This window comes from Zea mays, chromosome 9 (assembly GCF_902167145.1).
Source record: "Zea mays cultivar B73 chromosome 9, Zm-B73-REFERENCE-NAM-5.0, whole genome shotgun sequence".
Classification (NCBI taxonomy): domain Eukaryota; kingdom Viridiplantae; phylum Streptophyta; class Magnoliopsida; order Poales; family Poaceae; genus Zea; species Zea mays.
Window position 1 is genome coordinate 147308396 of NC_050104.1, and position 72089 is coordinate 147380484.

General features: G+C 46.1%; 2 protein-coding genes across 7 annotated transcripts; both read right to left on the reverse strand.

The window, feature by feature from the left end:
• Positions 1 to 1760: 1760 nt before the first annotated feature.
• Positions 1761 to 6497, reverse strand: LOC100383639 (ubiquinone biosynthesis methyltransferase COQ5). Of its 6 annotated transcripts, NM_001176286.1 has the most exon segments (10): positions 1916 to 2169; positions 2384 to 2492; positions 2566 to 2637; positions 2912 to 3056; positions 3144 to 3299; positions 3649 to 3710; positions 3788 to 3914; positions 3979 to 4159; positions 5224 to 5312; positions 6037 to 6310. In NM_001176286.1, coding segments are annotated over 8 exon segments (918 nt in total). In that variant the 5' UTR covers positions 4124 to 4159; positions 5224 to 5312; positions 6037 to 6310; the 3' UTR covers positions 1916 to 2067.
• A 761-nt stretch (positions 6498 to 7258) lies between these two features.
• LOC109942654 (uncharacterized) lies at positions 7259 to 38112 on the reverse strand. The gene is made up of 7 exons (XM_020544781.1): positions 37978 to 38112; positions 8695 to 8775; positions 8269 to 8335; positions 7958 to 8112; positions 7814 to 7841; positions 7615 to 7723; positions 7259 to 7457 (listed from the first exon to the last, which is right to left on the reverse strand). Exons 1-7 carry the CDS (start codon positions 38110 to 38112, stop codon positions 7376 to 7378), a joined length of 657 nt encoding a protein of 218 aa, XP_020400370.1. The 3' UTR covers positions 7259 to 7375.
• Between the last annotated feature and the right edge of the window lie 33977 nt (positions 38113 to 72089).

The window sequence follows — 72089 nt, forward strand, 5'->3', positions numbered from 1 at the left end:
CCTGACAGAAGGACAGCGCCGCTCTGACTGATGCGCCACTCGACAGAGTGAGGCTGACAGGCAGTCAGGCCCGGCCTCAGGCACCATAGGAAACTCCGCTCCGCCCGACCCAGGGCTCGGACTCGGGCTCAGCCCCGGAAGACGGCGAACTCCGCTCCGCCCGACCCAGGGCTCGGACTCGGGCTCAGCCCCTGAAGACGACGAACTCCGCTCCGCCCGACCCAGGGCTCGGACTTGGGCTCAGCCCCGGAAGACGACGAACTCCGCTCCGCTCGACCCAGGGCTCGGACTCGGACTCGGGCTCAGCCCCTGAAGACAACGGCGAACTCCGCTCCGCCCGACCCAAGGCTCGGACTTGGGCTCAGCCCCGGAAGACGACGAACACCGCTTCGCCCGACCCCAGGGCTCGGACTCAGCCCTGGCCTCAGCCGACGGTCTCCGCCTCGCCCGACCCAGGGGCTCGGACTCGACCTCGGCCACGAAAGATAGACTCGACCTCGACCTCGGAGGAGCCTCCACATCGCCCAACCTAGGACGCGGACCGGCCACGTCAACAGGAGGCACCATCATTACCCTACCCCAAGCTGACTCAAGCTACGAGAAACAAGACCGGCGTCCCATCTGGCTCGCTCCGCCAGATAAGTAATGATGGCGCCCCGCACGCTCCCTGACGACGACGGCTCTCAGCCCCTTACGGAAGCAAGAGGACGTCAGCAAGGACTCGACAGCCCCGACAGCTGTCCTTCCGCCAGGCTCCAGCGCTCCTCCGACGGCCACGACACCACACGAACCGGGTGCCAAAACCTCTTCGGCTGCCACGATGGCATGTACTTAGGGCGCTAGCACTCCTCCGCTAGACACGTTAGCACTCTGCTACACCCCCATTGTACACCTGGATCCTCTCCTTACGCCTATAAAAGGAAGGACCAGGGCCCTCTTACAGAGGGTTGGCCGCGCGGGGACGAGGACGAGACAGGCGCTCGCGTGAGGCCGCTCGCTCCCTCTCCCGTGTGGACGCTTGTAGCCCCCTACTGCAAGCGCACCCGACCTGGGCGCGGGACGAACACGAAGGCCGCGGGATTTCCACCTCTCTCACGCCCGTCTCCGGCCGCCTTTTCTCCCTTCGCGCTCGGCCTCGCGCCGACCCATCTGGGCTGGGGCACGCGGCGACATTTCACTCGTCGGCTTAGGGACCCTCGGTCTCGAAACGACGACATATATAATACTTATTTTTACGAGCATGTTTAATTTTGTAATACGATCTTTTTGGCCTCCCTTAAATTCTAGTTTTATGCCCGTCACTGTGGAACATACAGGAGATCACGGTGGCGCTGGACACAAAGGCCGATCATCAGTTAATGTCATACCAGTCCGCCAAGTTCCAGGGGAGATCCTCAACATGTAGCAGGAGAACAACAGGGTGTGGACGAGCTGCAGGCGGGGCTGGACCACATCAAGGGTCTCCAGGTGGAGCAGGGGACAACGGCGACGACAGCTCGTCTGCCTAAGCAACAGCAACCTGGGGCTCGTGCCGTGCAACAAGTCCAATAATGTTCCGTTGTAATCGTGCCTCTTCCGGCCAAGCCCGAGAAGACGTCTCTGCTGGCCCGTGTCACGCCGCTGCTACCGAAGCGGCCCGTGAACATGATGAGGTTTCTAGCCAAGCTGCCAAGATAGCAAGCATGCTATTGCTCTCTGAATACATCTTTGCCGTGGTGGTAAGTCATAACTCTGACATTGTTTTTTAGAACAAAAAAATATATTGCAGGAGGTATGTGATAAGACTAATTTGATGTTCTGGATGGTTTCACGTTTTCAAGAAAAAACTTTACAAATGGAAGAGGTCAGCTAGCTTAAAAGCCAAAATAGCCACTGACGCTACTGCTCCAGCATATACTTCTCGCAAATACTACTTATTAGCAAATACTACTTATTGTGCTGATGCTGACAGCCAGCACCAGCTGCTTTTACAAGCCACCGAACCTATTATAGAATTAATTTAAAAAACAAATACTACTAATTGTAGAAGCGGTGCACGTATGAAAAAATATCCATCCGTATTCAGCTCTACAGTTTCAGTCCAGAATGAATGGCAACTACACCACCCACGAGGTTCTCATATTCCACCCTCTGGAATCCGGCTTCCTGAATCATCTGAGCAAACTTTTCCTGCCAAGGTTCAAGGTTCAAGGTCCTGGTTAGCATGTTGCCCGTCTTCTATCTAATCCACCAAAAAACACTATGCATGTTTTGCGAGATGATAGCTAATCTTGCATAAACCCCAAGATGAGATGATGGGTGGGATAGAAAATGCCACAAAGAATGTAATCATATGTTCATGCTTGTCGATAACAAAAGTGCTACTAATTCACAGCACCATTACCTGATTCGGAAACCGACGGATGCTCTCAACCAAGTATTGGTACGACTGCCGATCACCAGCAACCAGCTCTCCAATAGCCGGAACCATAGAAAACGAGTAAACATCATAACTGAAAAAAGAAGGGCAGAAAATCTGAAAGAGCAGTTAAAGATTGACGAGTAAACATGATTGACGAAACTTACATCTCTTTAAAAATAGGGACATCCACATGACTCAACTCCAAGCATAGGAACCTCCCCCCTTGCTTTAGAACCCTGAAGCAAGACAATTGATGTGACATCAATAAGATTTTAGAACCATCAACTAAGCAAAAAAGATTTTGAAATATGCCAATTGATATGACAGTAATGACATTTTAGAACCATCAACTAAACAAACATGGTAAAACATAAAAAAGCTTAATCCATGATACTGCACACGAAGACAAAAAAAAACTTAATCACGAAGAATAGACACAGATACTGAAGTTCAAACAGTAATAATTTAAACATGAGCAATAATAATTGTTAGGGTTCTAAATTAGCCGACCTGTAAGCTTCTGACAGAGCTTTCTCAATGTGCGTCACATTTCTGATCCCAAATGCGATAGTGTAACCATCCATAGATCCATCCTCAAAACTCAGAGCTTCTGCATCTCCTTGTATCCAGCTAAGACAATGTTCTTCGCTATAACCTGGAAATAAAAGCCAACTGTTGAACAACATAACCCACACTTGAGACAGAGGCAACAAAATCTATTAGAAAAGTTCATGCTCGGGACCTCTTTCTGCAGCACGCTTTTTCCCAACATTTAGCATATTTGGATTAATGTCACAGACATAAATGTGGGTGCCTTCTTCGGTTTCAGTAAGAGTACCCTGCATAGCTCTGTGACCCACACTCTTAACTCTTTCCAGTACACGAAAAGCAACATCACCTGAAGTCAAAACAATGACATGAACAGCCGACGATTTTTTTTCCTACTACAAAATTCCGCCACTAAAAAAACTACTGGCAATACAACTTTTCAACAGAGAGCAAAAAAACAAGCATAAACAAGATACGTGGCAGCAACTGAAAGGACTATGGTAGCATCGATTAACATTTGTACAAAAATAACGCTGGCCTCCCGGAAGGACTATCTACCAACATATACTCATTACATAGATAGATTCACCGGAAGGTTATCAAGGTAGAATTAATAATGTTTAAGATACTAGTAAAAATTTGCATTTGTTGTTTCTATGGTGCATCTGAAAGCAATGAGGGAAGGAGATAGATATTACCTGTTCCACCAGCCACATCGAGATGCTTCATCCCCGAAAAGGGGTTCAGCTTGGAAATAAGCCTGAAAGAAAAGAATCGGAGTTTGAGTGACAAAGGAAGATATCCATAAAAGAAACAGAAAGGGCAAGCAGCAGCAACCTGTCCTTCCACAGCCTATGCAGGCCGACACTCATGAGATCGTTCATGAGGTCGTAGCTAGAAGCCACGCTGCTGAACACGTTGCCAACCAATTTGCTCTTATCCTCTTCGCGAACCTGCTTGTACCCTAGTGAACTACGAGATTTTAGGATCTATATAAGCAGGAAAAAATGGATACGAGCAATGTGTACCGAAGCTGGTGGCATGGGAGTGGAGGAAGGCTGCCGCCGCCGCTGCGGTTGGGATGCTTATGCTTGGGGACTCGGCCTGAGAGGGAAGGAGTAGGCGTCGTTGGAGTTTCAAAGATGCTAGCCTCCTTGCGGCCTGCATAGCCATTTCTGATCCTTTGTTCCTGTGGTGATATTGAGAGAGCTGCCGCCAAATCACAGTGGCAGTTCAAAAGCATTCGGGTATTCCAATTGATAATACATTGGAAAGGAAAATTACAATTAACTTATAGATTGAATTTGCAACTGGTGGATAGTTGAAGACTCCAATCGACCGGACTAATTTACAATTAGGTCCTATTTGGAAACAAAGTATTTGAAAGCTATAGTTTTGAAATACTTCAGTTTTGAAATGTCAAGACATACTCACAATATTTTTTACCATAGTATTAAAACTTTTTTTTGAAAGAAACATGAGACTTGCACGTCTTTATAGATAAGATAGAAGAAAGGGTCTTACAAGAGAGGTATAGGTTAGGGACACCTGCACGCACACACACACTGCACACACTAACAACTAAAACAAAAACTACAGATTACAGCACAATAAAGAACAGACTCTATCCTACCTCCCTAAGAGCATCAGCTAGGCCCAAGTATTGAAAATTTTTGGAGTTAAGTTTTTAAAACTGTGAAAGTAGTGCAATATAGTCAAAACTGCAGTTTCGAAAACATATCTTTTGAAGAGTCTACCAAAAACTGTATTAGAAAAAAAGGTTTTTTAAGCTGGTGTTCTAGGTTTTACTGGTGTCCTCACTTTTACAGTTAGTCGTGTTTTTTTCTCAATTTTACCCTTCTCAAATACTACAGTATTATCTAAAAAACAGAGAAAATACTCCACTTCTAAAAAGGCCTTTAATGACTAGTTGAAGACTCTAATCGACTGTCCGCCCCGCAGCCAGTTGCGGGCCTAGGATTTTAGTGCTGGGTATTCCAACCGCAGGGTTCAAAAAAGCGGCAGTATGCGCTAAACGAGCATGAGGCGATAGGCGGTCGAGAAGCCGCTAATGCCGCCGCTAGAGATGTTAATGGTGGGTGTTTGGAGTTATCTCGTTTGCAGCGTAAACGCATTCCCAACAAAGCAAAGCAAAATAAAAATAAAAATTCAATAAAATTCAACTTCGTTGAAATATGAAAAATAGTCATTTTTAATCAATAGAGTGGCGATATTAAAATAGAACTTATGGTAGAGTAAAGAAAACGATTTACTTCTTTTTGTTCAGAATAACAGTACTCTTCTTAATCGTTTGCGGATCAATCTCTCAGCGAAAGCCATCGGGCTACTGACCCCCAGAGTTCTGAAGCAAATAGACAATTTTATGTACCAAGAACGCAGACTATTATGCAATGTACTAGTCAAAAGCCGCAACATTGTAACGCTCAGCAACCAATTTTATAGCATGACTACCATGATTTTTCATCGGCTCGCTAAAACCAAAGTATTCCATGAAACTAGCACATGTTTGGTTCCAAAGTATTTGTTGACTACCAAACTATCTCAGTAACGATTATTTACAGCAACTGTAGCCCAAAAAAAATACACAAGGAGGCTAAAAGAATCCTGATTAGACTATTGGATATTGGATATACTCACCGCACAAAGAAAAAAAACAGCAACATCCTAGCCACTTCGTGGAGGCTCTTGTTGATTATGTTGTCAGGTCGTGGAGGCTAAAATTCCCAACATCCAGCAGTGAATACTAAAAAAAGCGGCTACATGTGTATTGCGGGATGAACAGAAATCCTTTTGAAAGTTGCTACATACGTGATGCTTATTGCCGGCGGCGGACGAATCTCCCATCCGCCGAAGGCGTGATGCACAGGACTATATCATTCATATCTAGCTCAATATATGGCCTATTTTATTCTACACGGCTCTCATTTGTCCTAATTGTTTTAGAATTAGAAGCATCTTTCTTCCGATTCTTGATGAGAAATTTGTCTATCTTATTCCTATAATTAAACATGGGATTACTACCAAATAAATAATGAAACCAAAACTTTAAATCACAATTCACAAACCCCGGCTTGGCTCACGGTCACTGTTGCTCAATGGCGGTGCTCGGTTGCTCGCCTCGGCTGCTCCCGTGCTCGGTGCTCCGGACTCCGGCGGCTGGACAAGGACAACGGCGGTCGGCGGGCGAGCGCGCCTGGGCGCCTGGCGGTGCCGCGGTGGCGGCCTGGCGGCTGGCGCTGGTGGGCCGTGAGCGCGCTGCGGCGCTGGAGAGCTGGAGATGAGGCACGGGCGAGCGCGCTGCGGCGCTGGAGCTGGAGAGGAAGCGCTGGACCAGGACGCAGGACGGCAGGAGCCAAGCGGCGGCTGGAGCTTGGGCTGGGGCTGGACGAAGGACGTCTGCCGCTAGGTCGCGTCGCGCGACGATGGGCCTCTACTAGGCCGCGATGCGGGGCTGCAGCTCAGGCAGCCCGGGTCGCCCCTGCACAGGGTCACGTTCCAACGAGGAATGAAGGAAGAGGTTAAAATCACATATCGACGACGCCAGCACGAGAGTATAGGAAAAAAAAGAGCGCATGAACAATAGAGAGAAAACTTTGTGAAGTTAAACTACGGTATTGGCTAAACTATGATATTAAAACAACCAAACAATATTTATGCTAGAATACTGTAGTTTCCTATATACTATACTAGGTAGATGACCATGCATTGCGACGGCATACAAAATATTAAATAAAATGGTAATGCACAACTAAATCAGTTAAAAAAAATATGTAATGCTTAAAGGATAGCGTTTGTGGATGTCAGAGAGCGAGCGGATACTCCTAGATAGCGAAGCGTGGAGAACGAGCGAGCGGATGGGGGCGCGACGCACAAAAACCACGACTGGAACTATTAAAAGTAGTGCATTATAGTAGTAAAGATAGTAGATAAACTACCCCCACCCAGTTGTTAACATGTCGATCTAATAATTCAAAATACCACTTTCAAAGATGTGATAAATATATTAGTCCAGATTTCCAGATAACAAAACCACATTAAATTAGCCAAAGAGACTATGGTTCTACACTTCTACATAAAATAAAAGAAAATAAGAAAGAAAATTCTCGTTGAAAGAGAAGTGACAACAATAATGGGAAATGAGAAGAGAAAGAAATACTCTACAGTAGGGTCTATCATATGAAGTTCGTGAAATAAAGTTCTAGCACAAAAAACAAGTTTGTTCAAATCAAGGCAATATTTACAGTTATACAATACACATGCTGCTTTTGACTAGGAGGCGTTGCTAATTAGCAGTCGAACTCATCAGCATAGACTAAACAAATGGTCTCAAGCTTTATGCTGCCTGAACAATGGAAAAGCACACACGCAAGCAATTCTAACATGCCCTAGTAGTTGACACAATATTCAAAGGAACTTGGATATCACACGACAGGAAGTCTGAAACGTTGTAGTTGCGATCGTAAGTAATGCTCGATTACTATAGACCCTGCATGACAGATTACTCAAATAGTTAGCGTAGCGCTATATAGAGATTAGGGGGGCCAAGCTAGCAGACCCCTGTTCAACTTGGTGATTATTTTGTGGGAAGATAATTCTTTCAGAAAAATATTACTGTCCAAGGTTAGTGCGATTATAAAACTTACCCAACAACAGTGGCGCCCCATGAAGCATCATTATAAATGACTTTAGTTCCATCCCATGCCTTCCGAATTTTACTTTTCTTCTTTTCAGCTGAAAACGTCTTCCTAAGCGCTGGAATATGAACAATCAAAAAATTTAACATCAGAATATCCAATAAAAATCATTTGACCTTTCCTCTTAATTAAGGAAAGAAAAAGAAACCTTTTTGAAGTTGATCAAGGGGCAGGTCCTGCATAGACATGGAATTCACACATTAAATATGTAAAGCACCTCTCATACAAAGATGCAGAGACATGAAACCCCTCGCTCAGCATGATGATCCTATCAAGTGAAGAAAACAGCTACCTTGGTCTTTTTAATTGACACCAAACATGCAGCCATAAAGGAAGTCATCCCATCAACAACATCCTCGTGCTTAACAAGTACATATCCATCATCTGAGCCACCATCTTTCCACAAATCCACTGACGTTATTATATCCCATGATGTATCAGGTTCAACTGTGTCAAAGAACAGAGAAGTTTCCGAAGTACAATGGTTAATATTTTCAAGAAAAATAGAGCGAAAGGAACATATCGGAGTTCATATTCGGTCATTTTTACCATCTGTAGTGTACTTTTTATAGTAGTAATGTATTCAATCCAGTAGCAGCTTACCTACACCATTCTGACCTACTGACTTCTGAATACCACTGAGCTTTTGAAGGAACTCGAGCGATCCAACCTTAGACTCGTGTTTGAATGAAGCAACAAACTCTTAACCTATCGACTATTGTAATCAGATATCAAAAGTACCTAAGAAGCTAACAATCTGTGCAAAGGCGTGTTGCTCTGGCTCTCGCACTATATCAGTGGGCACTTGTTTGTTATTATGCTTGGCAATTAGAAAGTGTGCTACATATTTGTACCCAAGTCCGATCGCCTGCATGAAGAAAGATGTCAGATTGTCAAAATTGTTGGATCACTAACAAATTGGTAAATGCATACTACCTACATTGGATCCAATCAAGCCTAGCTTTTTTTTAACATAAATTAACTACAATAACATAAATGTAAAATAGAATATTATGTTATTAAATATACCTTCCTATATGCAGAACCAATAGGGAACCATCTTTTCAGATTGTTGGTAGTTGAAGCTATTGTTGCGGTATAAAGGAACATCTGATACAAGCATGCACAGAGAACATGTCAGGAAATTTTTGAAATTTAAAAGATCACAATATGAATACAAAGCATAACTGACAGACAAATGTGTGATAGACAGACGGACAATTATAGGATCAAAGTTTGTGTTCCCTAGACAGACAAACAGATGTGTGAATAAATCACATTTGGGAGTGAATTCGGAGCTAGCACGTTTTGCTTCCTGTATTTGTGAATCAATATTTGTAATCGTGATGAATTGAACAACTAGCTAGTCCTTGCAAACTAAACCCACTATCATTAATTTCAGGTTTCAAATTTGACTTGGGCTTTGGAAAATAGGTAGGGATGCAAGGGACAGGTGGTAGTGGGTGTTCTCTGTTCAGTATCATTAATTTTATGTTTCAGGTTTGACTTGGGCTTTGGAAATAGGCAGGGATGCAAGGGACAGGTGGTAGTGGGTGTTCTCTATTTAGTTTTTTCTCGCCCAGCAGAAGAACATAATGCAAAAAAATTGAAAATTTAATTTAAACACAGTTACAATTTATATCAAAGCACTGCTCTGTTGTACTATCAGTTACAATTGCAGCCAAAAATTACGATTCATGTCAGAAAATGGCACACACAGGATCACATAACTAATTTTGGTATATTTAATAGCATACAGTAATGTGGTGCCACTACACATTATTCTTGTCGGCGTTTCGGACCCGGGGGTCCCTGGACCGACGAGTGAAATTGTCGCTGCGTGCCCCTACCCAGATGGGTTGGCGCGGGATGGAACACAAGAGGTGGGACAAGCCTTGTATTATCCTGCACCAGGGGTGTCGCTCGTAGTAGGGGTTACAAGCACGTCGCGAGAGGGAGAGAGAGAGGAAAGGAGCCTGTTCGTTCACTCCTTCCCCCGCGCGAGCCCCCCTTTTCTTCTCTCTTCCGCGGGAAGGCCCAGGACCTCTCTTTTATAGATGCAAGGGGAAGGTCCAGATGTACAATGGGGGGTGTAGCAATGCGCTAACGTGTCTGGCGGAGAAACGCCTAAGCCCTGTGTACATGCCAACGTGGCTGTCGGGGGAGAGCTTGAGCCATATATACGTGATAGTGTGGCCGTCGGAGAAGCGCCTGAGCCCTGTAGGAGCACAGCTGGCAGTGCGGCAAGGATCCTGCTGACGTCTCCTTGCTGCCGTAAGGGGCTGAGAGCCACCAGCGTCATGGTTGCACGCGGGGCACCATCATTACCCGTCGTCGCCTCGCCGGGGTAAGCCAGATGGGACGCCGGTCTTGTTCCTTGTAGCCTGAGCTGGCTAGGGATAGGGTAATGATGTATTCCGTGTGGCGCGGTCGGTCCGAGCCCAAGGTCGGGCGAGGCAGAGACTTCTCTTGAGGCCGAGGCCGGGGTCGGACGAAGACGCGATTCCTCCCGAGACCGAGGTCGAGGCCGAGTCCGGAGGTCGAGCGAGGCGGAGACTTCCTTCTGAGGCCGGAGCCTGAGGTCAGGCGAGGCGGAGACCTCCTCCCGAGGCCAGAGCCTGAGGTCGGGTGAGGCGGAGACCTCCTCCCGAGGCTGGAGCCTGAGGTCGAGCGAGGCGGAGCTTCTTGTTGCGCCCGAGGCCGAACTCGATGGTTGATCGTGACTTGTTGTCAGCTTCGCCTGGGTGGTTGGTGAAAGTCGCCTAGAGGGGGGGTGGATAGGCGAAACCTGAAAATTAAAACTTTATCCCCCAACTAGATCCCTTGATTAGTGGTTAGAACAAGATATGCACATATAGGAGTATACAAACTAAGTTCTTGCTTGAAAAGAGTATTGCTAAATAATGCGGAAGAGATAAATCAATACAACTAATAAGTTATAGAATAACAAAGCAAGAAGCCTTAGATTAGAAGAGCACTAGGACAATTTCTTGCAACGTGCTGCTTCACTAAATGGGAATTTAACTTGAAGCAACACCAAATGATATTAGCAAATAATGGTGCAAGAAAACTTGGAGCAAGGGAAAACAAACAAATCACAAGCAATAAACACAATGGACACGAGTGATTTGTTTTACCGAGGTTCGGCCCTCGAAGGCCTAGTCCCCGTTGAGGAGTCCACTTAAGGACGGGTCTTTTTCAACCCTTTCCCTCTCTCCCCCGATCCCACAAGGATCGGCGAGCTCTTCTTCTTCTCAAGGATCACTCTCGATCCCACAAGGACCACCACACTCTTTGGTGTCTCTTGCTAGCTTTTACAAGCCTCCTAAACTTTGGAGGAAGTTCGATGGAGTCAATACTCCACGCACAAATGAACACAAAGATGTAGCACACACTATCTCTCAATGAATCTCACAAGGCGCTAGGGCTAAACTCAATTGAGTAGCTCTCAATTGCTTGCTCTCTCTTTTGTGGCACTTGTGTTGGTTGTAGTGGACTAAATCTTGTGTATAGGATGGATCAATGAATATATGTGGTTGGGAGGGCTTGAGTATGTCAACTAGATGACTTGGAATGTTGCTTGGGCTCCCACACCTTGAAGTGGCCGGTTGGGGTGGTATTTATAGCCACCATCCAAAAACTAGTCGTTGGGGTGGAGGCTATCTGTCGCATGGTGCACCGGACAGTCCGGTGCACACCGGACATGTCCGGTGCGCCAGCCACGACACCCGACCGTTAGGGTTCTGACCGTTGGAGCTCTGATTGCTGGGCCCGCCTGGATGTCCGGTGGCGCACCGGACATGAACTGTAGAGTGTCCGGTGCGCCTGCTCGCGCGTGCCTGACTTCTGCGCGCTCTGGCGCGCATTTAATGCGCCTGCAGGTGACCGTTGGCGCCGAAGAAGTCGTTGCCCCGCTGTCACACCGGACATGTCCGGTGAATTATAGCGGACTAGCCGTTGCGAATTCTCGAAGCTGGCGAGTTCAGAGTCGCGTCCCCTTGGAGCACCGGACACTGTCCGGTGTACACCGGACAGTCCGGTGAATTATAGCGCGGCGGCTCTGAGTTTTCCCGAAGGTGAGGAGTTCAGCGCGTGGAGAACCCTGGTGCACCGGACATGTCCGGTGGTGCACCGGACAGTCCGGTGCGCCAGACCAGGGTGCCTTCGGTTGTCCCTTGCTCCTTTTGTTGAACCCTTTACTTGGTCTTTTTATTGGCCTTTTGTGAACCTTTGGTACCTGTATAACTTATAGACTAGAGCAAACTAGTTAGTCCAATTTATTTGTGTTGGGCAATTCAACCACCAAAATCATTTAGGAAATAGGTGTAAGCCTAATTCCCTTTCAATCTCCCCCTTTTTGGTGATTGATGCCAACACAAACCAAAGCAAATATAGAAGTGCAGAATTTGAACTAGTTTGCATATGCAAGTGCAAAGGTTACTTAGAATTGAGCCAATAAAATTTACTTATTAGATATGCATGGATTGTTTCTTTATTTTTACATTTTGGACCACGCTTGCACCACAAGTTTTGTTTTTGCAAATTCTTTTTGTAAATCCTTTTCAAAGTCCTTTTGCAAAATAGTCAAAGGTAAATGAATAAGATTTTGCTAAGCATTTTCAAGTTTTGAATTTTTCTCCCCTTGTTTGAAATGCTTTTCCTTTGACTAAACAAAACCCCCCCTCGATAAATTTTTCTCTTAGTGTTCAAGAGGGTTTTAAGATATCAATTTTGAAAATATTACTTGCTCTCCCTTTTGAACAAAAAGATATCAATTTGAAATTTATCAATTTGAAAATCATTTTAAAATTAGGGTGGTAGTGCGGTCCTTTTGCTTTGGGCTCATACTTTCTCCCCCTTTGGCATGAATCGCCAAAGACGGATACTTTGAGTGAAATATAAGCCCTTTTCTTTCTCTCCCCCTTTGGCAAACAATTGAAATATTCAATTAAAATAGAGATATGAGTGAAGATTATACCAAAATGGAGAACTATGCGGAATACCGACAAAGAGTGGATAATACCGAAGGAGTTGAGTGGAAACGTCGTCTTTGCCGAATACTCCATTTCCCTTTCAATTCTATGACTAAGCATGAGAATACACTTGAAAACACTTTAGTCATATACATAAAAGGGATATGATCAAAAGGATATATCAAATTAAGCATGATCATAGTTCTATACAACATAGATTGCTCCCCCTAAATATGTGCATGGAGAGGAAGAACACATATTTTGGCCTAAAATGTCAATTGCACATAATTAGGTTAATGAGAACATATCTATATCATACAGAAAGTGAAGTGCATTGTGTCATAGAATAAGTGTGATGCTCATGACAGTTTATGCACTTATGAAAGCATGTTGCAAACATTTCAAGCATTTACCCTTAAAGATTTCAAAGAGACTTAAGGGCCATCCACCTTTGGAACAAAGGTAGCTTATCCTCGTTACAAGGTTAAGCTTTAAGCTCTTTGACAATAAAACCACCTCATCTAGTTTTAACCATGATGCATAAATGCAGGAATGAAATATTTGAGAGGTTAAACTAGAAATGAAGCAGGGAAATGCATGGACATGCTTTCTCTTCCTTTTGTACAAGATATGTAAAGAAGGTATAGAAAAAAGGGAGATTTAGGTACAAATGTAAATGATAGGAAGTAGGTTTACCCTTTTTGTACCTTTGCATAGAGACGCTCTCTTCATTGTGCTTTGTCCTTAGTCTTAGATGCTTAAGACCTATACTCAATGACAATATATGGAAATACTTTGCACAAGAGAGAGTTCTACAACTAGTGATCTTTTTCAAGTTATTGTTAGCACATGTCAAATGGATCACAAGTTGTATAAATGAATCATGAATTCTCCTTTTAACTTAGTGCATATCACGAGAGATATTGATTAATAGAATATACGACACTAAGAAACATGATTGTTAATTGAAGTCATTCAATGATCAAACAAAGAACAGATGTGATCAAAAGAACAACATACGCATAAGATTATCAAATAAGCTTAAAGTAGGAGAATCCAACAAGTATGCTACTTTGGCAATGAAAGCTACAATCCTTGATAAAGATGACATTGCTTTAACAAGATGGATTAAATTGAAGTAGCATACTTTATGAGAAACTTAATCTCATGCAAGAGACTATATGAAATTACTAAGATAAAGCAATAGTCTCAACATAATCAAGATATAAGAATAAACTCCCCCTAAAGATATGCATCGAGTATTAAAAAATTGACTCAATGCATTCACTTTTAAAGACATATAGGGAAAAGCATTATACATCTTGATCAAGGCTTATAAAATTTGCAATAAACAACTGAAGCCTAGAATTTTCATTATGAAAGGGTTTAGAATACTCACAACCACACCATTGATTGTTTTGAGATCTTATTATCCAATTAGGTGTTGTTGTTCTTGATGTCCTCCACTTTCATTTGAGAGTCCTCCCTTTGTGGTTGTTTCTTTTTCCTTTCAAACTTATTGAAAATACTCAAGAGAGATGTTAATAGCATAGGGAGCATATAATGAAGGATGATTTCTTTAGTGCATTTTATTTGAGAAATAAAATCCTTAACATTAGTGCATTTTATTTGAGAAATATGAGTGAGCACCTTTTAAGCATTTTAATAATCATTGGAGATTTTACTTTATCATATTGAATTTAGTTAATCATTACTTGGAAGCAAATCAATATGATAACAAATATAGCAAAGGCATGAAATAGATTCTAATGGATAAGTGCATTGATGAGAATGAGATAGAATGCACATCTTAGCCAATTTAAATTTGATAAAGAATCTATTTCTTCACAAAGATATAATTAGAGTAAATAATCATTGATGGGAACTATATTTGATTAAGAAGATGAGTTCCCATACCTTTGCTTTTACTTTTCTTCCTCTTGGGTGAAGAGTACCCTTTGAGGCTTGTGGCTTGGACCTTGCACTTACTTCTCTTGTAGATTTTTATAAGTAGGCTTAAGAGAAATGTTAATAGCAACACAAGCACTAGTTTCCCTTTTTGTAATCATTTTGATAAGGAATGAAAAGCTAGATTACTAAAACATGGAAACTTCATAGCATGAACTAGATTATCCATAGATGATGTTATGCTCAATTTTAATTCTTAAAACAAGCATAAATAATCTCTTAAGATTATAGGAATAAATCTAATTCATGATATGGAAAGTGATAAATGTGAAAGAATCAAATCCAATTTAAGCAAGTAAAAACACATCATAAATTATTGGATTGATTTTTCGTTTCATGTTAGATTACACATTTCCAAAGAGAAACTTATTCTCTACAAGTGAGACTACTTGGGTTACTTTAAAATCATTAGTCTCACTATTCTAGTTATAGAGAGAGTTTTTTTTTCTTTTATAAGTGTCCTAAGGATTTGAATTCCTTATATGACACCTCATCCTTTTAAGAATATGAAATATCTCTCTATGACTAGAACCATGGCAAAAACAACTTAGTTAAAATCATGCCATGAGATACTTGCAACATTTTAAAGCATGTAGATTGCCATAGGATTGAAATGATGAGTATGCAATCTACCATATGAGAGGAAAATTCTTCAAAGAATGGTAATATAAATTTAAAGGCATTTGAAGTGCTTTAATTTTTCTATGTGACTACACACTACACATAAGAAATGATATTCTAAAATACTTGCACTTAAAAGATAAGTTTTACCATCCTCTGACTTTCCTCCATGTTGTAGGCCTTGATTTTTCGTATATGATATTTCTTCATTTCCTACAACATATATATCTTCCTCGAGATGATATGAGTTTAAGACATAGCAATTTGAAAAATAACCTTGGGTCAATCATGTATATAGATCATTGAAGATTGATAGCTTGAGTGATAAGAATTGAATGGACTCTCTCAAGCACCCCAAGGCTTCATATCATCTCCTTCTCCTGCAAAGCTTGTCAAGCATATTTTGGTACCCATCGCTTGATGGGTCCATCATGGTTAGTCAACAAAGATCTAGGAACCCAAGAGTCCTTTGTGTTAGCACTTGGCAAACTTATTACCTTTCTAACACAGGTTGCAATTTTGGGTTGCCTAGTTACATGACAATCAATTGACAAGTTAGGAGTGGGGTTGTTACCAGTGGGACAATCCTTGCATTGATGTCCCTTCTTTCGGCATGTGTAGCATAGTCGTTTTTCAAGTTTTGAAGCTTTCTTCTTTCCTCGCTTGTTGCATGCTACATGGTTAGTAAATACTTTCTTTTCTAACATTATGCCTTTTTGTTTTAAATGGGGACAAGATCTAAATAAGTATCCCTTCTTGGAGCATTTAAAACAAAGTCTATCATCCTTGTTAATAATCAAGCTATTTTTAATGTAGGGACATGACCTAATCAAGTGCCCCTCTTCAAAGCAATCACTACACCTCTTAATGTGAAGTGTGGCTTGATCATTACCTTGGATGTTACCTTTTGTAGAGGCGTGGTTGAGGCTTTTGGAGGAGGTATTCAATTTCATCTTTTGCTTCTTCCTATTGGCAATCCTCAAATCCTTGACATTTTCCTCAAGGGATTTAGTGCATGCCACGGTGGTTCCCGTCTCAAGCTTCTTCACCATGTGGTCACGGTTATCTTGAGAAGGTTGAGCAATGCACTTCCCTTTTAGTTGTGTCAAGCTCATTTTTAGCCTCTCATTTTCTTCTTTGAGCTCTTGATATGAATCATCATTTGTTCCTGCAAATTCTAGCTCAAAGGAAGATTTGCTTGTCGACGGACAACAAGCATTAGCACATGGTAATATAGTATCAATTTGAATACATGTGCATGAGTGAGGTTGTTGGGATTTTAAGTTTTCTATCACAACCTCATGAGCAATGTTTAATATGATATGATCATCCATAAGATTTTCATGAGAACATAGAAGCATATCATATTTTTCTTGAAAAGCTAGATTTTCATCTTTTAGCTTTTCTACTTGGTCCTTAAGCAAGGCATTTCTATTTACTAATTGAGCGATACAATGTAAAGCGTTATCTTGCTCAATTGAAATAGTTTCATACCTTTGGACCAAATCAACATGAGAGCACTTTAGCTCCTCATGTTCTTTAGTCAACTCGTCAAAGTGTAGCACTTTTATGGAGAGAATATCTTCTAGCCTTTGACGAGCTTCGCTTTGCTCTCTCGCTCTTTCTAGAAGTTTGAGCATGACCGCCTTATCTTCTTGGCTTAGGCGAGCGTAGAGTTGCACAAAGCTTCTTTCTTCCTCCTCATCCTCATTTGTGCTTCCGCTATCATTTGCATTAGCCACACAACATAAGTGGGAATCGAAATGGGAAGACACACCTTTTGGAGAGGTGGATTCATCGTTTGGTCTCCACCGTTCATTTTCTTCTTCTTCCTTGCAAGGGTTAGTATCACAAATACCAAAGGAAGTAGAAGCACAAAATGAACTATCATGTTTGGACTTATTAAATTTGTCTTTAATTCTAGTCCAAATATCATGCACATCACAAATGGGTTTGTCATGTTTTATTATGAAGGCATGATAATCTTCTTTGCTAAGGGTTTTACTTAAGATGTCATAAGCTAGATAGTTTAAGCGTATACATCTTAAATCTTCTTCAGAGGCATTTTCCCTAGCATAGTTAGGAGGAATAATACTCTTGTCTAAAATTTGTTCTAATTGAGGATCTACCGCTCTAAAAGCATTTATCACTCTAGTAGACCAAGAATCATAATTAGAACAATCGGAAAGTAATATCTCAAGAGTTACCTTCTTGGACTCCTGGGTCTTCTTGTTCTTTTGGGATCTTCTACGAGCCATCACTTCGAGTTGTTAGACTCAAGATGAAGTGCCTAACTCTGATACCAATTGAAAGTCGCCTAGAGGGGGATGGATAGGCGAAACCTGAAAATTAAAACTTTATCCCCCAACTAGATCCCTTGATTAGTGGTTAGAACAAGATATACACATGTAGGAGTATACAAACTAAGTTCTTGCTTGAAAAGAGTATTGCTAAATAATGCGGAAGAGATAAATCAATACAACTAATAAGTTATAGAATAACAAAGCAAGAGGCCTTAGATGAGAAGAGCACTAGGACAATTTCTTGCAACGTGTTGCTTCACTAAATGGGAATTTAACTTGAAGCAACACCAAATGATATTAGCAAATAATGGTGCAAGAAAACTTGGAGCAAGGGAAAACAAACAAATCACAAGCAATAAACACAATGGACACGGGTGATTTGTTTTACCGAGGTTCGGCCCTCGAAGGCCTAGTCCCCGTTGAGGAGTCCACTTAAGGACGGGTCTTTTTCAACCCTTTCCCTCTCTCCCCCGATCCCACAAGGATCGGCGAGCTCTTCTTCTTCTCAAGGATCACTCTCGATCCCACAAGGACCACCACACTCTTTGGTGTCTCTTGCTAGCTTTTACAAGCCTCCTAAACTTTGGAGGAAGTTCGATGGGAGTCAATACTCCACGCACAAATGAACACAAAGATGTAGCACACACTATCTCTCAATGAATCTCACAAGGCGCTAGGGCTAAACTCAATTGAGTAGCTCTCAATTGCTTGCTCTCTCTTTTGTGGCACTTGTGTTGGTTGTAGTGGACTAAATCTTGTGTATAGGATGGATCAATGAATATATGTGGTTGGGAGGGCTTGAGTATGTCAACTAGATGACTTGGAATGTTGCTTGGGCTCCCACACCTTGAAGTGGCCGGTTGGGGTGGTATTTATAGCCACCATCCAAAAACTAGCCGTTGGGGTGGAGGCTATCTGTCGCATGGTGCACCGGACAGTTCGGTGTGCCAGCCACGAGACCCGACCGTTAGGGTTCTGACCATTGGAGCTCTGACTGCTGGGCCCGCCTGGATGTCCGGTCGCGCACCGGACATGAACTGTAGAGTGTCTGGTGCGCCTGCTCGCGCGTGCCTGACTTCTGCGCGCTCTGGCGCGCATTTAATGTGCCTGCAGGTGACCGTTGGCGCCGAAGTAGCCATTGCCCCGCTGTCACACCGGACAGTCCGGTGAATTATAGCGGACTAGCCGTTGCGAATTCCCGAAGCTGGCGAGTTCAGAGTCGCGTCCCCTTGGAGCACCGGACACTGTCCGGTGTACACCGGACGGTCCGGTGAATTATAGCGCGGCAGTTCTGTGTTTTCCCGAAGGTGAGGAGTTCAGCGCGTGGAGAACCCTGGTGCACCGGACATGTCCGGTGGTGCACCGGACAGTCCGGTGCGCCAGACCAGGGTGCCTTCGGTTGTCCCTTGCTCCTTTTGTTGAACCCTTTACTTGATCTTTTTATTGGCCTTTTGTGAACCTTTGGCACCTGTATAACTTATAGACTAGAGCAAACTAGTTAGTCCAATTTATTTGTGTTGGGCAATTCAACCACCAAAATCATTTAGGAAATAGGTGTAAGCCTAATTCCCTTTCAGTTGGCACAGTAGTCGGAGCGGGGCGAGCGACGCTGTTTTCCCGTCATATCGGACAATATTAGGGGGGGCGAAGTGACTGCGGTCACTTCGGCCCTGCCGACTGAGGCGCGTGTGTCAGGATACGGTGTCAGACGATCCTCGCATTGAATGCGCCTGCGATGTGGTCGGTTGGTGAGGCGGTTTGGCCAAGGCTGCTTCACAATGAAGCCTGCCCGAGTCGGGCTTCGGGGGAGCCAGGGGGTGCCCGCTGCCTGAGGAGGCCCTCGGGCGAGGCGTGAACTCGTCTGGGATTAATGCTCCAGCCTGAGGCTAGGCTCGGGCGAGGTCGCGTCCTTTGGGTAGACGAAGCCTTGACTTGAACCACGCCCATCAGTTGGTCTGAGGGTGTTTACCAGCTGTGATTAGGAGTGTTGGGGATACCCCTAATTACGGTACCCGACAGTAGCCCCCGAGCCTCGAAGGGAGTGTTGGTACTCGCTTGGAGGCTTTTGTCGCATTTTCGGTGAGGGGACCGGCCTTTCTCGGTTTTGCTTTGTTCTAGTGGGTGCGCGCGAGCGCACCCGCTGGGTGTAGCCCCCTAGGCCTCGAAGGAGTGGTTTGACTCCTCTGAGGTCTTAATGCTTTTCGTGGTGCCTCGGCTGGTCTGATCGTTCCCTCATGCGACCTGGTCGTAGCCCGGGTGCATGGTCAGGTTCCGAGTTATCAGGCTGGTTTGTTGACGGTGTCAACAGTTTGGCCGTAGCCGGGTGCGAGAGCAGCCCCCGAGCCTCTGCACGGAGCGAGAGGACGATCAAGGACTTTCCCGACTTTTATCATACGCTCCTGCGCCGCCTTTCTGCAAGGAGGGGGGAAGCGCCATGTTGCCCTCGAAGGGCGCTGAACATGGTGTTTCCAGTGAGCTGCTAACGGGTAATCCGAGTGGACGCCCGTGTCTCGTTCGTTAGGGGTCGGCTGGTGCCCCAAAAGCGCGCTCCAAAAGTACCTGCGGGTGATTTGCCGGACCCGGACCCCTTCGACAGGGTCCAAGGGCTCGATGCCTCCCTCCAATGGGATTCCGTTACAAATCATTCCCGCCGGTCTCGGAAATGTCCTAGGGTACCTCGGGAGTGTAGCCCGAGCCTCGGCCATGTATCGGACGTACCCAGAGTCATCCCTCACTCTGCGTGCTCTGGGGCAACTGTCGAACCCTTCCGAGGGGCCAGCCTTCGAACCCCTGATCAGTAATGGGCGCGGAGCCCGAGCGCTCTGGGGTGGCTGTCAAACCCTTTCGAGGGGCCAGCCTTTGAACCCCTGATCAGTAATGGGCTTGAAGCCCGAGTGCTCTGGGGCGGCTGTCGAAACCCTTCTGAGGGGCCAGCCTTCGAACCCCTGATCAGTAGGAGGGCTCGGGGCCCGCTTCCTTCGCTGAGAAGGATCCTTTCCGAAACATCCCCTTTCCCGGTCCCTGTAGCGAGAGAGAGAGAGAGAGAGGAGGGGAAGGATATGTATTTAAATAAGGTGGTGCACCTTTTTTGACGCGGTCACCATGGTGGAGGTGAAACGACGCCCGCCTCGCCTGCCAGAGATGTCGCTTGCTCTTTCGAGGAGTTAATGCGACGGGGCGGGCGATTCGCGTGGAGCCTGTTGCGCGTGCGAGCCGTTCGAGGAACGGGACACGGGTGCGTCGTCTTCACGCCGTGGGAGAGGGCTCTCCTGTCGCTTCAGGAGGGGACACGAGCCTGCAAGCGATTTTACCACTGCTTCCGCTCGTGTGCCGCTGCAATTACTGTCGGCCCACTTTTGGCCATGCCAACCGTCGTGCCTATCCCCGTGGCTGACTGACCCATGGTCGTCGCCTTTAATTGGCACTGTTAGGTCATGCGCAGGGCTGCCTCAAGTCGCGGTACTAGTTCCGCAGTCGAGGAGGCGCGACATTCAGCGCAAGTGGTGGTGCGGCTCTTTGCACGTCGTAACCGGCGCGCCGGTTACATGACATGTGGGCCCGCTTCCTTTGCGCTGGTCCACCGGATGTGGTCGAAGCCGAAAGAGTGCACAGTTGCGGTGCGGTTGGATGCCTGTCGCGTGGCAGTCCACCCTTTCGACTACCGGTTTCTGCGAAGATGGGAGAGCGCTTGTAACCGTGGGACGGTTACATGCCTCGCGTGCGGCGGTTCGCCTTCTTCGCGCTTCAGATCAGCTCGTATGACGTGTGGGACCTAGCCCCCGTATCGTAGGGGGGAACCCTGGAGCATGTCAGTGGAGACTTTGCTCGTGGCGCTAGGGGGTGCAAGTGAGGAGGTCTACCTATAAGAGGGGATCGATCCCCCGGGCAGTGGTCATGCCTTCGTTCTCCCCTCATGCATTTTGCCCTTCCAACTTTCGAGCCCCCGGATGGGGTGCACCAGCGTTGCCTTCGTCTTGCTGCTGTTGGAGGAGCGCGACCTCATGGAGATCGGCGCTCTTCAGCCATCGCTCGGCTTCAAGGATTTTCGTCGTGCAGCCTGGCTGCATTCCCTCACCAATGGTCAGTTTGGTGGGGAGAAGCAAGCCGGGCTGCGGCCTTGGCCCCGCCCTCAGCTTCAAGGATCTTCGTCATCCGAGCTGAGGTGGAGGAGCACACCGAGTGGGGGTTGCCTCCGCGTGGGTCGGTGACCCTTTTCTTCCCCCAGCGTTTGGGGGAGAAAGGCATCCTCCAGCCCTGCGGAGGCATCCTCCAGCCATGCGAGGGAAGGCGAACTGCTGCTCCCTGGCCAGGGTGCAGCTTTCCGTCCTTCGTCCGAGCGGCGGTCGTGCCGCGTGCGGGCCGGCCACGTCCAGGTCCTCCTCGCACCGTCAGCCGCGCCGGGGGGTCGCCCAGCACGTCGTACACCGCGAGGGCGGTACTCATGTTCTAGGACGGCCTCGGCGAGGACGGGAGTGAGGACCTACCGGTGCGCTTTGGGGCGGCCGTGGTTCGCCGGCGCGGTGTCGGTGGGTTTGATCCCAAGGACGGTGCCCTCCGACTCTTCGGCCTCAACGGCTTGTCCTCACCCCTCGTGTGGGGACGTGGACGAGGGCCTTTCCACAGCAGCGTCTATCCTAAGGTCATCGCTGCTGCTGTTTAGCCGCCCGAGGTGGAGGTCGTTGTCTCTGCTGCTGCAGAGGTCGCCGGCGAGCCGCTTGCAGTTTGTTATCCCGCGGGCCCCCTGGTGTGGAGGTTGTTCATACCCGCGAGAATGGAACCGGAGTCCCGTTTGTAAAGGAGCATACTGGGTTTTGCTTGAGCAAAATGTAACCGCTTCTAGGACTTAGACATTTGTCATAGGTCGGGAGAACCGCCGAGGGTTCTGCCGACGTCTGAGTCTGTGTAGCATAGTTACCCCAAGCATATGTGTTTGTTAATTGTGGTTGTCGAGGCCTGAACATTTGGGTATTCGAGTATGGAGCTGCGTTTGTTCCTCATTTCGAGCACTGGGACTTGCCTGTTGGCTAGCCGAACCGCTTAACCAAGCGTGAGTTGCCTCTCGCAGAAGGTGACGAGTGAGGTATTCGTATCCCGGAGGCGTAGGAGTTCCTCGGCTCGGTCGGCCTTGCCACTCTAGGCCTCTCTTGCTCAATTTTTTAGAACCCTCGGCTGCTCTGCGATGAGCTAGAGCCGGAGGCAGCGGTGTTGGCGCGGACAGAGGCGGAGTCGGCTCGAAAAGAGACTTCGTTGGCCTGGGAGCTGGCGGCTTCCCAGGCCGAGGAGATGCGGCAGCGGCAGCTGGAGCTTGGCCAAGACATCCGCGGGCGCGGTGCTGGCGTCCTCCCTTGGGTGGAGGTCCTTTCGCCCGGGTCACCGTCCGAGGCCGGGCCAGGTTCCGCTGAGGGTGGAAACAACGCCGAGGGTGCTGCTGCTCCCCCTGCTGATGCCTGAACCTGCAGGAACAGTTTGTCTGTAGCATGCACATGTTTTTCGCGGTCGCCGAGGCCTAAACACTTTATCGTCGTGTTAAAAAGCTGCGTTTTATTTCCTCTCGTTTCGAGCATCACGACTTGTCTGTCAGTAGCAGAATCGTTTATCCAAGCGAGAGTTACTTTTCGCGGAAGGTGATGAGTGAGGTATCCGTATCCCGGAGGCGTAGGAGTTCCTCGGCTCGGTCGGCCTTGCCGCTTACGTGCACTCTCATTTGGTCGTAGGATTCTGTTATCAACACAGTCGAGAAGGCACGGAAGTCGTTTTCTACCCGAGTGTTTGGACTTGTTCGGTAGCAGGATCGCTTATCCGAGCGTGAGTTACTTCTCGCGGAAGGTGATGAGTGAGGTATTCGTATCCTGGAGGCGTAGGAGTTCCTCAGCTCGGTCGACCTTGCCGCTTACGTGTACTCCCGTCGTTTTCAGGATCCCGCTATCGATACAGAAGTCAAAAGCACGAAGGTCGTTTTGGTAGAAAAAAATTTTCCGAGGAAAATTTTGACGCAGAGGGGGTTCCCCCCTTCTAGCCCCTGAGGGAGGGTCGGGCTTTGCTGAGGCTAGGCCGACCCTTCCTTGACGGTTAGACTTTGTGTATGTAAAGAAAACGAGGTACATGAACGGCTTAAAACATCTCAAGGGTAGAAGCGACGTAGCTGTTGGATGTTCCAAGCGTTGTTGTAGACCTCGCCTTGGTCGTTGGCCAGCTTGTATGTTCCGGGCTTCAAAATCTTGGCGATGATGAAGGGCCCTTTCCAGGGAGGAGTGAGCTTGTGGCGCCCTCGGGCGTCCTATCGCAGACGAAGCACCAAGTCTCCCAATTGAAAGCCTCAGGGTCGAACGCTTCGGGCGTGGTAGCATCGCAGCGACTGCTGGTACCGTGCCGGATGTAGTAAGGCAAAGTCCCGAGCCTCTTCGAGCTGGTCCAGGGAGTTCTCTCGGCTGGTCTGGTTGCTTCGATCGTCGTACGCCCTTGTCCTCGGGGAGCCGTATTCTAAGTCCGTGGGGAGGACGGCCTCGGCCCCATAGACTAGAAAAAACGGCGAGAAACCCGTGGCACGGCTCGGCGTCGTCCTCAGACTCCAGACCACCGAGGGTAGCTCCTTCATCCACCGCATGCCAAACTTGTTGAGGTTGTTGTAAATCCTTGGTTTGAGTCCCTACAAAATCATACCGTTGCCACGCTCCACCTGCCCATTCGTCATGGGATGAGCTACGGCGGCCCAGTCCACACGGATGTGGTGGTCGTCGTAGAAGTCCAGGAACTTTTTTCCGGTGAACTGCGTGCCATTGTCGGTGATGATGGAGTTTGGGACCCCGAATCGATGGATGATGTTGGTGAAGAACGCCACCACCTGCTCGGACCTGATGCTGGTCAAGGGTCGGACCTCGATACACTTTGAGAATTTGTCGATGGCGACCAGTAGGTGCGAGAAGACCTCGGGTGCCTTCTGTAAGGGACCGACGAGGTCTAGACCCCACACAGCAAACGACCAGGTGATGGGTATCGTCTGCAGGGCCTGAGCGGGCAGGCGTGTCTGCTTTTGCGTAGAATTGACACCCCCGGCACGAGCGTACAACCCTAGTGGCGTCGGTCACCGCGGTTGGCCAGTAGAAAACCTTGTTGGAAGGCGTTTCCCACGAGGGCTCGAGGTGCTGCATGGTGGCCGCAAGCCCTCGAGTGTATTTCTTGCAACAGCTCTTGTCCTTGGGCGATGGATATGCATCGTTGGAGGATGCCCGAGGGGCTGCGGTGATAGAGCTCCCTTTCATCACCCAGCAAGACGGATGACTTGGCGCGCCGAGCCAGTCACCGAGCTTTGGCCTTGTCGAGGGGAAGCTCTCCTTGGAGGAGATACTCCAAGTACGGGGTCTGCCAGTTCGGATCTGGTGTGACCCCATTCTGTTCCCCCTCGACAGGCAAGGCCTCCTCCTCGATGGCCAAGGGTACCTCGGGCTCGGCCGAGGCCTCCTCGGGCTCGGCCGAGGGTACCTCGGGCTCGACCGAGGCTTCCTCGGGCTCGGGCGTGTCGTCGATCTTGACGGGTGGTTGATGTAGGTCTCTGGAGAAGACGTCCGGGGGAACCGTCGTCCGCCCCGAGGCTATCTTCGCCAGCTCATCCGCAATCTCGTTGTACCATCGGGCGATGTGGTTGAGCTCCAGCCCGTAGAACTTGTCTTCCAGGCACCGGACTTCGTCGCAGTAGGCTTCCATGCTCCGGTCGTAGCAGTGGGAGTTCTTCATGACTTGGTCGATGACAAGCTGTGAGTCGCCACGAGCGTCGAGGCGCCGGACCCCTAGCTCGACGGCGATGCGCAGCCCGTTAACCAGAGCCTCGTGCTCGGCCACGTTGTTTGATGCCGGAAAATGGAGGCGTATGACGTAGCGAAGATGCTTTCCGAGGGGTGAAACGAAGAGCAAGCCAGCGCCTGCTCCTATTTTCATGAGTGACCCATCGAAGTACATGGTCCAAAGCTTGGGTTGGATCGGAGTTGTCGGTAACTGGGTGTCAGTCCACTCAGCCAGGAAGTCTGCCAAGACCTGGGATTTTATGGCCTTCCGAGGGGCGAATGATAGCGTTTCGCCCATGAGCTCCACCGCCCACTCTGCTATCCTACCCGAGGCCTCACGACACTGGATGATCTCCCCCAGGGGGAAGGATGACACCACAGTCACCGGATGAGACTCGAAGTAGTGTCGCAACTTTCGCCATGTCAGAATCACTGCGTAGAGCAGCTTCTGGATCTATGGGTAGCGGATCTTGGTCTCGGATAGCACTTCGCTGATGAAGTAGACTGGCCTTTGGACGAGCAGTGCATGCCCTTCTTCCCGTCTCTCGACTATGATCGCGGCGCTGGCCACCTGAGTGGTCGCGGCTACATAAATCAAGAGGGCTTCTCCTGCAGCGAGGGGCACCAGGATGGGTGCGTTTGTAAGGAGCGCCTTAAGGTTTCCGAGGGCTTCCTCGGCCTCGGGGGTCCAAGTGAAGCGCTCGGTCTCCCTTAAGAGGCGGTACAGAGGCAAGCCTTTCTCGCCAAGGCGTGAGATGAAGCGGCTCATAGCCGCAAGGCATCCCATGACCCTCTGTACTCCTTTCAAATCTTTGATTGGTCCCATGTTGGTGATGGCCGCGATCTTCTCCGGGTTTGCCTCGATGCCCTACTCGAAGACAATGAATCCCAGGAGCATGCCTCGGGGGACTCCGAAGACACACTTCTCAGGATTGAGTTTCACGCCTTTCGCTCTCAGACACTTGAATGTCATTTCAAGGTCAAAGAGGAGGTCAGAGGCTTTCTTCGTCTTGACAACGATGTCATCGACGTAAGCCTCGACCGTTCTGCCGATGTGTTCTCCGAACACATGGTTCATGCACCTCTGGTAGGTGGCGACTGCATTCCTCAAACCAAATGACATTGTAGTGTAACAGTACATGCCAAAAGGTGTGATAAAAGAAGTCGTGAGCTGGTCAGATTCTTTCAACTTGATTTGGTGATAGCTTGAGTAGGCATCGAGGAATGACAGGGTTTCACACCCAACAGTGGAGTCCACAATTTGATCGATGCGAGGTAGAGGGTAGGGAACCTTCGGACATGCTTTCTTTAGACCAGTGTAGTCTACACACATCCTCTGTTTCCCATCCTTCTTCCTTACAAGAACAGGGTTAGCTAACCATTCGAGATGGAATACCTCTTTGATGAACCCTGCCACGAGTAGCTTGTGGATCTCCTCGCCTATGGCCCTGCGCTTTTCTTCGTCAAAACGGCGCAGGGTTTGCTTCACGGGTCGGGCTCCAGCTCTGATGTCCAGTGAGTGCTCGGCGACATCCCTTGGTATGCCTGGCATGTTCGAGGGACTCCACACAAAAACTTTGGCGTTTGCACGGAGAAAGTCGACGAGCACTGTTTCCTATTTGGGGTCGAGCTTGGAGCCGATCTAGACTTTCTTGTTGGCGTCGTTGCTGGGGTCGAGAGAGACAGACTTAACCGCCTTGGCTGGTTCGAAGTTGTCGGTGTGCCGCTTCGCGTCGGGTGCCTCCTTGGAGAGGCGTTCCAGGTCGGCGATGAGGGTCTCGAACTCGGCGAGGGCCTCAGCGTACTCCACGCACTCCATGTCGCATTCATATGTGTGGCGGTACGTGGAGCCGACGGTGATGATCCCGTTCAGGCCCGACATCTTGAGCATGAGGTAGGTGTAGTTGGGGACGACCATGAACTTGGCGTAGCACGGCCTTCCCAACACCGCATGGTAGGTTCCTCGGAACCCGACGACCTCAAAGGTGAGAGCTTCCTTTCGAAAGTTGGAGGGAGTCCCGAAGGAGACGGGTCAGTCGATCTGTCCGAGGGGCAGGATTCGCTTTCCGGGCGCGATCCCGTGGAAGGGTGCCGCGCCGGCCCGGACCTCGGACCAATCAACCCCCAAGAGTTCCAGGGTCTCGGCGTAGATGATGTTAAGGCTGCTGCCCCCGTCCATGAGGACTTTGGGGAGCCTAACGTTACCGATGATCGGATCGACGACGAGCGGGTACCTCCCTAGGCTTGGCACGAAGTCGGGGTGGTCGCCTCGGTCGAAGGTGATAGGCTTGTCGGACCAGTCTAGTTAGACTGGCGCTGCCACCTTCACCAAGCAGACCTCCCGGCGCTCCTGCTTGCGGTGCCGAGCCGAGGCGTTCGCCGCCTGCCCGCTGTAGATCATGAAGCAGTTGTGTACCTCCGAGAACTCTTCTTCTTTGTCGCCCTCCTTCTTGTTGTTGTCATGGCCTTTGCTATCTTCTGTTGGGGGCCCGACCTTGTGGAAGTAGCGTCGGAGCATGACACATTCTTTGAGGGTGTGCTTGACGGGACCCTGGTGATAGGGGCACGACTCTTTGAGCATCTTGTCGAATGCGTCGGCCCCTCTAGGAGGTTTCCAAGGGTTCCTGTGCTCGGCCGCAGCGACGAGATTCACGTCAGCGGCGTCGCGCTTCGCTTGCGACTTGTTCTTGGCCTTCTTCGTGCCCCACTGGGCGGACACCTCGGGGGCGTCTTTCTTCGGCTCTCCCTGAGGCTGCTTGTCCTTTCGGAAGATGGCTTCGACCGCCTCTTGACCCGAGGCGAACTTGGTGGCGACGTCCATCAGTTCGCTCGCATGGGTGGGAGTCTTGCGCCCCAGTTTGCTCACCAGGTCTCGACAAGTGGTGTCGGCAAGGAAAGCCCCGATGACATCCGAGTCGGTAACGTTGGGCAGCTCGGTGCGCTGCTTCGAAAACCGCCGGATGTACTCTCGGAGGGACTCCCCTAGCTGTTGGCGGCAGCTTCGGAGATCCCACGAGTTCCTAGGGCGCACGTACGTGCCTTGGAAGTTTCCCGCGAAAGCCTTGACCAGATCGTTCCAGTCGGAGATCTGCGCAGGAGGCAGATGCTCCAGCCAGGCTCGGGCGGCGTCGGAGTGGAAAAGGGGTAGATTATGGATGATGAGGTTGTCATCATCCGCCCCTCCCAACTGGCATGCCAGTCGGTAGTCCGCGAGCCACAGCTCCAGCCTCGTCTCCCCCGAGTACTTGGTGATGGTAGTCGGGGCCCGGAAACGGGCGGGGAACGGCGCTCGTCGTATGGCCCGGCTGAAGACTCGCAGACCGGGAGGCTCGGGCGAGGAGCTCCCATCCTCCTCGCTGTCGCAGCGTCCCCCGCGCCTAGGATGATAGCCTCGGCGCACCTTCTCCTCGAGGCAGGCTCGATGGCCGCGATGGTGACGCTCGTTGCCGAGGCGATCCCGGGCGACAGGTGCCTCGTCCCGCATGCGCTCAGGATGGACCGAGGCCTCCCGCATGCGTCGGGAGGACACCGCGCGATGCTCCAAGGGGTCGGCTCACCTCCGGGAGGCGGAGCTCTCGGCTCGTCGAACCGCGGCGCCTTCCAGGAGATCCTTGAGTTCGCCCTAGATACGCCGTCCCTCGGTGGTGGATGGCTCCGGCATGGCTCGAAGTAGCATCGCCGCTGTAGCTAGGTCCTGGTCGGACCCGCTGACGGCCGGGGGCAGCGCTGCCCTGGCATTGTCGACGATGCGGCGCTGGACGTCTTGGGCCTGATGACAGGCTCCTCCGGCGAGTGTTTGGGCTGCCCACTCTTGTTCGATGTTCTGACAGAGCTGCACAAGCCAGCCTGCTTCCCCGTCGACCCGGACCTGCATCTCACGGATTTGCTCGAGTTGTGTGTCCCGACCCCCCGTAGGGACTCGGACCATAGCTAGCTCCCTGCGGGATGTCAATGCGAGATGCGGGCCCAGAGGGATCGTCAACCTCCGGCATACCGTGGTAGTTGCCTTCGTTGTGATCTCCCTGATCGACGTGGAAACATTCGCGACTTAGGCCGTAACCCTCGTTGTCAAGTCCGCGACCATCGTCAGAACAACCGGAGAGACAGTGGTCACATGCGAACTGAGAGCACCTAGAGGGGGGGGTGAATAGGTGATCCTGTAAAATCTTAACTTATAGCCACAAAAACTTGTTAGAGGTTAGCACAATAGTTTCCAAGTGGCTAAGGAGGAGATCTTGCACAAAATGACAATCACAGAGAAGACACAGAGATTTATCCCGTGGTTCGGCCAAGTACAAAACTTGCCTACTTCCACGTTGTGGCGTCCCAACGGACGAGGGTTGCAATCAACCCCTTTCAAGCGGTCCAAAGACCCACTTGAATACCACGGTATTTTTGCCTTGCTTGTCTTTATCCCACTTGCGAGGAATCTCCACAAATTGGAGTCTCTCGCCCTTACACTTAAGATTCACAAAGAAGCACGGAGTAAGGGAGGGAAGCAACACACACAAATCCACAGCGAAACGCGCACACACACGGCCAAGATTCGAGCTCAAAGACTATATCACAGTTTCTCACAAGAACGGAGCTCGAATCACTTAGAATCGCAAACGAATGCGCAAGAACTTAGTGTGGATGATCAACAATGCTCAAGAGTTGCTTAGTTGTATCCTCCATGCGCCTAGGGGTCCCTTTTATAGCCCCAAGGCAGCTAGGAGCCGTTGAGAGCAAATCAGGAAGGCTGATCTTGCCTTCTATCGTCGGGCGCACCGGACAGTCCGGTGCCCCAGACCGAAACAGCCCCTTGGCTGTACATAGCCACCTTTTTCCTTTTCTTTTTCTTCCTGTTTCTAACACTTAGACAAATATATTAGTACACAAAACCAATGTACTAAGACTTAGAAACATACCTTTGCTCTTGATTTGCACTTTGTTCATCCATTTCATAAATTCACATTTTAAGCACTTGAGTTGGCACTCAATCACCAAAATACTTAGAAATGGCCCAAGGGCACATTTCCCTTTCAATCTCCCCCTTTTTGGTGATTTATGCCAACACAACATAAAGCAACTAGAACAAGTGCGAAATCACTTCAAATAAAATTCAAATTGATTTTGACTCAATTTTGGCATATATGGATCATCCTTTGCCACCACTTGGTTTGTTTTTGCAAATCAAACTCAAATCTCTATTTCTATGTCAAACACACATGTTGAGGCATAAAGAGAGTCATTCCAAAAGAGATTGATCAAAGATTTCAAAAACTCCCCCTATTTCCCATAATCAACACTTCTCCCCACAAGAAACCAACTTTTGACAATAGAGACAATAAGAGACAATAAAAGCTTTTGACAAAACAAAAACTCTATTCTACTATTTTCAAAATCTCTCAAGTGGTAGCTGATCCATTTATCGCTTTGGCCTTTATTTTCTCCCCCTTTGGCATCAAGCACCAAAACGGGATCAATCTTGGCCCTTTAACCCCATTGCCTCACCAAAATTTTCAGTAAGAATACAAAGGCAATAAGAGTCTAAAGATGAACTTGGAATAAGTTACCCTCTCATCGGAGTGCAGTGGAAGTCTTTCATGGTCCAAGTCCACCTTATCCCTTTCAATCCTCCTTCGAGACTAAATCATCAAACTCAAGCACATGGTTAGTCTCAAAGGGTCAAGTTGTAACACATCTCCCCCTAAGCATGTGCATCACTTTGCAACGGACTTGTGAGGTCCAGGGAGTGTTTGTACAACTTGAGCACCACAATAAGCAACAAAATGCAAAAAGGAACATGATCAAAAGCATAAATACATGTATGCTACAATTCAATCCAAGTTCCGCGAATCTAAGACATTTAGCTCACTACGCAGCCTGCAAAAGGTCTTCTCATCTAGAGGCTTGGTAAAGATATCGGCTAGCTGGTTCTCGGTGCTAACATGAAACACTTCGATATCTCCCTTTTGCTGGTGGTCTCTCAAAAAGTGATGCCGGATGTCTATGTGCTTTGTGCGGCTGTGCTCAACAGGATTTTCCGCCATGCGGATAGCACTCTCATTGTCACATAGGAGTGGGACTTTGCTCAGATTGTAGCCAAAGTCCCAGAGGGTTTGCCTCATCCAAAGTAGTTGCGCGCAACACTGACCTGCGGCAACGTACTCGGCCTCAGCGGTGGATAGGGCAACGGAGGTTTGTTTCTTAGAGTTCCATGACACCAGGGACCTTCCTAAGAATTGGCACGTCCCCGATGTACTCTTCCTATCGACCTTACATCCAGCATAGTCGGAGTCTGAGTATCCAACTAAGTCAAAGGTAGACCCCTTTGGATACCAGAGCCCGAAGCAAGGCGTAGCAACCAAATATCTAAGAATTCGCTTCACCGCCACTAAGTGACACTCCTTAGGATCGGATTGAAATCTAGCACACATGCATACGCTAAGCATAATATCCGGTCTACTAGCACATAAGTAAAGCAAAGAACCTATCATTGACCGGTATGCTTTTTGATCAACGGACTTACCTCCTTTGTTGAGGTCGGTGTGTCCGTCGGTCCCCATCGGAGTCTTTGCGGGCTTGGCGTCCTTCATCCCAAACCGCTTTAGCAGATCTTGCGTGTACTTCGTTTGGGAGATGAAGGTGCCGTCCTTGAGTTGCTTCACTTGGAACCCAAGGAAGTAGTTCAACTCGCCCATCATCGACATCTCGAATTTCTGCGTCATCACCCTGCTAAACTCTTCACAAGACTTTTGGTTAGTAGAACCAAATATTATGTCATCGACATAAATTTGGCACACAAACAAATCACCATCACATGTCTTTGTAAAAAGAGTTGGATCGGCTTTCCCAACCTTGAAAACATTAGCAATTAAAAAGTCTCTAAGGCATTCATACCATGCTCTTGGGGCTTGCTTAAGTCCATAGAGCGCCTTAGAGAGCTTACACACGTGGTCGGGGTACCGTTCATCCTCGAAGCCAGGGGGTTGCTCCACGTACACCTCCTCCTTGATTGGCCCGTTGAGGAAAGCGCTCTTCACATCCATTTGGTACAACCTGAAAGAATGGTGAGCGGCATATGCTAGCAAGATACGAATGGACTCTAGCCTAGCCACAGGAGCGAAAGTCTCCTCAAAGTCCAAACCTGCGACTTGGGCATAACCTTTTGCCACAAGTCGAGCCTTGTTCCTCGTCACCACCCCGTGCTCGTCCTGTTTGTTGCGGAACACCCACTTGGTTCCCACAACATTTTGCTTCGGACGAGGCACCAGTGTCCAAACTTCATTGCGCTTGAAGTTGTTGAGCTCCTCCTGCATGGCCAACACCCAGTCCGGATCTAGCAAGGCCTCCTCTACCCTGAAAGGCTCAATAGAAGAGACAAAGGAGTAATGCTCACAAAAATTAACTAATCGAGATCGAGTAGTTACTCCCTTGCTAATGTCACCCAGAATTTGATCGACGGGATGATCCCTTTGAATCATCGCTCGAACTTGGGTTGGAGGTCCCGGTTGCGCTTCTTTCTCCATCACTTGATCATCTTGTGCTCCCCCTTGATCAAGTGCCTCCACTTGAGGTACCTGTACGTCATCTTCGGTTGGGGGAAGCACCATAGTTGAGGAAGAAGGTTGATCTTGCTCATCTTGTTCCTGTGGCCGCACTTCTCCAATCGCCATGGTGCGTATGGCGGCCGTTGGAACGTCTTCTTCATCTGCATCATCACAATCAACAGCTTGCTCTCTTGGAGAGCCATTAGTCTCATCAAATACAACGTCGCTAGAGACTTCAACCAAACCCGATGATTTGTTGAAGACTCTATACGCCTTTGTATTTGAGTCATAACCTAATAAAAACCCTTCTACAGCTTTGGGAGCAAACTTAGAGTTTCTACCCTTCTTCACTAGAATGTAGCATTTACTCCCAAATACACGAAAGTACGATACATTGGGTTTGTTACCGGTTAATAGCTCATACGACGTCTTCTTGAGGAGGCGATGAAGGTAGACCCTGTTGATGGCGTGGCAAGCAGTGTTAACGGCTTCCGTCCAAAAGCACTCGGGGGTCTTGAACTCTCCTAGCATCGTCCTCGCCATATCGATGAGCGTCCTGTTCTTCCTCTCTACCACACCATTTTGCTGTGGTGTGTAGGGAGCGGAGAACTCGTGCTTGATCCCTTCCTCTTCAAGGAACTCCTCCACTTGAAGGTTCTTGAACTCGGTTCCGTTGTCGCTCCTTATCTTCTTCACTTTGAGCTCAAACTCATTTTGAGCTCTCCTGAGGAAGCGTTTGAGGGTCCCTTGGGTTTCGGACTTTTCCTGCAAAAAGAACACCCAAGTGAAGCGGGAAAAGTCATCAACAATAACTAAACCATACTTACTTCCTCCTATGCTCAGATAGGCGACGGGTCCAAAAAGGTCCATATGCAGCATCTCCAAGGGTCTTGATGTCGTCATCACATTTTTGGTGTGATGAGAGCCTCCCACCTGTTTCCCTGCTTGACAAGCTGCACAAGGTCTATCTTTTTCGAATTGAACATTAGTTAGACCTATCACGTGATCTCCCTTTAGAAGCTTGTGAAGGTTCTTCATCCCCACATGTGCTAAGCGGCGATGCCACAGCCAGCCCATGCTAGTCTTAGCTATTAAGCATGCATCTAGACTGGCCTCTTCTTTTGCAAAATCAACTAAATAAAGTTTGCCGTCTAATACACCCTTAAAAGCTAGTGAACCATCACTTCTTCTAAAGACAGACACATCTACATTTGTAAATAGACAGTTATATCCCATATTGCATAATTGACTCACAGATAGCAGATTATATCCAAGAGACTCAACTAAAAACACATTAGATATGGAGTGCTCATTAGAAATTGCAATTTTTCCTAAACCTTTTACCTTGCCTTGATTCCCATCACCGAATATAATTGAATCTTGGGAATCTTTATTCTTGACGTAGGAGGTGAACATCTTCTTCTCCCCCGTCATATGGTTTGTGCATCCGCTGTCGATAATCCAGCTTGAACCCCCGGATGCATAAACCTGCAAGGCAAATTTAGGCTTGGGACTTAGGTACCCAACTCTTGTTGGGTCCTACAAGGTTAGTCACAATTTCCTTAGGGACCCAAATGCAAGTTTTATCACCTTTGCATTTTGCCCCTAACTTCCTAGCAATTACTTTTCTATCCTTTCTACAAATTGCAAAGGAAGCATTCAAAGCACAATAAATTGTAGAGGGTTCATTCACTACTTTTCTATGAACATTTGCAACATTTCTTTTAGTAACAACATTTCTCCTAGTAACATTTCTATCATACACATAAGAAGAACTAGGAGCAAACATGGCATGAGAATCATAAACATATGAATCAAAAGCATCATAACTTCTATTTACATTTCTAGTTTGTCTTCTATCATGATACAAAAAGGCATGGTTCCTTTTAGCACTAGTAGCCATAGGGGCCTTCCCTTTCTCCTTGGCGGGAATGGGAGCCTTATGGCTTGTTAAGTCCTTGGCTTCCCTCTTGAAGCCAAGTCCATCCTTAATTGAGGGGTGTCTACCAACCGTGTAGGCATCCCTAGCAAATTTTAGTTTTTCAAAATCACTTTTGCTAGTCTTAAGTTGAGCATTAAGACTAGCCACTTCATCATTTAGTTTTGAAATCGAAACTAAGTGTTCACTACAAGCATTAACATCAAAATCCTTACACCTAGTGCAAATTGTAATGTTTTCAACACAAGAGTTACTTGCTACTTCTAGTTTAGCAGTTAAAACATTAATTTCACCTTTTAAAGAAGAAATGGTTTCATTACAAGTAGAAAGTTCACAAGAAAGTATTCCATTTCTTTTAACTTCTAGAGCAAGTGAATTTTGAGCACTAACAAATTTATCATGCTCTTCATATAAAAGGTCTTCTTGTTTCTCTAAGATTCTATCCTTTTCATTTAAGGCATCAATCAATTCATTAATCTTAGCTATCTTAGTTCTATCCAATCCCTTGAATAAACTAGAGTAATCAATTTCATCCTCACTGGATTCATCATCACTAGAAGAATCATAAGTATTAGCATTACGATTGATCACCTTCTTTTCCCTTGCCATGAGGCAAGTGTGATGCTCGTTGGGGAAGAGAGCCGATTTGTTGAAGGCAGTGGCAGCGAGTCCTTCGTCGTCGGAGTCGGACGAAGAGCAATCCGAATCCCACTCCTTTCCAAGGTGTGCTTCGCCTTTGGCCTTCTTGTAAACCTTCTTGTTCTCTCTCTTCCCATTTTTCCCTTGCTCCTGGTCACTATCATTTTCGGGACAGTTAGCAATAAAATGACCAAGCTTACCGCATTTGAAGCATGATCGCTTTCCCTTGGTCTTGGCCTTGCTTGGCTGTCCCTTTCGACCTTTTAGCGCCGTCTTGAATCTCTTGATGATGAGAGCCATCTCTTCATCATTAAGACCGGCAGCCTCAATTTGTGCCACCTTGCTGGGTAGCACCTCCTTGCTCCTTGTTGCTTTTAGAGCAATGGGTTGAGGCTCGTGGAGTGGACCGTTCAACGCGTCGTCGACGTATCTTGCCTCCTTGATCATCATCCGCCCGCTCACGAATTTTCCAAGTACTTCCTCGGGCGTCATCATCGTGTACCTGGGATTCTCACGAATATTGTTCACAAGATGAGGATCAAGAACGGTAAAGGACCTGAGCATTAGGCGGACGACGTCGTGATCCGTCCAACGCGTGCTTCCGTAGCTCCTTATTTTGTTGATAAGGGTCTTGAGCCAGTTGTAAGTTTGAGTTGGCTCCTCTCCCCTTATCATGGCGAATCGTCCAAGCTCGCCCTCCACCAACTCCATCTTGGTGAGCATGGTGATGTCGTTCCCCTCGTGAGAGATCTTGAGGGTGTCCCATATCTGCTTGGCATTGTCCAAGCCGCTCACCTTATTGTACTCTTCCCTGCATAAAGACGCTAAGAGAACAGTAGTAGCTTGTGCATTTCTATGAATTTGTTCATTTATAAGCAAAGGGCTATCCGAGCTATCAAATTTCATTCCATTCTCCACAATCTCCCATATGCTTGGATGGAGAGAGAATAAGTGACTACGCATTTTGTGACTCCAAAATCCGTAGTCCTCCCCATCGAAGTGTGGAGGTTTGCCGAGAGGAATGGAAAGCAAATGTGAATTCGAACTATGTTGAATACGAGAATAATCAAATGAAAAGTTCGAATTGACTGTCTTTTTATAGTCGTTGTCATCATCCTTTTGGGAAGAAGTAGACTCATCACTATCGTCGTAGTAGATGATCTCCTTGATGCGCGTTGTCTTCTTCTTCTTCCCTTCCTTTCGTCTATGCCCCGAGCCAGAGTCGGTAGGCTTGTCGTCCTTCGGCTCGTTGACGAAGGATTCCTTTTCTTTGTCGTTGATCACAATTCCCTTCCCCTTAGGATCCATCTCTTCGGGCGGTAAGTCCCTTTGTGAAGAGAACGGCTCTGATACCAATTGAGAGCACCTAGAGGGGGGGTGAATAGGTGATCCTGTAAAATCTTAACTTATAGCCACAAAAACTTGTTAGAGGTTAGCACAATAGTTTCCAAGTGGCTAAGGAGGAGATCTTGCACAAAATGACAATCACAGAGAAGACACAGAGATTTATCCCGTGGTTCGGCCAAGTACAAAACTTGCCTACTTCCACGTTGTGGCGTCCCAACGGACGAGGGTTGCAATCAACCCCTCTCAAGCGGTCCAAAGACCCACTTGAATACCACGGTATTTTTGCCTTGCTTGTCTTTATCCCACTTGCGAGGAATCTCCACAAATTGGAGTCTCTTGCCCTTACACTTAAGATTCACAAAGAAGCACGGAGTAAGGGAGGGAAGCAACACACACAAATCCACAGCGAAACGCGCACACACACGGCCAAGATTCGAGCTCAAAGACTATATCACAGTTTCTCACAAGAACGGAGCTCGAATCACTTAGAATCACAAACGAATGCGCAAGAACTTAGTGTGGATGATCAACAATGCTCAAGAGTTGCTTAGTTGTATCCTCCATGCGCCTAGGGGTCCCTTTTATAGCCCCAAGGCAGCTAGGAGCCGTTGAGAGCAAATCAGGAAGGCTGATCTTGCCTTCTGTCGTCGGGCGCACCGGACAGTCCGGTGCCCCAGACCGAAACAGCCCCTTGGCTGTACATAGCCACCTTTTTCCTTTTCTTTTTCTTCCTGTTTCTAACACTTAGACAAATATATTAGTACACAAAACCAATGTACTAAGACTTAGAAACATACCTTTGCTCTTGATTTGCACTTTGTTCATCCATTTCATAAATTCACATTTTAAGCACTTGAGTTGGCACTCAATCACCAAAATACTTAGAAATGGCCCAAGGGCACATTTCCCTTTCACGAACATGAAGTCCCGCATGGCACCGGGGTCATCGAGGCCGGAGGAATCCCAACCAGAGTCAGGGCCGTCCTCTTCCTCGGAACTCGTCGGTCCGGAGGTTGAGACGGCTGTCAGTCGATCCTAGGTCGACCACATATGGTACCCTGGAAGGTTTGGATACGCCTTTACGAAAGCGCTCACCATAGCGGGGTCGCTAGGTGGATCGAAGCTGAATCGAAAGGGTACGGGATGGAAAACGGACGGTACCTCTTGGTCGATGGACGGTGGTGAAGTCGCGTCGGGGGCGGAGCACACCGTCATCTCAGGTATGAGGGTAACGCCCAGCAGATCCTTGGCGAGGGTGTTGGCGTCGTCGGTCTGTTTGGGGTTGACACGTTGTGGGGAAGTGACACCCGCCGTCGTGTCAGGTGCGAGGACAATGCTCGACATGTCCCCCGGGGGAGTGCCGGCGTCGTCGACTCGCTCTGGTGCGACAGCCGATAAGGTGCCGCCTCCTGCGTGGCCATAGTTGCCCCGTCTCCGTCTCCGCCTCCTCCGGCGAGGAGGGTGGCGAGGACGACCGGAGTGCTCCTCTTCTACCGCGGGGAGATGCTGTCGCCGAGCTCGCCGCCGCCGAGCGAGTCGAAGACCACCGTTGTCGTCGTGCCGCGAGGGGAGGAGTACCATGTCGTAGCTGCCGTCGAGGGACATGAACTCGAGACTCCCGAAGCGGAGCACCATCCCGGGCTGAAGAGGTTGCTGAAGACTCCCCATCTGGAACTCAACGGGAAGGCGTTCGTTAACACGCAGCAGGCCCCTACCTGGCGCACCAACTGTCGACGTTTCGGACCCGGGGGGGTCCCTGGACCGACAAGTGAAATTGTCGCTGCGTGCCCCTGCCCAGATGGGTTGGCGCGGGATGGAACACAAGAGGTGGGACAAGCCTTGTATTATCCTGCACCAGGGGTGCCGCTCGTAGTAGGGGTTACAAGCACGTCGCGAGAGGGAGAGAGAGAGAGAGGAAAGGAGCCTGTTCGTTCACTCCTTCCCCCCGCGCGAGCCCCCCTTTTCTTCTCTCTTCCGCAGGAAGGCCCTGGACCTCCCTTTTATAGATGCAAGGGGAAGGTCCAGATGTACAATGGGGGGTGTAGCAATGCGCTAACGTGTCTAGCGGAGAAACGCCTAAGCCCTGTGTACATGCCAACGTGGCTGTCGGGGGAGAGCTTGAGCCCTGTATACGTGATAGCGTGGCCGTCGAAGAAGCGTATGAGCCCTGTAGGAGCACAGCTGGCAGTGCGGCAAGGATCCTGCTGACGTCTCCTTGCTGCCGTAAGGGGCTGAGAGCCACCGGCGTCATGGTTGCACGCGGGGCACCATCATTACCCGTCGCCGAGGTAAGCCAGATGGGACGCCGGTCTTGTTCCTTGTAGCCTGAGCTGGCTAGGGATAGAGTAATGATGTCTTCCCTGTGGCGCGGTCGGTCCGAGCCCAAGGTCGGGCGAGGCGGAGACTTCTCTTGAGGCCGAGGCCGGGGTCGGGCGAGGACGCGATTCCTCCCGGGACCGAGGTCGAGGCCAAGTCCGGAGGTCGAGCGAGGCGGAGACTTCCTTCTGAGGCCGGAGCCTGAGGTCGGGCGAGGCGGAGACCTCCTCCCGAGGCTGGAGCCTGAGGTCGGGCGAGGCAGAGACCTCCTCCTGAGGCTGGAGCCTGAGGTCGGGCGAGGCGGAGCTTCTTGTTGCGCCCGAGGCCGAACTTGGTGGTTGATCGTGACTTGTTGTCAGCTTCGCCTGGGTGGTTGGCACAGTAGTCGGAGCGATGCGAGCGGCTGTTTTCCCATCATATCGGACAGTATCAGGGGGGCGAAGTGACTGCGGTCACTTCGGCCCTGCCGACTGAGGTGCGTGTGTCAGGATACGGTGTCAGACGATCCTCGCATTGAATGTGCCTGTGATGTGGTCGGTTGGTGAGGCGGGTTGGCCAAGGCTGCTTCACAACGAAGCCTGCCCGAGCCGGGCTTCGGGAGAGCCGAGGGGGTGCCCGCTGCCTGAGGAGGCCCTCGGGCGAGGCGTGAACTCGTCTAGGATTAATGCTACAGCCCGAGGCTAGGCTCGGGCGAGGTCGCGTCCTTTGGGTAGACGAAGCCTTGACTTGAACCGCGCCCGTCAGTTGGTCTGAGGGTGTTTACCAGCCGTGATTAGGAGTGTTGGGGGTACCCCTAATTACGGTACCCGACAATTCTAAAACCTATCATTATCGGCTTGAAAGTTACAAGTATTATCCTTGCCCCAAGGTCCTTATAGTTATGTTATTTGCCCAGCAGAAGAACATGATTTATTCACACATTTGTTATCAGCTACCTGTCTGTCGCTTTTACTAAATCTCTAAACACTTTGGATATTATTCTTTTGTGATGTGGTCAAAAGCATTACTTTATTGTTGTGCAGTAAATTGAATAAGAGCTTTGTGGTTTGTGCTAGGCCTGAAAGGTCAGGCCACTCTAGTTGCTTCCTTGCAATTTAGCAGAGCGAAATATTTTTGGTGTATATTTTTTTCACGAGTGCAATTTTGATTGATTATATCCTCTTTTATGATTATTTTGTAACTTTTGGTTGAAACCTGACATTTGATCTGAAGGTTTTGGAACGAATCCAAGATGGGTGTAATCAGTACAGTGCTGGGTTTCTCTGGTTTTTGCTTTGGTTCCCATTTGGCATTGTTATTGGTTACTTCCTCTTCATCTACGTCCAGCCAACCAATGTCAAGGTGTGTACATTCCTTTTGCTCTTCTGTCATTCTTACTATATATTGTTTATATTGGATGTTGTATAATGAATAGTTGGATTGTTGACAACTGTTTTTTCTAATATGTTTCTGATTATTTTTGAGTGGCCTGTAGACAATTTGTGATCCTGAAGTTAAGACTCTGAGATCCTGAAGTTAAGACAACACAGACAGGAGCTGGCCATTGTTGAATACATTTACTTTTTTCTGTTGTGTATCACATTATTATAACATAGTCTGATCAGCATCCTTGACATAAGCCACAAGTATTATGTTGTTTAGTTGTGACATCTGATATAGACCTCTACATATGCATATGCAATTTGCCTTTCATGCCTTTTATACTGATCAAGCACTCTTGGGCAATGGGGCTGGGGTTACTATGGTGTTTCTATTTACCTTAATGGTGTTTGGTGTTGGCACATGTTGCACACACCCAGGCAAGGACCATTTCAAGAAGGAAATGCAAACCTGGAGAAATATATGACTCTTTACTTCTTTGCACAATGTTTAGTTTAGAGTGTTTTCATTATATTTTGCAGTTTGGTTTGTGTAATGCTTGCAAGGATTTGAGTCAAGTGGTTTTAATATGCTGAATGCAATATACCATTTATTTTTTTGAATTGCCTCCAAACTATTGCTCCATCCCTTCTGAATTACAATGGTGTTTCTGTTTTGTGTGGATCGTGATGAATTGAACAGCTAGCTAGTCCTTGCAAACTAAACCCACTATCATTAATATCAGGTTTCAGGTTTGACTTGGGCTTTGGAAAATAGACAGGGATGCAAGGGACAGGTGGTAGTGGGTGTTCTCTGTTCAGTTTTTTCTCGCCCAGCAGAAGAACATAATGAAAAAAATTATTTTAAACACGACTACAGTCTATCGAAGCACTGCTCTGTTGTACTATCAGTTACAATTGCAGCCAAAATTACGATTCATGTCAGAAAAATGGCACACACAGGATCACATTTCATGATTCATGGCAGAAAAATGCAATGACAGCCTGCACCATCACATAGATAACTGAAACATCAAGATGTTCACACACACAGCAACAATCAAGGTTGGGATTGAAAGGGAAATAGGGTCAAACCTTTTCCAATAAGAATTTTGGTGGTTGAATTGCCCAACACAAATTATTGGACTAACTAGTTTGCTCTAGAAAATGTGTCCTACAGGTGCCAAAGTTTCACAACAAACCAATACAAGTCAAAAGAAAGGGTTCAAACAAAGGGAGCAAAAGACAACCGAAGTGTGCCCTGGTCTGGCGCACCGGACTGTCTGGTGCACCACCGGACAGTGTCCGGTGCACCAGGGAACTCCACTCCGAACTGCTCACCTTCGGGAATTCTAGGAGCCACTCCGCTATAATTCACCGGACTGTCTGGTGCACCACCGGACTGTCCGGTGTGCCAGCAGAGCAACGGCTACTTCGCGCCAACGGTCGACTGCAGAACGCATTCAATGCGCTACAGTGCGCGCCAGAGTTAGAGCAGCGCCAGACGGCGCACCGGACAGTGTACAGTGACTGTCCGGTGCACCACCGGACTGTCCGGTGGCCCAGAAGACAGAAGCTCCAACGATCGAACCCTAACGGTCGGGTGACGTGGCTGGCGCACCGGACAGTGTTCGGTGGCGCACCGGACAGTCCGGTGCGCCATGCGACAGCAGCCTCCACCAAATGACTAGTTTGGTGGTTGGGGTTATAAATACCCCAACCACCCACCATTCATTGCATCCAAGATTTCATACTTCCTACACCTTACAAGAGCTATAGCATTCAATACAAGACACACCAAAGAGATCAAATCCTCTTCCAAGTCCAAAGATCATTCCAAACAAATTAGTGACTAGAGAGAGTGACTTGTGTTCATTTGAGCTTTTGCGCTTGTATTGCTTCTTTTCTTCTTCATTCTTTCTTATGATCAACTCAACTGTAACCGAGGCAAGAGACACCAATTGTGTGGTGGCCCTTGCGGGGACTTAGTGTCCCGTTTGATTGAGAAGAGAAGCTCACTCGGTCTAAGTGACCGTTTGAGAGAGGGAAAAAGTTGAAAGAGACCCGGCCTTTGTGACCACCTCAACGGGGAGTAGGTTTGCAAGAACCGAACCTCGGTAAAACAAATCACCGTGTCACACTCTTTATTTGCTTGTGATTTGTTTTCACCCCCTCTATCGGACTCGATTTTAATTCTAACGCTAACCTCGGCTTGTAGTTGTGCTTAAACCTTGTAATTTCAGATTCGCCCTATTCACCCCCCCTCTAGGAGACTTTCAGGGATGTACTCGGGAACTCACCAGATGAAATGGAAGGCACGCACACAGGACTTGACACTGTGCAGGATGTGAAGAGGATGAGCGGAGGATGATAGGTGCCAGCATCCTTTTAACTATGGTCTGCGTCGTTTTGGAAATGCCGCGCAGATGGAGGGCGCACACACAGGGCGTTGATGGTTGAGATCCGGTTCCATAGGCACTGATGCTGGAGATCTCGTCCATTGGATGCACGTGGATCTGGTGTCGGTTGGTCGTAGCAGCACGTAGGTGCGGGTGTGGCGGGGCAACGACGTTGAATACGAGATTCCGGGGCAACAACGAGGGAAGGTTGTGGGCACCATTGCTGGCGAGCACTGATGGTGGGCGAGCACTGAGAGCGAGACCTGCGTGAGCAAGGGTGGATATCGCGTGCGAGCGCTGATGGCGGGCGAGCGCTGAGAGCGCGCGGGCAAGAGCTGATCACGGTGGAGGGGATTCTGCTGCTTGGTGTTCGGGAGCTGGAAGCCACCGCTCTCTAGCCATTCGGTGAGCTTGGTGGGACCAGGACGACAGAGATAGGGCGGCGGGGGTATGGACGTGCCAGACGTCCACTCTTCATGCTTAATTAGTAGGAGGGATTTATTAAGAATTACGTTACCACGGATCACCAGATCCGCTCCCTTCCCTCCCGTCAGCAGTAGAGGCGCAAGAAGATGTAGAGAACCCATCTCCCTTCCCATAAGCACGACAGAGAAAACACACGAGACACATGATATAGGGTTGGGCCTCTGGCCTCTTTCTCATTTCTATTCCATATGAGGGGGTACATGTTCTATATATAGAGACGTGATTGCCCTCAGGGGCATATTCGGTATTTGCCCACATAACCCTTCATTAGGGTTTCTCAACACTCCCCTTGGGCGAATACGGCGACCAACACATGCCTCATTAAAACTCCCAAAAAACCCAGTGGGAAAATATGGAGAAAGAGCGCATGGTGACGCATATTGCATTTGCACTTTGTTGCCTCGTTAAAAACCTCATGTGAGAAACTTCAAGAAAACTCACCAAGGGAAAAAGAGTACAACAGCTGTCATCGTGACAGATTTCGATCATCTGGGATCTAGATTCAATCAAATCTTCTACAAGGGCTAACTTTAGAAATGTGCTCCCCCTGATCCTTGCAAAAATGTATCAATAAGACAAAACATCTTCTTCTGGAAGTATACACACATAGAGATTTAGCAAACTGATTGCATACTGCTGCAAGGATTATATCAGGAACTTCACCTCTACTCACTTCTAGGATATTTGAGGTAAGTGCACGCATCAATATAAATAAGCCACTTTGACTGATGGTGTTCGATAGAAAGTTTCATAAAGGTTCACATATTGATCATCAAGCTGATGCCTTCAGGGCTTAGAATATGACATTTATTGTCTCATGATTGTGATCAATATAAGCATTCGCTCCCCCTGACGATGACATCTGTCAAAGTCGTTATCCCTCATAGCTCAAGCATATTCTTCAAGATATATGTCTCGTTGTTCATCTGGAATAACGAGAATGGATGAGGTTGGGGTGCTATAATTTTCTATCTTACACCATAATTTATACATAGTTGTGCAAAGCAAGTAACATGTCCTTCTATAGGACTTTAGGGGATAATATAGTTGCAATAGTACATATTCTAAATATGACACATAGCTCCAGGCGTTCATCCATTGCAACATCTATGATGGTGTAACAGAAGTCCATCAAAGATCGTAATCCATTAGTGATTTTTCATCGATCAGATACATCATTATAGTCTGTCATTCTGGCACAATGGGGATATTCTGCCAGTAACACCTAAACCTTATAGGTTTCTGCCATCGGGGCTTTAGAGGATATCGTAATTCCACATCTAGTGGAAAATACCATGAGTAAGATCGTGGAATGCACATGTGCTTATTCGGTGAACTTCAAGTCCTTTGGTACCTCATCTTATTCCTTTCCGGGTCTGTATAGGTCTTTATCCCTTTATAGGGATTACAAACTTTGGTGTTTAACACAGACTTTATTTCTTCTAGAAAGGTTCCATCAAGGAACTATAATCTCATCTAGGAGATATTCTCTCTACATATGAGAGTGCTCATTCGTCAGGAATGTATTATTCAGTACGAGATTTATATGTTGCATATTTACAATTCAAAGATATGAGTCCTCCTAGGATCTCATGACAGATCTTCAGAATCCTATTAACTGCATATTATAATTCATGCCATTTGCCAGATATATTACATAGCGGAACTATGTTTATTCAACACATATGTGGGTGGATCTCTCACAAGACCACTTGAACCATCACATTCACCACACATTATTTCAATAGTGCCCATAAATGTCCGAACTTCAAGCTCGTGACTTTCATTTTGCGATTATTGGTTCAGCCTCGATTGCATTTATCAATGACCCGATAAGAGAGCTTAAAGCACTCATGCCTAGGACTTTGTTTTGGATCCCTTTGCAATCTATAGAGGCAAGATAGGTGTCGACACATTTGTCTCCCACATTTAATAATGATCTTCGTCATTTCCCAAAACGAAAGATTTATTGTTCCGTGTTCCCAGCACAATGATATTGCGCGCATTGCTAGGAATTTCATCATCAAGATGAACCTCTTCGTGAGGCAAATCACCAGCAGGGCGAGTCCATTGGAGGAGAGTTATTACAGACCACGTGAATCTGCAATCAGAATATATGCTTTGACTAAGACCAACGGATCATATTCACAGGCGTCCCCAAGAATATATCAAATGCCAATAAGTCAAATGTGGATATTATATTAATCCCGGGTATATCCACATCTACATCAGGTAGAAGCATTCAAACCAATATGGTTACTCCTCAACGATTTCTGGCAAACTCCATATACACAGGAGTACACACTGAACGACATATTCAGTTTGGCTTTTGTGTGTTTAATAGAATATTGAGGCATTATACTATATGGGCATTCCTCTCCCTAACGCCGAGATGTTCTAAAAAGCATATAGATAAAATCCCCAACCACAATCATCCAGTTGTGGCCAATGTATGCTATTGTGGTGATTTATTTGGGAAATCTTACGCATATTACAGATAGGGGTTTTATGCAGTGAGCTTTGGACTTAGATTAATGTAGTGGCATGAATACTACATATTTGTCCTTCATCTTGAAGGATTAGTCTCAACTTCCAGCAAGACACGCAACAACAAGTTGCTTCATGGTTACAATTCTGCAAACTTATTGTTTTTATTACCAAATACAAGTCAATCATTAAGATTTAGACTAATATGTGCAACACTATGTTATCCAGAAGAGTCCTTCATGGGCTCATTGAAAGGGAAATGTGCCCTTGGGCCATTTCTAAGTGTTTTGGTGATTTAGTGTCCAACACAAGTGCCTAAGTGTAAAAAGGTGGACAAAGTACAAATCAAGAATTAAGGTATGTTTCTCAGACTTAGTACATTGTTTTATGGACTAATGTATTGTGTCTAAGTGCTGGAAACAGGAAAAATCCAATTGGAAATGTCTTGGCTCGAGCAACCAAGAATCTGCTGAGTCTGGGAGCACCGGACTGTCCGGTGGTGCACCGGACAGTGTCCGGTGCGCCAGGCTGGCTCGAGCGAACTGGCCGCTCTCGGGAATTCACCGGCGACGTACGGCTAAAATTCACCGGACTGTCCGGTGTGCACCGGACTGTCCGGTGAGCCAACGGTCGGCCGGGCCAACGGTCGGCCGCGCAATCTGCGCGGGACACGTGGCCGAGCCAACGGCTAGAAGATGGCACCGGACTGTCCGGTGTGCACCGGACATGTCCGGTGCGCCAACGGCTCCAGGCCTACCAACGGTCGGCTTCGCCATTTAAGGAAAGAAATCTGGCACCGGACAGTGTCCGGTGTGCACCGGACTGTCCGGTGCGCCAGTCGACAGAAGGCAAGATCAGCCTTCCAAGATTGCTCCCAACGGCTCCTAGCTGCCTTGGGGCTATAAAAGGGACCCCTAGGCGCATGGAGGAGCACACCAAGCATCTCCTAATCATTTCTAAGCACCAAGACATCGATTTCGCGCGTTCTTTTCATTGTGATAGCATATAGAGCTCTAGTGGAGTTGTGAACTCATTGAGTTGTGTTGCGAGCTCTTGTTGCGATTTGTGTGCGTGTTGACACTCTGATTCTTGTGTCTTGTGTGCGTTGCTAATCCCTCCCTTGCTCCGTGTTCTTTGTGAATTTCAAGTGTAAGGGCGAGAGGCTCCAAGTTGTGGAGATTCCTCGCAAACGGGATTGAGAAAAAGCAAACAAAACACCGTGGTATTCAAGTGGGTCTTTGGACCGCTTGAGAGGGGTTGATTGCAACCCTCGTCCGTTGGGACGCCACAACGTGGAGTAGGCAAGCGTTGGTCTTGGCCGAACCACGAGATAACCACCGTGTCATCTCTGATTGATCTTTGTTGGTTATTGTGTTTTGTTGAGAATTCCTCTTTAGCCACTTGGCAATTATTGTGCTAACAATTAACCAAGTTTTGTGGCTTAAGTTTTTGAAGTGTTACAGGATCACCTATTCACCCCCCCTCTAGGTGCTCTCAATTGGTATCAGAGCCGTTCTCTTCAAGAAAGGGACTAACCGCCCGAAGAGATGGATCCTAAGGGCAAGGGGATGGTGATCAAGGACAAGGAGAAGGAGTCCTTCGTCAACGAGCCCAATGATGACAGGCCCACCGACTCAGGCTCGGGCCACAAAAGAAAAGACGGGAGGAAGAAGAAGACAAGGCGTATCAAGGAAATTGTCTACTACGACAGCGACGAATCTTCCTCCTCCCAAAAGGACAACGACGACTACGACAGACGAAAGACGGTTAACTCAAACTTTTCTTTCGATTATTCGCGCATTCCGCATAGCTCAAATGCTCAATTGCTCCCCATTCCACTTGGCAAGCCCCTCACTTTGATGGAGAGGACTACGGATTTTGGAGCCACAAAATGCGTACTCACCTGTTTTCTCTCCATCCAAGCATTTGGGAGATTGTGGAAAGTGGAATGAAATTTGATAGCTCGGATAGCCCTTTGTTTATTAATGAACAGATTCATAAAAATGCACAAGCTACTACTGTGTTGCTAGCCTCTTTGTGCAGGGACGAGTATCACAAGGTGAGCGGCTTGGACAATGCCAAGCAGATCTGGGACACCCTCAAGATCTCTCATGAGGGGAACGACGTCACCTTGCTCACCAAAATGGAGTTGGTGGAGGGCGAGCTTGGAAGGTTCGCGATGATAAGGGGTGAGGAGCCAACTCAAACATATAATCGGCTCAAGACCCTTATCAACAAAATAAGGAGCTACGGAAGCACGCGATGGACGGACCACGACGTCGTCCGACTGATGCTAAGGTCCTTTACCGTTCTTGATCCTCATTTGGTGAACAATATACGTGAAAATCCCAGGTACACCAAGATGTCGCCCGAAGAAGTTCTTGGGAAGTTCGTAAGCGGGCGAATGATGATCAAGGAGGCAAGATACGTGGACGACGCGTTGAACGGTCCTATTCATGAGCCTCAACCCATTGCTCTCAAGGCAACAAGGAGCAAGGAGGCGCTACCAAGCAAGGTGGCGCAAGTTGAGGCGGCCAGGCTCAATGATGAGGAGATGGCCCTCATCATTAAGCGCTTCAAGACGGCGCTTAAAGGTCGCAAGGGGCAGCCAAGCAAGACCAAAGCCAAGGGGAAGCGCTCATGCTTCAAATGCGGTAAGCTTGGTCATTTTATCGCTAACTGTCCCGACAATGATAGTGATCAGGACCAAGGGAACAAGAGGGAGAAGAAGAAGCATTACAAGAAGGCCAAGGGCGAGGCACATATCGGAAAGGAGTGGGATTCGGATTGTTCCTCCTCCGACTCTGACAATGAAGGACTCGCCGCCACCGCCTTCAACAAGTCATCCCTCTTCCCCAACGAGCGTCACACTTGCCTCATGGCAAGAGAGAAGAAAGTAAGCACTCATACTAGTACTTATGCTTCTTCAAGTGAGGATGAGTCTAGTGATGATGATGAGATAGATTACTCATGCTTATTCAAGGGATTAGATAGAACCAAGGTAGACAAAATTAATGAATTAATTGATGCCTTGAATGACAAGAATATGCTTTTAGAAAAACAAGAGGATTTGTTGTATGAAGAACATGATAAATTTGTAGAAGCACAGAAATCTCTTGCTCTAGAAATTAAGACGAATGAAATGCTCTCTAGTGAATTATCTTCTTGTCATGAAACTATTGCTACGTTAAAAAGTTTTAATGATGATTTACATGCTAAACTAGAAGTAGCTAATAAATCTAATTCGTGTGTAGAAATTGTTGAAACTTGTAATAGGTGTAAAGATTTTGACATTGATGCTTGTAGTGATCATTTAGTTTCAATTTCCAAATTAAATGAGGAATTAGCTAGTCTTAATGCCCAACTTAAAACTAGCAAGAATGAATTTGACAAGCTAAAATTTGCAAGGGATGCATACACGATTGGTAGACATCCCTCAATTAAGGATGGACTTGGCTACAAGAGGGAAGCCAAGAACCTGACAAGCCATAAGGCTCCCATCTCCGCCAAGGAGAAAGGGAAGGCCCCTATGGCTAGTAGTGTGCAAAAGAACCATGCCTTTATGTACTATGATAGGAGACAATCTAGAAATGGTTATAGGAGTTGTAATGCATATAATGCCTTTGATTCTCATGCCATGTTTGCTTCTAGTTCTTCTTATGTGCATGATAGAAATGTTGGTAGAAGAAATGATGTTCATAATATACCTAGGAGAAATGTTGTTAATGTTCCTAGGAAAGTTAATGAACCTTCTACAATATATCATGCTTTAAATGCTTCGTTTGCTATTTGTAGAAATGATAGGAAGATAGTGGCTAAAAAATTAGGGGCAAGATGCAAGGGAGACAAAACTTGCATTTGGGTCCCTAAGGATATTTGTGCTAACCTTGCAGGACCCAACATGAGTTGGGTACCTAAGACCCAAGCCTAAATTTGCCTTGCAGGTTTATGCATCCGGGGGTTCGAGCTGGATTATCGACAGCGGATGCACAAACCATATGACAGGGGAGAAGAAGATGTTCACCTCCTACGTCAAGAATAAAGATTCCCAAGATTCAATAATATTCGGTGATGGGAATCAAGGCAAAGTAAAAGGGCTAGGTAAAATTGCAATTTCCAATGTGCATTCTATCTCAAATGTGTTTCTAGTGGAGAGTCTTGGATATAATTTACTATCTGTTAGTCAATTATGTAATATGGGATATAACTGCTTATTTACAAATGTAGATGTGTCTGTCTTTAGAAGATGTGATGGTTCACTAGCTTTTAAGGGTGTACTAGACGGCAAGCTTTACTTAGTTGATTTTGCAAAAGAAGAGGCCGGTCTAGATGCATGCTTAATGGCTAAGACTTGCATGGGCTGGCTGTGGCATCGCCGCTTAGCACATGTGGGGATGAAGAACCTTCACAAGCTTCTAAAGGGAGAACACGTGATAGGTGTAACCAATGTTCATTTCGAAAAAGATAGACCTTGTGCAGCTTGTCAAGCAGGGAAACAGGTGGGAGACTCTAATCACACCAAAAATGTGATGACAACATCAAGACCCCTGGAGCTGCTACATATGGACCTCTTCGGACCCGTCGCCTATCTGAGCATAGGAGGAAGTAAGTATGGTCTAGTTATCGTTGATGACTTTTCCCGCTTCACTTGGGTGTTCTTTTTGCAGGATAAGTCTGAAACCCAAGGGACCCTCAAGCGCTTCCTCACGAGAGCTCAAAATGAGTTTGAGCTCAAGGTGAAGAAGATAAGGAGCGACAACGGGTCCGAATTCAAGAACCTTCAAGTGGAGGAGTTTCTTGAGGAGGAGGGGATCAAGCACGAGTTCTCTGCTCCCTACACACCTCAGCAAAATGGTGTGGTAGAGAGGAAGAACAGGACGCTCATAGATATGGCAAGGACTATGCTTGGAGAATTCAAGACCCCCGAGTGCTTTTGGTCGGAAGCCGTGAACACGGCTTGCCACGCCATCAACAGGGTCTACCTTCACCGCCTCCTCAAGAAGACGTCATATGAGCTGCTAACCGGTAACAAACCTAATGTATCGTATTTTCGTGTTTTTGGGAGTAAATGCTACATTCTAGTGAAGAAGGGTAGGAATTCCAAATTTGCTCCCAAAGCCGTAGAAGGGTTTTTATTAGGTTATGATTCAAATACATAGGCGTATAGGGTCTTCAACAAATCATCGGGTTTGGTTGAAGTCTCTAGCGACGTTGTATTTGATGAGACTAATGGCTCTCCAAGAGAGCAAGTTGTTGATCTTGATGATGTAGATGAAGAAGATGTTCCAACGGCCGCGATACGCACCATGGCGATTGGAGATGTACGGCCTCAAGAACATTTGGAGCAAGATCAACCGTCTTCCTCAACTATGGTGCATCCCCCAACCCAAGGTGACGAACACGTACCTCAAGTGGAGGCGCATGATCAAGGGGGAGCACAGGATGTTCAAGTTGAAGAGGAAGAAGCACCTCAGGCACCTCTAACCCAAGTTCGAGCGACGATTCAAAGGGATCATCCCGTTGACCAGATATTGGGTGATATTAGCAAGGGAGTAACTACTCGCTCGAGATTAGTTAATTTTTGTGAGCATTACTCTTTTGTCTCTTCTATTGAGCCTTTCAGGGTAGAAGAGGCCTTGCTAGATCCGGACTAGGTGTTGGCCATGCAGGAGGAACTAAACAACTTCAAGCGCAATGAAGTTTGGACACTGGTGCCTCGTCCCAAGCAAAATGTTGTGGGAACCAAGTGGGTGTTCCGCAACAAACAGGACGAGCACGGGGTGGTGACGAGGAACAAGGCTCGACTTGTGGCAAAAGGTTATGCCCAAGTCGCAGGTTTGGACTTTGAGGAGACTTTTGCTCCTGTGGCTAGGCTAGAGTCAATTCGCATCTTGCTAGCATATGCCGCTCACCATTCTTTCAGGTTGTACCAAATGGATGTGAAGAGCGCTTTCCTCAACGGGCCGATCAAGGAAGAGGTGTACGTGGAGCAACCTCCTGGCTTCGAGGATGAACGGTACCCCGACCACGTGTGTAAGCTCTCTAAGGCGCTCTATGGACTTAAGCAAGCCCCAAGAGCATGGTATGAATGCCTTAGAGACTTTTTAATTGCTAATGCTTTCAAGGTTGGGAAAGCCGATCCAACTCTTTTTACTAAGACTTGCGATGGTGATCTTTTTGTGTGCCAAATTTATGTCGATGACATAATATTTGGTTCTACTAACCAAAAGTCTTGTGAAGAGTTTAGCAGGGTGATGACGCAGAAATTCGAGATGTCAATGATGGGCGAGTTGAACTACTTCCTTGGGTTCCAAGTGAAGCAACTCAAGGACGGCACTTTCATCTCCCAAACGAAGTACACACAAGATTTGCTAAAGAGGTTTGGGATGAAGGACGCCAAGCCCGCAAAGACGCCGATGGGAACCGACGGACACACCGACCTCAACAAAGGAGGTAAGTCCGTTGATCAAAAAGCATACCGGTCCATGATAGGTTCTTTGCTTTATTTATGTGCTAGTAGACCGGATATTATGCTTAGCGTATGCATGTGTGCTAGATTTCAATCCGATCCGAAGGAGTGTCACTTAGTGGCTGTGAAGCGAATTCTTCGATATTTAGTCGCTACGCCTTGCTTCGGGATTTGGTATCCAAAGGGGTCTAACTTCGACTTGATTGGGTACTCAGATTCCGACTATGCTGGATGTAAGGTCGATAGGAAGAGTACATCGGGGACGTGCCAATTCTTAGGAAGGTCCCTGGTGTCATGGAACTCTAAGAAACAAACCTCTGTTGCCCTATCCACCGCTGAGGCCGAGTACGTTGCCGCAGGACAGTGTTGCGCGCAACTACTTTGGATGAGGCAAACCCTCAGGGACTTTGGCTACAATCTGAGCAAAGTCCCACTCCTATGTGATAATGAGAGTGCTATCCGAATAGCGGAAAATCCTGTTGAGCACAGCCGCACAAAGCACATTGACATCCGGCATCACTTTTTGAGAGACCACCAGCAAAAGGGGGATATCGAAGTGTTTCATGTTAGCACCGAGAACCAGCTAGCCGATATCTTTACCAAGCCTCTAGATGAGAAGACCTTTTGCAGGCTGCGTAGTGAGCTCAATATCTTAGATTCGCGGAACTTGGATTGAAATATAGCATACATGTGTTTATGCCTTTGATCATGTTCATTCTGCATTTTGTTGCTTATTGTGGTGCTCAAGTTGTACAAACACTCCCTGGACCTCACAAGTCCTTTTTGCAAGTGATGGACATATTTAGGGGGAGCTGTGTTACAACTTGACCCCTTGAGACTAACCATGTACTTGAGTTTGGTTGTTTTAGTCTCCAAGGAGAATTGAAAGGGAAAAGGTGGACTTGGACCATGCAAGACTTCCACTGCACTCAAATGAAATGAGTAACTTTCCAAGTTCATCTTCATACTCTTATTGCCTTTGTGTTCTCTTTTGATGATTTTGGTGAGGCAATGGGGTTAAAGGGCCAAGATTGATCCCGTTTTGGTGCTTGATGCCAAAGGGGGAGAAAATAAAGGCCAAAGCAATAAATGGATCAGCTACCACTTGAGAGATTTTGAAAATAGTAGAATAGAGCTTTTGGTTTGTCAAATCTCTTTTGTTGTCTCTCGTGTCAAAAGTTGGCTTCTTGTGGGAAGAAGTATTGATTATGGGAAAAAGGGGGAGTTTTTGAAATCTTGAATCAATTTCTCTTAGAATGACTCTCTTTATGTCTTAACATGTGTGTTTGACTTAGAGATAGAAATTTGAGTTTGATTTGCAAAAACAAACCAAGTGGTGGCATAGAGTGATCCATATATGTCAAAATTGAATCAAAACAATTTTGAGTTCTTATTTGATTTTATTTTGTACTTGTTCTACTTGCTTTATGGTGTGTTGGCATAAATCACCAAAAAGGGGGAGATTGAAAGGGAAATGTGCCCTTGGGCCATTTCTAAGTGTTTTGGTGATTTAGTGTCCAACACAAGTGCCTAAGTGTAAAAAGGTGGACAAAGTACAAATCAAGAATTAAGGTATGTTTCTCAGACTTAGTACATTGTTTTATGGACTAATGTATTGTGTCTAAGTGCTGGAAACAGGAAAAATCCAATTGGAAATGTCTTGGCTCGAGCAGCCAAGAATCTGCTGAGTCTGGGAGCACCGGACTGTCCGGTGGTGCACCGGACAATGTCCGGTGCGCCAGGCTGGCTCGAGCGAACTGGCCGCTCTCGGGAATTCACCGGCGACGTACGGCTAAAATTCACCGGACTGTCCGGTGTGCACCGGACTGTCCGGTGAGCCAACGGTCGGCCGCGCAATCTGCGCGGGACACGTGGCCGAGCCAACGGCTAGAAGATGGCACCGGACTGTCCGGTGTGCACCGGACATGTCCGGTGCGCCAACGGCTCCAGGTCTGCCAACGGTCGGCTTCGCCATTTAAGGAAAGAAATCTGGCACCGGACAGTGTCCGGTGTGCACCGGACTGTCCGGTGCGCCAGTCGACAGAAGGCAAGATCAGCCTTCCAAGATTGCTCCCAACGGCTCCTAGCTGCCTTGGGGCTATAAAAGGGACCCCTAGGCGCATGGAGGAGCACACCAAGCATCTCCTAATCATTTCTAAGCACCAAGACATCGATTTCGCGCGTTCTTTTCATTGTGATAGCATATAGAGCTCTAGTGGAGTTGTGAACTCATTGAGTTGTGTTGCGAGCTCTTGTTGCGATTTGTGTGCGTGTTGACACTCTGATTCTTGTGTCTTGTGTGCGTTGCTAATCCCTCCCTTGCTCCGTGTTCTTTGTGAATTTCAAGTGTGAGGGCGAGAGGCTCCAAGTTGTGGAGATTCCTCGCAAACGGGATTGAGAAAAAGAAAACAAAACATCGTGGTATTCAAGTGGGTCTTTGGACCGCTTGAGAGGGGTTGATTGCAACCCTCGTCCGTTGGGACGCCACAACGTGGAGTAGGCAAGCGTTGGTCTTGGCCGAACCACGGGATAACCACCGTGTCATCTCTGATTGATCTTTGTTGGTTATTGTGTTTTGTTGAGAATTCCTCTTTAGCCACTTGGCAATTATTGTGCTAACAATTAACCAAGTTTTGTGGCTTAAGTTTTTGAAGTGTTACAGGATCACCTATTCACCCCCCCCCTCTAGGTGCTCTCACTCATGCATACCATTCATCGTTTGGAGCTAGTAGTTGACTTCAGATCAACAAGTAAAATGACCATCAGGGTCTAGCGCTCACAAGGACATTCATTGGTTACATTGTGCTTTCAAGCACATAGGAGAATATGTGCGTATATAATGGTGGTAAAGTGCACGGCATCAGGCCAATGCTGCCAAGCAAAGATTTTTATATGCAGAGATGTATAGTCCAACTCGTTTTTATCACTGCCCATGGTTTACCCAATTACTCATACCGCTCTGAAATTGGGTATCGATTAATGCAACTTTTTTAGGTATAATAATTTTGAGAGAGAACTTATAACAATAGTTAATTATTTATGGTGTTGCCAGCAGGGCAAACATTTCTCCTCATATTATATACCAAATTGTTCTATATAGCATTATGTCAATCTCTTCATTGTTCAGCAAAAAGAGAAGCTTTGGAATAGAACAGACAAGGCCAAGAATTCATTTTATCTAGGAAAAATCACCATATAACTAGCTTTTGATGAAGTAAATGATGATAACTGCTTGGCAAGAATGAAACAATACCGGTATCCGCTTTGGATCCATCTTCAACAACAGATATTACTGCTCTCATACGAAGAAATTATCAGGAGTAGAGAGGATACAACAGGTCTCTACAAGATCTTCATATTTCTATCACAAATTATCATCACTAGTAGCCTAGTGGTCAAGACATATGGCCCTTCTAGTTCCGAGGACCAAGGACATGTTAATGTCTAATCTAGCTTCAAGCTCTGCGGTGATGTGGGATTTCATAGTTATTTGTCTACTCTTCTCACTTCTGATAGATCGGAGGTAGATAATGGTAAGCATGCCAAAGGGTGGAATTCAGTGTAGTTCGGCTACATAAAACCCAGCTATGTGTCCATTCAGGACCGACCTGTACCATTTAGCTTACAATATATACCAAACTGTCAAAGACTATCCCGAGTCAATTCAGTGACTATAAGTATTTACAATTACGAGAGATGTATGTGACACAAGCATAGAGGTCCTAGATAGATCGAGTAAAGTAGTTCTACGAGAACACACTATGGTTTTCACACCAACATAGTGAAAAATTCTCAGAATAACCTCTCGGTATACCCGCAACTTCGTGTTGCTGGCGATTACATGTCTTTTTATCTCATGGTTTGCTTCATGTCATTTAGCGACAAAGAGAGCAATGTGCTAACATCTGGTTGAGCAATGTATGGCTAAGATTTTATAGTCTTAAATCATTTGGTAAGGCATTTTGCTTACTAATAGAATCCCAATTTGTGATGTCTTCTATGCCAAAAAAGCTTTCATGCATTATATTATATATGAAAGTCACCTAGAGGGGGGTGAATAGGGCGAAACTTAAATTTACAAAGTTAATCACAACTACAAGTCGGGTTAGCGTTAGAAATATAATCGAGTCCGAGAGAGGGGGTGAAAAACAAATCACAAGAAAATAAGGAATGAGACACAAGGATTTGTTTTACCGAGGTTCGGTTCTTGCAAACCTACTCCCCGTTGAGGTGGTCACAAAGACCGGGTCTCTTTCAACCCTTTCCCTCTCTCAAACGGTCACTTAGACCGAGTGAGCTTCTCTTCTCAATCACACGGGACACAAAGTCCCCGCAAGGACCACCACACAATTGGTGTCTCTTGCCTTGGTTACAATTGAGTGAATCTCAAGAAAGAATGAGAAAGAAAAGAAGCAATCCAAGCGCAAGAGCTCAAATGAACACAAGTCACCCTCTCACTAGTCACTATTGATTGGAATTGAACTAGAGACTTGAGAGAGGATTTGATCTCTTTGGTTGTGTCTAGAATTGAATGCTAGAGCTCTTGTAAGGTGTAGAAGTTGGAAAACTTGGATGCAATTGAATGTGGGGTGGTTGGGGTATTTATAGCCCCAACCACCAAAATGTGGCCGTTGGAAGTCTGTTGTCGCATGGCGCACCGGACAGTCCGGTGCGCCACCGGACACTGTCCGGTGCGCCAGCCACGTCAGCCAGTCGTTGGGGTTCGACCGTTGGAGCTCTGACTTGTGGGGCCTCTGGGCTGTCCGGTGGTGCATCGGACATCTCCTGTAGACTGTCCGGTGGGCCAACTGCGCGTGCTCTAACCTCTGCGCGCGCAGGCACGCATTAAATGCGTTGCAGTCGACCGTTGCGCTTGTAGTAGCCGTTGCTCCGCTGGCACACCGGACAGTCTGGTGTGCCACCGGACACTGTCCGGTGCATTCACCGGACGGTCCGATGAATTATAGCGGAGCGACCTCCATTTTCTCGAAGGTAGCGAGATCAGCGTCGGGTTCCCTGGTGCACCGGACACTGTCCGGTGGCACACCGGACAGTCCAGTGCGCCAGACCAGGGCACACTTCGGTTGTCTTGGCTCTCTTTGTTTGAACCCTTTCTTGGTCACTTTATTGGTCTATTGTGAACCTTTGGCACCTGTAAAACTTATAGATTAGAGCAAACTAGTTAGTCCAATTATTTGTGTTGGGCAATTCAATCACCAAAATCAATTAGGAAAAGGTGTAAGCCTATTTCCCTTTCAATATATCTTCGGGTTACTTCGGGTAAAACTTTATGTATGAGGAGAGAGCAAATAATTAAGTTATCTGTGTTTCATTGTATTTCAATTTAATTTCCCAGATTATTCAAGCACTATAGAGCTTGATATAGTTGTTATGACCACTTGGCAATATAAATAAATATATGATGCCACACAAAACAATGAAATAAAACATAGAGTTAAACAACGTTGTTCATGAAGGTTGTGCTATGTTGTGACTTCATGGGCTCGAATAATCCACCACATTCTACGCGAGTACAAGCTCCAGCGTATCTGGCGTCAACGTGTGTGTGGCCATCAAGGCTACGACAACGAATAAGCCTTCATAATAAGCGCAACTGGCACAATTATGGCTCGGTAATCGGGGTACACGATAAGTCCACGCAACGTGCGCAACAGGCACAATGGTGGCTCAATGATCACGGCAGACAAACAGTGCCTACAGTGCATGCGAAAATGTGTGACTCGACGATGGCGGTTCGACTCAACGGGAGCGTTCTGATTAAGCGAGAGCGCGACATTACAATCACATGACGCAACCAAGTTCGAACGGCACAATTATTGCGTCATGTTGCCAGGGCGCAGTCAATATTCAGCTAATGCCAAAACTCAGTCGATAATAACATAGCCTGATTAGTGTGTTCGAGTACCCACTATACAATTTAATCGTTCATAGTGAGTCTAAAAGCTCAACGCAACACAAATATTTAGAACGATATAAAAATACACAACATAACCTTCAAATGCATTTTAATATTTTTCTGCTAATTATCTACTACGGGAAATAAAGCAGAAAATAGTACCATAATTAATGCATAAGCAGATCATGTGCATGAAAATATTTTCACATATTCAAACATGCATTCTTCTACTAATTATTTACTGCGGAAAATAATTACCGCAATATAAAACATGCTTTATTCTATTTCTTATTTGTAACCGAAAATAAATAGAATAAACAACATAGAGCATATATGAAATAATTCAACCGGAATTTTCTAGGGCGATTTTCAAGCCAACCATCGCGTGCTCTATCAGAGCATCACATGCAAGCGTGAAGTCCACCTTCACGACACTCGCATGCAAGGCTGCATGCCAGGCTGAAGGCGCATATGCATGCAACCATTGGAGTTCCGGTTATCGAGGAATGTCACTTCGCATGCAAGGTTGCATGCAAGGCTGGAGGCGCATATGCATGACATTTCCTATATTACAAACCCGGTAAGAAACGAGGCACGCTATGGTGTCCACGTCGGCGCAAATTATTCAGGCCGTTAGATTCCTAATCAAGCGTCATACAGTCTTTTAAATTCCCTATATTACCCAGCTCTCTATGCCTCTGGATGCTTCGGCGGCACTCTCCCTCACGTCAGCTCGCTTTGACCCCGCGCGGAGCTTCTCCTCGACATCGTCGCCTACTCCGCCGCCACTTCCTCTTCACGCTGAGCGCTACAGGTTTGTTCCGACCTCGCTCCCTCCGCCATTGCAACCACGCTGGATTTTATCCGGTTCGACATCATTACGCCTTTCAGCTTTTGGCTGCGTTCTTGGTTCTAGGGTTCGTATCCTCTGCCTGCTAGATCTTTGCTCAGCTTCATGTTTGTACTGGCGGATGTGTGACAGCGAATCGCATCCATAGAAATCCTCTCGAAATCTACTCTAACCTCGCCCCTAAAACCATAGCTAGGATGGTGCGCCGTTCTTCCTGGGACGAGCCTGATAAGGGAGCTACCGAGAAACAGCCTTTCGCTGTCGTTCTGCACGACGTGCCCAGCTGTGAACTCCGGTTCTTCTGCTCCGGTCGCCGCCCACCTTTGCCGGACGGAGTTCCAGTCCGGGCGCATGTCACCGATGGCCGCTGATCCTCCTTGCGCTCGCTGAGCTGCCAGATGATACACGGACCCCTGCCTTCTACGGTGCTGAGCTATAAAAAATGACTTCAATCTCAGCTTCTATACAAGTGTTGGGTTCCCATCCACTGATGCATAAAGAGCACTCCAGCTGGAACTTATTAACTCTTATTTATTCTAAATCAATTTGTAGGTCTCTAACCCTGTCTGCTAATCATTAACCCTGTCTGCTAATTATATGTACAATTGTGGCTGTCAGTCTTTTCCGAAAAGGGGTAAAAAGTAGGCTCCTTTCTTGAAAGGCACACATGAGTATGCCTATAGCATGTTGTTGGGTTTAGATTCTTGATCGGTTCAAACATGGGGGGATCCTGTGTTTATTCTTGTTTTTTATATCAGTTCAAACATATAGCCACGAACATGTTTGATTGCCTTCATTTGACAAATGAACCAATATTCTAATATTGGTTGGTGAACATGGGGGACATGATTTAGGCTGCTGGCGCCTTGTCATGCCCTGATGTTTGTTGTATTGCCCATGAGTCACAGACAAAGCATCCTTTCTTATTACCGTTTGGAGGTTTCAACTCAGTGATTTTAGGTCAGCAAAGCGACTGTCAGCCTCAAGTCCCACCCAACCGTGCAAGTGACAGATGAGGATATCTTGCACTACATTCATGTAGTGTTCATTATCTGTTGTAGCATATAAAAGCTTTTAGCTGAACCTAAAATAGGAGAAAAACAAATTATTGGTTAACTGCACATATTGACCTCATACAGATGCTCATTATGGCTGTTGCATCTTAGAGACGCTCATTAAGGCTGTTGCATGCATGTAAACCTGGTTTTCTATAGAAAAAAGATCTTGTGGGTTGCCTACCCCACAAATTTTTTATTTTTTTATCGGGTAACATTGAGCGCAGTTGCTTTACTTTTGTTTCTTCTAGCCGATTCTTAATCCAATTCCCCGAGGAAAGCAAAAAGACATTCAGCTAGAAACAAAGAGTTGCCTACCTACTAAGTTTTCGCTTTTGGTTATCCAAATTCTAACCCTCCTCTGCTGCAGATAAAGCTCGTGGACGGGCAACGAACCAGCGGCGTTTCCATACGCGGAAGTAAATCTTCTCATATCTTCTGCTTCAAAATGTCTTGCATTGTGTTGCGTTGCTTGATGACGTGCAACAGAATAACAAGATAATTAACATTGTGTTTTGAAGTGTTTATTACACCAGCCATCCTCTTCGTTTTCGGATTGCAGTACGTGCTACAATATTACATATCTCGGGTTTATCCGAAGAGGTAATTGCCTCTTGCCTTGTCTTGTACTCAATTTCTGAATACTGTCATTAATTCCTAGAGACTATTTTTTTAAAAAGTAATAATTAGATACTTCTAGTTGATTTGAGAGGGACTGTATCAGTTCTCTCTTTTTTTTCCTTTCTATTACCCATATCATTTCAGTGCCTGATTGTTTTGATGTACTCGGTTCATTAAATTAAAGGATTTTTTTCCAAAGAACATTTGTTAAGCAGTGGCCATATTAGTTAATACACTAACTGTAAAGTACACAGCTAAATTAGGTAACCATGGATATACATAAATAGAAGCATAACTATACAATTATATGTACACACGTACAGAGTGTATGTCTCGGATTTTTTCCCTAAGAATAACATAAGAGATTAGTGCCACTATGTTTTCGTATATACAAAGATATCTGGATATATACACACATATAGATTGTCTATATCTATTGTCTAGTATGAATAACATACATGAATAACACACAAGAAGCGAAGTAAGTATCTTCGCCTAATCATAAATAAACACTGCTTTATTTCAATCCGTTTCAATTCCACATGTTCCCATAATTATATAGCTATGTACTCTTCTTTTACCAAAAAAAGAAAGAAAAACATAGTGTTCATTTGGCCCAGACCACATTTTTTAATCCTAAACATTTTCGATTTGACATACGTGCAATCGATCTTATATGGCCTACATAAACATTTACACACAACACTTTTAAAAATAAGAGATATCATTCTAGATTTTTTTGTTCGTTTGAAATATGCCCAATGCACATCAATCTTGTGTACAAGACTATCTTATGATTCATCTACCGCATTCCTGTATGGACATCTAATTATATGTATAAACCATATAGTTAATTTACATAGTCTTAGTAAACTGCAGAATCATATCATAGGCAGCGTATGCTGCTACGATAAAAATTTTACAACCATATTTACAACGTGGTATCCAAAATGGAGCATATTAATCCAAATAGCAGAAAAAGGAGTAAGTGTCTTATTACTCTTCCACAAATTGTTTCCCCTTCCACCATACGGATTATGATATGCTCATGGCACATTAAATGTAACAGATCATAGTAATGCATGTTGTGCCCCATCAACTATATCTCCTGGCGAAGCTCGCCGTATACGTAGGCATTTATTGAATGAACGAAGGTTATTATCCGCAGGTAGCATCATCAACAGATAATTTTTAAATAGGGTTTCCATGACTATCTAGTGATAATAAAGGGGATAAATTGTATTAGGTACTGCCATATCTGCTCAACAGGCTCCAACATTGCAATGTGGTCACTTTGACCCAGAATTTGTTAAAACACTCAAAGGTACGATCGTTTGTACATTTAATCCGTTAAATATTTACGTTACTAGGTATAGTTCGCTATCTTTCCTAATTTGTGAAAAGTAGGAAACCAAAAAAAATATCATTATTCTCTATTCATATTCCGCTATCTTTCCTAATTTGTGCGCCAAAATGCAGCTTCATATCATTCTTGATCCTACTATGGAGCACCATCATACCCGTGTAGTCACTGCTCTGCTCTTTTCTGGTATAATGAAAGAATAGGATCATCAGTTGGATCTCGCGCCATCATCTACAACAATTGTTGTAAAAATGGCAAAGTCTGTCTTCCTCCTTATAGCCCTAGACCTGAGCCATTACTATCGTTAGCACGATTTGATGGAGATTCGATATCTAAGGCCTTCATGCAAAATATTAGGCAATACAACTGTTTGTTTGCATTTACATCCATGGGTGCTCATATTGATAGATCAATGAATGATGGCCACGGTCCACCCATTTTTAAAGTATGTGGTCAGGTCCACCATCGAATAGGATCATTGCTACCTATGACTAATGAGCCCCCGAAGTTTCTTCAGCTTTACGTGTATGATACGACACATGAGGTTAACAATCGAATACAATCGTTATCTAGTACTGATGCTCCTGCTTCTCCTATCCGACCAGAAATTGTTCATGAATTGCTAAAGAGGTTAGATGAGCACAATCCCTTTGCTAAAAAATTTAGACTTGCTAGAGAAAGACTTAATGAACACACAAACGAAGAAATCATCATCAGAATTGTTGGAGCTAGAGAGGGAGATCCCATGCAGTACAATATGCCAACAACTGATGATTTAGCCATGCTTGTTATTGGTGACTTCTCACTTGATACCTTTAAACGAGACATTATCATAGAGACAAGGAATTCGGAATTGAGGCGCATTTCATCATTGCATCCAGCATATATGGCCCTTCAATATCCACTTTTATTCCCATATGGAGAACGTGGATTCCAAGTTGGTGTTCTGTATAGTGGTCTAGAGACCAGAGAAACAAATTCAAGAACACATATGACCATGCAAGACTACTATTGCTATCAATTTCATTACAAGTCTGGCCAGCCAAATCCATTTCTGTCCTATGGGACATTGTCAAACCAAGCTAAGGTTGATGCTCGTGCCTGCATTGATGAGAATAGACTTACATACATTTTGCACAATCAGGATAGATTGCGAATAAAAAACTTGCAGGGTATATCAGATGCTGTTAGCAAAGGTTGCATAAATGGCGATGAAATGGGAAAAACAATTGTACTTCCAGCTTCACATATCGGTGGAAGACGATACATGATTCAAAATTATCATGATAGCATAGCCATATGTAGAGTCCATGGACCACCAGATTTTTTCGTAACATTCACATGTAATGCAAAGTGGCCTGAAATTGTTGAAAGTTTTTATCACTCTGGCCAAAAAACTTCAGATGCACCCGATATTGCCGTAAGAATATTCCATATGAAGTTGGAGGAGTTGTTACAAGACATAAAATCCGGTAATATATTTGGTCCATGCAAAGCAGGCGCGAATATCGTTCTGCCATGTTTTCATGACTAAAAAGTTTATTTAATCCCCTTTACTTTTTTTCACATATCTGTACACAAACATTGCCTACAAATAACAATTCCATTTCTAAAATTTTGGATGGTACGTTATTGATCATACTATGAGTACTGGCTTCTGTTCTATATCTTATGTTTATGTTGACTCCTTTGACATTGTGTTTATCAACTAATATTGATTATACTGCTCATCAACTGAATCATTGGTTGAACTATAAACATTGGTTTCATCTCTGCAATATGTTTTAAAAAGGCTCATTCCTGTAGCATTGTGTTTTTCCAATTGAGATTCAAACATAACTGTTTGCATAATACCGTCCATGCTGCTCATTCACACATCTATTTTACAAGTTTTTGTGATTAGCTTTCCAGAACACATTTGTTGACATCTTTCTCTTTGCTTCGTTGGTTCTTATGGCATTTTATTTTTCTTTGCCTGGAATTGCTATTGCATAATTTCTACTATAGTTTGTCTGTTGTAATGTAATGGCCTTTTTATATATAACATCATAGATTTCTTTTACAACAGGAGAGATATGCTATTACACACAATTAGTAACTAAAAACATGTTTTTTGGTGAAATTATTGCTTATATTGCCTGTCCACAGGTTTATTGTTTAAATTAATTAAAGATACGTACCCTCTTCTTTCTATGGAAGAATAAATAATGGGCTTATAAAACATTGACAACAGGTTTTTCATAGATATTTCTAGGATCACAATGGAAAAATATTGTTTGCTTTATTGTCATACATGGTTCCAATAGTGCCTTCCCTACTAATATGTTGTCACTGTAGTGCACTCGCCACCTTAATTATTAAAATTTTATCCTTTTCTCAATTCAACTTATTCTTTGCCCGATGCAGTTTTGTACACGGTAGAGTTCCAGAAACGTGGATTGCCCCATGCACATATTATTTTCTGGGTTTCCACCAGCGCTGCACAACCAACTACTGAATTTATAGACTCTTTTATCACTGCTGAGATACCAGATCCAGCCATTGATCCCTTAGGATACACTTTGATTGCGGAGCATATGGTTCACGGGCCATGTGGATCTTACAATCAGAGCTCACCTTGCATGAAAAAAAGTCAATGTTCAAAACACTATCCCAAAAAAATTCAAAATGAAACTGTAGTTGATACAAATGGATTTGCGGTCTACAAGAGATCAAACAATAATAGATTTGTTATGAAGTCTAACATCAAACTAGATAATAGATGGATTGTTCCATATAACTTGACATTGCTCAAGAAATATCAAGCACACATCAATGTAGAATGGTGTAACAAAAGCATATTCATCAAATATCTGTTCAAGTACGTGACAAAAGGTCCGGACCGGAGCAAACTATACCTACAACGAGTTTTAGATGGTCAAGACACTCCTATTGATGAGGAAACAAACACAAGGAATGAGGTCAAAGAATACTTAGATGCTAGATTCATATGCCCATATGATTCATGTTGGAGAATTCTTGGTTACGAAATCCATCGGCACTTTCCTCCTGTTACTAGATTGCCAGTTCATTTGCCTAATGAGAATTACATTACATATCATGCCAGCGCCAACATGTCGCAAATCTTGTCACAAGAATTCCTACGCCGAACAATGCTAACAGAGTGGTTTGTTGCTAACCAATTACATGAAAGTGCTAGGTCCCTAACTTACCCTGATTTTCCATCCGAGTGGAGGTGGGACGAAAAAAAAGATCATGGGAACAAAGACATAGACAAGGTAACATAGGCTGCATACACTTTGTACACCCATCTGCAGGGGAAAGATATTATCTTAGAATGCTTCTAATGGTTGCAAAAGGAGCCCAGAATTTTGAATCATTGCGAACATACAATAATGTTTTATACCCTAGCTTCAAAGAGACGTGTAGAGCTCATGGGCTCCTTGAGGATGACCAAGAGTGGTATAATGCCTTTGATGAGGCCTCTTCGTGGGCAACGTCCAGTCAACTTCGTGATCTATTTGTCACAATGCTTCTTTTTGTGAGGTAGGTGATGAATTTACTTTCTTTGAAAAAGTCTGGACGTTACTGGCTGATGATATTCAGTACAACGCGAGACAAATACTAAATCACCCAGCCTATCAAATGAGTGATGAGGCCCTAAAAATCAGCTGATAGAAGAACTCACTACATTATTCAGCAGAAGAGGAAGTCGAATACAGGATTTCAATTTACCAACTAGATCTGACTCACCTTGTTTAGTGAATTCAAATCGCTTTATTGATGATGAACTATCATATGACATTTCCATTATACAAACTGAATCCGAAATGTTGACATCAAGATTAAATAATGACCAGTTGCATGCATTCAAGACTATTACAGAAACTGTTTTGGCAAACAAAGCAGGCTTTTATTTCGTGTCGGGTTATGGTGGTACAGGGAAAACATATTTATGGAATTCCATCATAACATTCCTACGTAGTCGCAAACAAATAGTTCTATCTGTAGCATCATCTGGTGTGGCCTCTTTACTTCTACCAGGAGGACGAACAACACACTCTCGTTTCAAAATTCCATGTGAATTAGAAGAAACAACAGTATGTGACATCAAATGTGGCACGATGCTTTTTGAATTAGTTCAAGTTGCATCATTAATAATATGGGATGAAGCGCTAATGACACATAGATTTGCTTTTGAAGCTCTAGACAGGTCCTTCCGTGATATCTTGGCATCTTCATCACCTATGGCTAAGAACTTACCCTTTGGTGGAAAGGTTGTTGTTCTAGGTGGTGATCTCAGACAAACATTGTCTGTGATTGAAGGAGGCACCCGCTCACAAATTGTTAATTCAGCAATAATCAATTCTTCTCTTTGGTCTCATGTGCACATCCTGCATCTTACACAGAATATGAGACTTCTAATGCCATCATTGTCACAAGAAGAACAACAAGAACTATCACAATTTAGCAAGTGGATGCTCGATGTTGGGGAAGGCAAAATAGATGCTACATCACAAGAAGGTGAAGATGAGCCAACATGGATAGAAATTCCACAAGACTTGCTCCTAATGCCTCAAGGTGACAAAATCGCTTGTATAGTTCATACTATTTATGAAAAACTCAATGAAAATTATATGAGACTTGAGTATTTAAAAAGTCGTGCCATATTGACTCCAACAAATGATATAGTTGACTCGATAAATGAGTACATTGTCTCTCTTAACCCTGAAGACGCAAAAGAGTATCTAAGTTGTGACAAGATAATCAAAGCACCCAATACTCATGAAACATATGATCTTTTATATCCTGTTGAATTTTTAAATACATTGAATGGGAACAGCTTTCCACAACATCGAATAATTCTCAAAAAAGGTACACCAGTCATGCTTCTCAGAAATTTGAACCAATCAGAAGGTCTATGCAATGGTACAAGATTGCTCACAACTTCCTTGTGTGACAAAGTGATTGAAGGTCAAATTATGACAGGTATTCACAGGTCAAAAATGTGCTTATTCCCCGTATATCATTAACACTGAAGAATACAAAATGGCCATTCATTCTTCAAAGACACCAATACCCTATAAAGGTATGCTATGCAATGACAATTAACAAAAGTCAGGGGGCAAACACTTTCAAATGTTGGTGTATACTTGAAAAAACCTGTTTTCACACATGGACAACTTTATGTTGCCATATCAAGAGTTACATCTAAAAAAGGTCTTTCAATCCTTATTGAAGATTGAAAGCATCTAGGCCCCTAGTTGGTTTTAGTGATTAATGACAACGTAATATTATATGTGACTAACGTGTGTTTTGCAGAGACAAATGGTAAGTTAGGTCGCATGACAGGTAGAAGTACTACAACGGTGAAAACAATCCTGGAGATAAGAACTCGAAGCGATGGCTAAAACGACGGAACAAAAGGTGAAGGTCTACGGAGTCCGAGTGTCAAGGAGATGTGGACACTCGCGATTTAGTTAGGTCTTTTATTCTCTTTTAGTCGTACTATAAAGAGGGGTTGTCGATGGGTAGTTTGACCAAGAGAGTTCTAGTGTAGTGTTGGTGCACAATCACACTCATATACAGTGCTAGGTGTCACTCTAGAACTCACACACAAGTTAGAGCGAAAACTGAAAGGGAATTAGGCTTACACCTAGTTCCTATATAATTTTGGTGGTTGAATTGCCCAACACAAATACTGGACTGACTAGTTTGCTCTAGTGTATAAGTTATACAGGTGTAAAAGGTTCACACTCAGCCAATAAAAAGACCAAGTTTTGGATTCAATAAAGGAGCAAAGGGGCAACCGAGGGCACCCCTGGTCTGGCGCACCGGACTGTCCGGTGTGCCACCGGACAGTGCACAGTACCTGTCCGGTGCACCAGGGGACTCAGACTCAAACTCTTCGCCCTCGGGAATTCATGGAGGCCGGCGCGCTATAATTCACCGGACTGTCCGGTGTGCACCGGACATGTCCGGTGCTCCAAGGAAGATCGGTCTCCGGAACTCGCCAGCCTCGGGTTCGCGCGGCAGCCGCTCCGCTATAATTCACCGGACTGTCCGGTGTGCACCGGACTGTCCGGTGTGCCAGCGGAGCAACGGCTCCCTGCGGCGCCAACGGCTCCCTGCGGTGCATTAAATGCGCGCGCAGCGCGCGCAGACGTCAGGGCTGCCCATACCGGTGCACCGGACATCAAACAGTGCATGTCCGGTGTGCACCGGACACCCAGGCGGGCCCACAAGTCAGAAGCTCCAACGGCTAGAATCCAACGGCAGTGTTGACGTGGCAGGGGCACCGGACTGTCCGGTGTGCACCGGACTGTCCGGTGCGCCATCGAACAGAAGGCTCCAGCCAACGGTCAAGTTTGGTGGTTGGGGCTATAAATACCCCAACCACCCCACATTCATAGCTATCCAAGTTTTCCACTTCTCAACCACTTACAAGAGCTAGGCATTCAATTCTAGACACATTCAAAGAGATCAAATCCTCTCCAATTCCACACAAAACCCTAGCGACTAGAGAGAGTGATTTGTCGTGTTCTTTTGAGCTCTTGCGCTTGGATCGCATTCTTTCTTTCTCTTTTGCTCTTGTGATCAACAATCAATTGTAACCGAGGCAAGAGGCACCGATTGTGTGGTGGCCCTTGCGGGGAAGTTTTGTTCCCGGTTGATTGAGAAGAAGGAAAGCTCACTCGGTCAGAGGGACCGTTTGAGAGAGGGAAGGGTTGAAAGAGACCCGGCCTTTGTGGCCTCCTCAACGGGGAGTAGGTTCGCAAGAACCGAACCTCGGTAAAACAAATCCGCGTGTCACTCTCCTTATTTGCCTTGCGATTTGTTTTGCACCCTCTCTTGCGGACTCATTTATTATTACTAACGCTAACCCCGGCTTGTAGTTGTGATTATTTTTATAAATTTCAGTTTCGCCCTATTCACCCCCCCTCTAGGCGACTATCAATTGGTATCGGAGCCCGGTGCTTCATTAGAGCCTAACCGCTCGAAGTGATGTCGGGAGATCACGCCAAGAAGGAGATGGAGACCGGCGACGACAAGCCCACTACAAGCCAAGGGAGCACTTCATCTTCATCGGAAGAGTCCCGCACCAAGAGAAGAGAGAAGAAGAAGAAATCCTCCAAGCGGAAGGAGAAAAGATCTTCCTCTTCTCACCATAAGGAGAAGAAGGAAAAATCTTCTCACAAGCCGCATCGGAGTGGGGACAAGCACAAAAGGATGAGGAAGGTGGTCTTCTACGAGACCGACACTTCATCGACCTCCACCTCCGGCTCCGACGCGGCGTCCGTCACTTCTAAACGCCAAGAGCGTAAGAAGTATAGTAAGATCCCCCTACGCTACCCTCGCGTTCCTAAACATACACCTTTACTTTCCGTCCCATTAGGCAAACCACCAACTTTTAATGGTGAAGATTATGCTATGTGGAGTAATTTGATGCAATTTCATCTAACCTCTCTCCACAAAAGATTATCGGGTGTTGTTGAGTATGGTGTACAGGTACCATCCGTAGGGGATGAGGACTACGACACGGACGAAGTGGCCCAAATCGAGCACTTCAACTCTCAAGCCACAACCATTCTCCTTGCCTCTTTAAGCAAGGAGGAATACAACAAAGTACAAGGGTTGAAGAACGCCAAGGAGATTTGGGACCTACTCAAGACGGCGCATGAGGGTGATGAACTCACCAAGATCACCAAGCGGGAAACGATCGAGGGGGAGCTCGGTCGCTTCCGTCTTCGCCAAGGGGAGGAGCCACAAGACATGTACAACCGGCTCAAGACCTTGGTGAACCAAGTGCGCAACCTCGGGAGCACAAAATGGGATGACCACGAAGTGGTTAAGGTTATTCTGAGAGCCCTTATTTTCCTTAACCCTACTCAAGTACAATTAATTCGTGGCAATCCTAGATATACACAAATGACCCCCGAGGAAGTCATCGGGAATTTTGTTAGCTTTGAATGCATGATTAAGGGCTCCAAGAAGATCAATGAGCTTGATGAGCCTTCCACATCCGAGGCGCAACCCGTGGCCTTCAAGGCAACGGAGGAGGAGTCTACACCAAGTAGACAACCAATTGACGCCTCCAAGCTCGACAACGAGGAGATGGCCCTAATCATCAAAAGCTTCCGGCAAATCCTCAAGCAACGGAAGGGGAAGGACTACAAATCCCGTTCCAAGAAGGTTTGCTACAAGTGTGGTAAGCCCGGTCACTTTATTGCTAAATGTCCATTATCAAGTGACAGTGACAGGGACAACGACAAGAAGGGCAAGAGGAAGGAGAAGAAGAAGTACTACAAGAAGAAGGGCGGCGATGCCCATGTTTGTCGGGAGTGGGACTCCGACGAAAGCTCAAGCGAATCCTCCGACGACGAGAACGCCGCCAACATCGCCGTCACCAAAGGCCTCCTCTTCCCCAACGTCGGCCACAAGTGCCTTATGGCCAAGGACGGCAAAAAGAAGGTAAAATCAAAGTCCTCCACTAAATATGAAACATCTAGTGATGAGGATGATAAAAATGAGGAGGATAACTTGCGTATTCTTTTTGCCAACCTTAACATGGAACAAAAGGAAAAATTAAATGAGCTAATTAGTGCTATCCATGAAAAGGATGATCTCTTGGACTCCCAAGAGGATTTCCTAATCAAGGAAAACAAGAAACATGTTAAGGTTAAAAATGCTTATGCTCTAGAAAGAGAAAAATGTGAAAAATTATCTAGTGAGCTAAGCACTTGCCATGAGATTTTAGACAACCTTAGAAATGAAAATGCTAATTTGTTGGCTAAGGTTGATTCTCATGTTTGCATTGATCCTAGAAATGATGATGTTGATTTGCTTGCTAGGATTGATGAATTGAATGCTTGCATCGCTAGCCTTAGAAATGAGAATGAGAAATTAATTGCTAAGGCTAAGGATTTTGATGTTTGCAATAATACTATTTCTGACCTTAGAACTAAGAATGATTTGTTGCATGCTAAGGTTATTGAATTAAAGTCTTGCAAACCCTCTACATCTACTATTGAGCATGTGTCTATTTGCACTAGATGTAGAGATATTAATGTTGATGCTATCCATGATCACCTTGCCTTAATTAAAAAACAAAATGATCACATAGCACAACTTAATGCTAAAATTAGAGAGCATGACTTAGAAAATGAAAAATTTAAATTGGCTAGAAGCATGCTCTATAATGGGAGACGCCCGGGCATTAAGGACGGCATTGGCTTTCAAAGGGGAGAAAATGTCAAAATTAATGCCCCTCCTAAGAACTTGTCTAATTTTGTTAAGGGCAAGGCTCCCATGCCTCAGGATAACGAGGGTTACATTTTGTATCCTGCCGGGTATCCTGAGAATAAGATTAAGAAAATTCATTCTAGGAAGTCTCACTCTGGCCCTAATTATGCTTTTATGTATAAGGGTGAGACATCTAGATCTAGGCAACCAACACATGCTAAGTTGCCTAGAAAGAAAACTATTAATGCATCAAATAATCATGCCATTTCATTTAAAACTTTTGATGCATCTTATGTGTTGACTAGCAAATCTGGCAAGGTAGTTGCCAAAATTGTTGGGGGCAAACACAAGGGCTCCAAGACTTGTGTTTGGGTACCCAAAGTTCTTGTATCTAATGCTAAAGGACCCAAAACCGTTTGGGTACCTAAAACAAAGAACTAAACTTGTTTTGTAGGTTTATGCATCCGGGGGCTCAAGTTGGATACTCGACAGCGGGTGCACAAACCATATGACAGGGGAGAAAAGGATGTTCTCCTCCTATGAGAAAAACAAAGATCCCCAACGAGCGATTACATTCGGGGATGGAAACCAAGGTTTGGTCAAAGGTTTGGGTAAAATTGCTATTTCACCTGACCATTCCATTTCCAATGTTTTTCTTGTTGATTCATTAGATTACAACTTGCTTTCTGTTTCCCAATTATGTCAAATGGGCTACAACTGTCTTTTTACTGATATAGGTGTCACTGTCTTTAGAAGA

Excerpts from the sequence above, each read along its gene's own strand:
- LOC109942654 (XM_020544781.1), bottom strand. The coding sequence starts at position 38,112 with ATGTCGAGCATTGTCCTCGCACCTGACACGACGGCGGGTGTCACTTCC. Across the intron at positions 8,776-37,977 it reads CCCTCATACCTGAGATGACG|ATGTTCCTTTATACCGCAAC; the intron begins GTGTGCTCCGCC and ends TGCTTGTATCAG. Across the intron at positions 7,842-7,957 it reads TGTCAATTAAAAAGACCAAG|GACCTGCCCCTTGATCAACT; the intron begins GTAGCTGTTTTC and ends ATGTCTATGCAG.
- LOC100383639 (XM_008660666.3), bottom strand. The coding sequence starts at position 4,123 with ATGGCTATGCAGGCCGCAAGGAGGCTAGCATCTTTGAAACTCCAACGA. Across the intron at positions 3,711-3,787 it reads CATAGGCTGTGGAAGGACAG|GCTTATTTCCAAGCTGAACC; the intron begins GTTGCTGCTGCT and ends CTTTTCTTTCAG. Across the intron at positions 3,057-3,143 it reads AAAGCGTGCTGCAGAAAGAG|GTTATAGCGAAGAACATTGT; the intron begins GTCCCGAGCATG and ends TTTTATTTCCAG.